Raw genomic sequence first — 72,089 nt, forward strand, 5'->3', positions numbered from 1 at the left:
TGGTCGAATTGAGATGGTATGTTAGTTGGCCGAAGTGAGAGTGTTTGTAATATAATGAGATGGTTGAGTGAATTTTTTTAAAATGATAGTTTGGCTGAGTGATAAGGTTATACGGTTGGTGAAAGTGATAGTAAGAGGAAAGATTTATAATGATGAGATAGTTATATGTAAAATGTTTGAAATAATAGTTCAATTAGGTAATAAGGGATATGTTAGTTGTGGTCGAAATTATGAGGTCTATAATATGATGATATGGTTATGTGTAAAATGCTCTAAATGATAAGTTCGGTTGGAAAACAATGGATTTGTTGGATAGTCAAAGTGAAAAGATGGTAAGAGGTCAGTAAGGAGAAAGTGCAATTTCATCTTGTTGAGGTCTTTTGACTCCCTCATAGCCATCGTTTTTATGTCCCATTCTCTAGGAAGAGCTCGCATGACTTTGATAATAACATCACGGTTGATATAGGTATTCGATGACAATACTGCTGAATCTTTCATCAAATTCAGTCATCGCCTCTCCATGACACATCTTTACGTTGTCAAAATTTTGTGTGGCAACCATCAGCTTGATTTCTTTTGTTTGTTTGTTGCCCTCACAGAGTTGGGTCAACTTCTCTCAAATTTCTTTGGCAGAAGAGCAGGCCTTGATCTTGCTGAATATATTATTGTCCAGCATCTTATAAAGAATGTCTTTGATCATATTGTCAAGGTTGTTCTTCCTCTTCTCTTCAATGGTCCACTCAGACTTTGGTTTCTCCTTCATCGCAGGAGTACCATCGGAGGTTGTGGTGGAGCTGGCCTTCATGATTTTCATTGGTCCATCGATGATGATATACTACATGTCATCATCTAGGGCGGCCAAATGCGCTTGCATTATTATCTTCCAGTTATCATAATTCTCATTCGTGAACATATGGATCTTACTTGGGAGAGACATGTTTTTGATATCTAATTGCTTGGGAATAAAAAACCTTGCTCTAATACCACTTGTTAGGATTTGTGTAAACTATAGAGAGGGAGTTCTGAATATAATTGGCAACTTAACACTTTAATATTCGATTTTAATCCTATTAGAGATTAAGAATTTGTTTATATTCTTCACAAAACTTTGCAAGCTCTTGAAGAAAATCAAGTGCAAAAATATTTGCTCGATTTGAAGCGACAGATAAATGATTGAACAATGCGAAAAGTAAATAACACGAAATTTTATGGATGTTCGGAGATAAAAGTCCTACGTCATCCATTCTTCTGTTTCTAAAAGGTTTTTCACTAGAAGGTTTTGATTTGTATAGACACTACACAAACCCAGTTAGACGCACATGACTTAACAAGTGTCTATTTCTAAACTTCGAGCTAACACTCTGTTGAACAGACAAACCCTGTTCAACTTACAATACTGAAATTTCACACAAAAAGAACAGTAGATGAATTACATAATATTCTTTGAGGGAGAGTAAACATAGTCCTTAGTAATTCTTAATTCGCAGTTCGTGAGTGAGACAGAGAGATTCGTCGTTGTCCTTGGATCACCTTTTATAATGAAGTGCACCAACGGTCGAATCTTCCTTTTAAATACGTGTCAGCTATCCGTTGGAAGTACTCCAGGAGTATAGGATCGTACATCAGAGTATATGTGTTTGATCGTGGCATGTCGGATTGTACTGTAGAATATTCAGAAGAACGTGGTGTATGGGATAGTACAAAACGTGGGCTGGTGGAATATTTGAATACATGGAAGACAAGAAGTTATAACGTGTTAAGCTATCTTGGAAGACGACTGATAATGAATACTGTTGATTGTCGAACTGATGAGCTGAGTAGATAATTAGATACTTCTTCAAACGACAACTGAAGCAAGACGTCTGCTAGCGCACTTCTTCAGACAACCCGTCTGATAAAGTTAGACGACACATGCTCGTGCACTTCTTCAGACAACCTGTCTGATGAAGTTCAACGACGTATGCTCACACACTTCTTTAGACAACCCGTCTAATGAAGTTAGACTACGTCTGCTCGTGCACTTTTTTAGACAACATGTCTAATGAAGTTAGACTTAGTCTGCTCACGCAATTCTTCAGACAACCTGTCTGATGAAGTTAGACTACGTCTACTCGCGCACTTCTTCAGACAACCCGTCTGATTAATTTAGATGACGTCTACTCTCGCACTTCATCAGAGAACCCGTCTTATAAAGTTAGACGACGTCTACTCGCGCACTTCTGTAGACAACTTGTCTGATGAAGTTAGATGATGTCTGCTCACACACTTCTTCAGACAACCCATCTGATAAAGTTAAACGACGTCTGTTTGCACACTTCTTCAGACAACTTGTCTGTAGAAGTTAGACTACGACTGGTCACGCACTTCTTCAGACAACCCGTCTGATGAAGCTAGACGACGTCTGCTCGCGCACTCCTTCAAACAACCCGTTTGTAGAAGTTAACCGACGTTTGCTCGCGTACTTCTTCAGAAAATCCGTTTGTAGAAGTTAGATGACGTCTACTTGCGCACTTCTTTAGACAACCCGTTTATAGAAGTTAGACGACGTCTACTCGCGCATGTCTTTAGACAACCCGTCTAATGAAGTTAGACTACGTCTACTCGCGCTTGCTTTAGACTATATCAGAAGATATACGTCTTTTGAGATGTACCTGCACAAAGACAATTTACGCAATATAGTTTTGTTCAGACCGAATCATTAAAACTATATCAACTATGTCGTATTGATTAAAACTTATACACTTAAGTTTATTAAAACATTTTTCCTTAATTAATTATTTTTCTTTAAATTAAATTTTCTTTTTCTTTATTTAATTTAATCTATCAATTGGGTATTTATTATAATTAATTTTAATATAAGTTGAGTGATTTATTTTGAAATGTTAATCATATCAATTATATATTCATAGATAAATTATAAAAATAACTTAACAATCTTAAGTGGTGTCGAAGGTGCAAGTTTGAATAATTATATAATTTTATATGAAAGAGATAAGTTCGACGGCTGAACAAATGATATGTTGGTTGGGTGAAAAATGCTCGAAATGATAGTTCGATTGGAGAATAATAAATATTTTGGTTGACCAAAATGAGAATGTGTGTAATATGATGAGATGGTTGAGAGAAAAATTCTAAAAATGATAGTTCGATTGGAGAACAAAGGATATATCCGTTTTTCGAATTAGAATGTTTGTTATGTAATGAGATGGTTGAGTGAAAAATGCTCGCAATGATAGTTCTATTGAGGAACAAGGGATATATCCGTTAGTCGAAATGAGAATATTTATAATATTATGAGATAGTTGAATGAAAAATGATAGTTTGGTTGGAGATCAAGAGATATATATGTTGGTCGAAATGAGAATATTCGTAAAATTATGAGATTGTTGAATTCAAAATGTATAAGATAATAGTTCAATTAGGTAATAAGTGATATGCTAGTTGTGGTCGAAATGATGAGGTCAGTAATATGATGAGATGGTTATATGAAAAATGCTTGAAATGATAGTTCGATTGAGAAAACAATGGATATGTTGATTGGTCAAAATGAAAAGGTGGTAAGAGGTCAGCAAGGAGAAAGAGGTCGGAAGTGTGGAGTCGCGAGATTAGTAATAAGAGGTTTATTAAGAATAAGATAATATGATTGTTCGGTTGCGAAAATGATATATGGTCAGTCAAAGTGATAATAAAAAGAAATGTTTCTAATATTGAGATGGTTGGATGCAAAAAGCTCGAAATAATAGTTCAATTGAAGTAAGGGATATATTATATACTTTCAAAAAAAAAAACATTAATATAATATGTTTTATATCAATTGATATACATGCAAATTGCTTAACTTTTAATACAAATCTACTCAAATTTAATTTAGGCAAACTATAAGCAAGGACTTTATTCCTTCTAGATTTTAAAATGATTTACAAACTAAATGGACACTAATTATATAAAATTATAATAATATATGAAATTATTTAATGTTATCTCACATGATTTAGAAAATTTATAATTATTTGTTTTCCTCAAAAATAAATAAATAATTGAATCTAATAAGATATGGTGAATCTAAAAAATAAATAAAAATTACATAATACAAATAATTTTCTTACACTAACACAAATGTAAATTATTTTTGTATTATAAAATAGATAAAATAAGACATATATATGAACATTTAATTAATTTTTGTTTTAAAAAAGTATATATATCATATTAATAAATATAATGTGAGAGTAGTTTCTATAAAAATATATATTAATAATTTTCTTTTATCTAGTAATTAATTATAATTAATTTCTTAAGAGATCAAAGTCACATTATCCCACTTAGAATGCATAAATTAAAGTGTAGATAACGAACGACACGATCGACACGAACGGCACAATTGAGACAAACGGAATGATTGGCACGATCAGCAATATATCAAGGTCGTGGTTCGCGATTCCTAGTCGCCTTGGGTCACTTTCAGTACGATCGGCACAATCGGCACGAACGAAACAAATGACACAAATGAAAAGCAATAAAAATAAGGAAGTCAAAGAACTTTTGATGGAAGGTTTAATGGAGGCAGCTGAAATTGAAATTGGTAGGATTTCTGAAGAAATTATCCAGGAAAAACAGGAATGCAACAAAGGTCAGGAACCAATTGCAAATAAAAATTCTGAAGAAAATGTAGCAACAAGATAGGGTAAAAAAGAAGGAATTTGGAAGGTTGGTTACAATAAAAGAACAAATCTCTTTGGACTTAAAAACCATATCACAAAGCTCCAGATGCACGCAAAGAAAGGGGAGATTGTGCTCAACAAAGAAAAATGCAGCAAACAACCGTCCAATTGAATGTACACTATCTTAAGGACTGTAATTTACTACAGAAGGAAGCGTATGAAAAGATAGTAAACTGGTTAGTTGAAACAATGAGGGAGCTAATGAAGTCCCCTAAATCAAAGACTTATACTATCAGGAGCAATTCTAGATAGAGAGTAAACGAGGTCTGGAAAAATAACACAAAAAAGAAAACAGAGGATCATGCTTATAAAAGAAAAAATCTACTTGAGCAATGTTAAAACAAAAGTGGAGGTACTCAATTTTTTTTTGAATTTAAATTGCCAACTGAAGTGGAGGGAAAATGTGTTAAATAATGGGAAAATATAGTGGTTGAAAACTACATAGGGATGAATAGAGTATCATTTTTAGTCACCAAGGAAGCCTTAATGAAACATTGGGAGCAGACATGACTAATTAAGATTTCTACAAATATACAAGATCTCTATTTTCTGCAGTTCAAGAAGTAATCAAACTTGAATGATATTCTGAAATATGGGTATACTTATATTGGATCAAATTGTATGAAGATGGAGAGATGGTCTGAAAAATTGAACCTTTTCTAGAGAAGCTTTAAGTCATTTTGCAAGTTTATTAAGAAAATCATTATATATGGACCCAATTACAGAAGGAGAACAACAACTTACCTTTGCTAGAATAAACATTGAAGTGCATCCTCGAAGTACGCTGCCAAAGAATATGACAGTAGTTGATAGGAAAGGAACATGACAGCATTGAAGTACTCTACAATCTTGGAAATCTCATATGAATGGAGGCCAGACAAATGTATTTTCTGTAATACTTTTCAACATGCTAGCACTAAATGTGAAAAAGCAGTTGAGAAAGAACATAAAATCTTTAAAGTCCAAGAAGAAGAAAAACAGAAAAATGAAACGGAAGAATCAAGAATCAAAGAGCATATTGGGGAAGTTAAAGAAAATCAACAAGGAAAAAAATACAGAGAAAGAAATCAAGGAAGAATCAGAGAAGAAAGAAAGTAATTATGTAGAGGAAGAAAGCAAGGTAGAATCAAATAATGAAGAAATCAATGAAACTGATGAAATAGAGGATACTAAAGAAGATAAACCTAAAGACAATGAAGATGAAGAGACATAAAATGAAATCAAAGATACAATAGAGAAGAAAAACACAGAGGAAACTAAGGTTGTTGATCCTTAAACACGTAAAACTGAAATTGAGAAAAGTAGTGACAAAAACTCTAAAATCTTAAAGAAGAATACATTTTATTATGTTAGTACGAGTTCATATAGAGGAAGATTAAACAATAAGAGCATACAAACATAATCATCAGCTTCAATTCAATCTCCCTTAATGAAGAACGCGAGAAGAATGGGACATGGAAGAAGGCAATATGGTCAAAAGACGGATATGGAGACAACATAGGTTGGGATAGCTAGATTGTAGTCTTTGTTTATTATAATATGTGTTTTGTAATGTGATTTGACTGCCACCATTCAGAAACTTTTGGGTATTTGTTTGTCATCTTATAATCAAAACTAGGGTTTGTCTAGTTTTGATTATTGACCCTTTCCACTTTTGAGTTTTCTAATAAAATGGTGTTAAACTGTTTTTCCAAAAATAAAATAAAGTTGAGATATAACTATATTATTATTATTTTATTAGTTAACAAATTTGTTCTCCTAAAAAAAATTACTTAATAGAATGATTGGACTATATAATATATATTACGTGTAATATTACTAAACTCAAATATTTTACAATATAATAAAAAATATTATTACTACTTGAGGGTTAAATTTATTTATTTTTTATTAAATAAGATTTGAACTTTAAGCTCTTTGTATTTTATTTTCAGTTTTATTTATTTTGTTATTTATGCATTCAATTTTTTTAAAAATAATTTTAATAAAATTTAAAAATAATAAAATAATAAAAATCATTAAAACGAAGATAATTTTTCTCTTAATTTTCATTGTGACTATAAATAATTTGTACGTCTTCTTTTTTAATTTTTTAAAAGGTTTCCGATTCTAAAACATTTTTACTTTGTCTTTAAGGGCGGTTTTTGTGATCCTAAATTGGTTGACCATATACCTTATATTCCTCTCGAATCTTGAGAAGTGGGATGATGAGCCGAAATTATAAGCTCGATCCGTACAATTTTAAGAATATGTTTTAGTCGATTACCTTGTTAAGTTACGTGAATTATCTTCCTCTTGAATCTTATAATACTTAACAAGAGATCGACTCTCTCAGAAATTGTCTCGTCTTAAATTGTGATGTGGAATAGAAGTAGAACTTAGCGATATATAGACATGAATTTGTCTCTTTTTAAGAATCACCACTTAGTTTGCTCTGAGAGAAACTAAGAAATATTTTTTTTAGAAATTCTTTTGGGCTCGATGCATAGTTACGTGTGGTAAAAGTCCTTTGGCGCTATGACCCACATGCCCGTCCAAATGGAGAGTCTATACTATGAAACAATTGACCTTTCGAAACGCGAAAAATTATTACACTTTTATTTTGATTCCAAACCTGAGTTATTCATCTAAGAATATAACCTACATTTAAAAACATTACGTTTATTTTGTTTCTATAGGATGTCTATGATGTTTTTATCTTTAGATTAGACTAACAATATAATTTACTTGACAAAGCATTAATAACGAGAAGGCTGAAAGGAAACACAAATTTAAACCTGTCCAAAATTAAATTTTTATTAATTTTTTTATAGAATAATTATATATATTATTCCATTTCATTTATATGTTTTAGATTTTATAAATTAATTAAGCATAGATAATGGCTGCTTATGAAATCGAAATGTCCAAATGTCCAAAATCAAACAAGCCTTAAACACCCTTTAAAGCTGGTTTTACATCTAAAGTGGTTTACATGACCATAAAATCATAATTGGTACATCGGCTAAGGAATATACATTAGATACAAAGGGTTGGGTGATTAAATCCCAATGAAGAACACATAATCACAACATCCAACAATGCCTAGAAATCAAGCTGAATTTCAAATTTTATCCAAATATTAAGCCTTAACATTAGAATTCGTTGAATTGATTATAAAGATTTCTAAAGCCACAAACGAACTTAATAATTGATTTAGAATATGTATGAGCAAGTTAGAAGGCCTAATTCGACCTATGGCCTAATCTAGAGCTTTGTCAGAGCAATGAAGAAGGTGACCAACATATTATCAATTCTCACAAACATGATTATAGTATAGTAATTCCTGCTCTAATCAACCTAAAATCATCATAGGAATCTATTAATGAGCTCAAATTGTACAAGAATAATTAGATAACTCTAGTCAACACTTAAGAAATAATTAACCATTTTCAAGAATTTGTATGCAGGTGCTCAAACTTCAACACAACGATGATTGTATTCTACAAAAGTTTTCCAAATCGATTATAAGATGATTCTAGATCATCTCTTTCAAGCTTACAATTGAAGGAGACAATTTGAAAATTTCAACCGAAGTTCAAATATAGGAAAATTTAGATTATGATGTTTCGTTAGTTTTGATATATTAGAAGAAATTACAAAGAAATGAGACAGTTATGAACTCAAGAACTTTAGAACGAAATTTAATCAAGTTCTCAACTAGCCTAGAAGCAACAAGAGTTGGATATCCCCAGCTTCCTTGAGAGGTCCTAGGTTGGAGCTCGTCAGACAACAAGTTTTACGTTAGGTTAAATGGTTAAGTGTGTTTACGAGCTATGTGTTTGATCCCATTTTGGCCAGAGTTTTTTTGGAAGGATAAGATGAAGAATTAGATAAAGAAGAAGAAGAATTAGAGGAAGAAAAATGTGAAGAATCAAGGTATGAAAGTAATAGAAAATTAGAATATGGAAGTGATAGAAAATCAGTGGAGGAAAGTGAAATGAGACTATGAAAGTAGAATGAAGCAACTTAGGCAAAGTTGAAGCCAATGAATGTGCATCTCACAAACAAACATCATCATATGCAATAGTTCAATCACCAATTGTAAAGCCTAAAGCCAAACAAGTGAGGATGTGACGTAGATATAATCACTGGAATTCGAGGAATACATATTAGGTTTTGAGGAATGCAAATTGGGATTCTAAATTAGAGTAAGAGTAGTTAAAGAGGAAGCTCATAACAAAATCAAAATTTTAAAACTGTAGGTCTTGTATGCTTTTTTTTGTTGTTTGTTACTGTAATCTTTATTTGTTTATTTGTTTACAATCAGATACTCGAGGGTCATTGTTTGTCATCCTTTGATCAAAGCTAGGGATTATCTGGCTTTGATTTTGACCCTCTCCCACTTTTGACCTTTTTAATGAAATAGCGCTAAGTTGTTTCTAAAAAAAAAATCTTTCTATGACCTTCTAGCAACTTCTTATCCCCCAATATCAAGCTTATAGAGCTCTGTTACGACTTGTTTCGTAAGGTGTGTTTTGGGTTCAAGAATCACGTTCTTGATCTATAAGACCGATGAAATTCTACAATCAAAGGGCAGCGGAAGGGTTTCGATAGACAATTTTGCGGGAAGAGATAGAAGAATCAAGGGTGCGAAGAGAATTACTGTTGGTCTATACCAAACAGTCCATAATAATAATAATAGACGAATAGGGGCGAAGTCATATCTTCATCATTCTATTCATGGGTCCTTGGGGAAGAAAGATCAGCCTTATATAGGTGATGTCTTGCCCCATAATATTCGGTTACAACAACTTTAAAAGAATAACAGAATTCAGTTTGTAAAATAGAAAAGAAAGCAAAACAAAATAATAATACAACAAAACAGAAATATGGCCCATGTGCACACTAAAACCGAGACCGGGTGCCGAGGAACGTTGCTGGAATTTATTTTAGGACCGAGGCCTTGATTTTAGACCCTAACATTATCTCCCCCTTCAAAATTCATCGCCCTCGACGAAATAAGACCATGGTCTGCCGAGTCTGCCGAACCTGTAATGCGCATGCTCAATATTTCAAAAATTTCGGTCGGACTTCAGCAAGTCCCGCAAGTGTCGGAGTCTAGGACCGCAATTCTTAGAAGCCTTCGGTCTTCCTGCTCCACGACCAGTCCTTCCTTCGGCCCAGCACGCCAAGTGCAGCAAAAGGGTCATCTTTCTTCCGGGCATACTCTAGAATGTCTTCAAATAACCAAGCCCAGTCTTTTATCCAGACCAGCAACACATGCACAACAACATAGCCATGTCTTCCGACTACCTTCCTGGCTGGTGTTCGGTTGTTGGGTTGTTGGGTTGCTGGGTTAGCCCTTTGATTATTTTTTGAAAATTTTCAGCAACGTCTTCAAAAACAAGTGAAACACTTTGGCATTCGTTCTTGCTGTTTATTTGTACCATGGCAGCAACATTGTGATTTTCCAAGGCCTTTTCTAGCTGGCTGCCTTGTATTATGTTGACCCGCGACCGAGGGGCACCTTGCTGGACCGAGAAAGTGTGCAAGATAATGACACGTTCGTCCCTTGTCTCAAGCACCAAAGGTGGGTCATAAAAATCTGATTCTTGGACAGGTTCTTGAACGAGTTCTTGAACTTATTGCTGATTAGTCGGGGCCATGAACAATCTGGATTTGCACCTATGATTGAGCTCCCATTTTGTGCTCGGCCAGACCGTGTTAACAATGCATGGTTTGGGCAGCAGCGGCGGTTTGACATTGTACAAGGGCCTGCGACCGAATTGCAGCAAGAGATCTTTCTTGAATTTATGCCACGTCAATGCTTCCATATGGTTGCGATTCTGCAAATATGATTCATGCCACGTTCTTGCCTCTTTTGAGAAGTGAGTGCGGACAATGTCCAGCTTTGTGGCATCATTCGTCTTCCTTTCCCTAAAAATTTGCTCGGCAAATAAGAGCCAGCCCTCCAAATCAGTCCCATCAAATTCAGGAATACTAACATTTGTGAGCCGGGTTGGAGGAAGGTAGCAAGAAATAACATTATAGGGTCGGGTGCCGGGATCTTGGCCATTATTAAACGCACCTTTTTCAATGGTTGTCAATCTTTTTCCAGCAGCATACCTTCTGTCCATATTTTGCTGAAAGGCATTGTGCAAGGCAGCTTGTTTGGTCATATTTTGTTGCAGGGCAGCATTCATGGAGGCATATTGATGGGTCAGCCCTTCGAGTAGGGTCTTAAGATCATCCATCTTTGCTGCTATCTGGTTTCTTTCATTTGAGAATCGTCTTTCTCTAATACCAAGAATGTTACGACTTGTTTCGTAAGGTGTGTTTTGGGTTCAAGAATCACGTTCTTGATCTATAAGACCGGTGAAATTCTACAATCAAAGGGCAGCGGAAGGGTTTCGATAGAGAATTTGGGGGGAAGAGATAGAAGAATCAAGGGTGCGAAGAGAATTACTGTTGGTCTATACCAAACAGTCCATAATAATAATAATAGACGAATAGGGGCGAAGTCATATCTTCATCATTCTATTCATGGGTCCTTGAGAAAGATCAGCCTTATATAGGTGATGTCTTGCCCCATAATATTCGGTTACAACAACTTTAAAAGAATAACAGAATTCAGTTTGTAAAATAGAAAAGAAAGCAAAACAAAATAATAATACAACAAAACAGAAATATGGCCCATGTGCACACTAAAACCGAGACCGGGTGCCGAGGAACGTTGCTGGAATTTATTCTAGGACCGAGGCCTTGATCTTAGACCCTAACAAGCTCCTATACAATTTGAGGATTTTTACGACGACCTACCACTCAAGTTTCTCTAACTTTCTCTCTAGCTGTCTTCTCTCTTCAACTTCTTGTTCTAAATGACCTAGGTTAACTATTTATATAAATCATAGTCTCTAATTTGATCTAACGGTCAAAATATTTAATCTAGATCTTTATTCTTTATTCAATAATCTTAATACTATACGTCGATAAATTAAGATAAATTTTAGTTACTTACTTGAATTTTAAATGATGAACGGTTCATTAAGTCGTTCTACGTTGTTTTCGGTTCTTCTCTTTATCTTGAATCTCTTAGTTCTGGATCTGGACTTGGATCGAAATATCTAATGTGGGTAGGGTTTAAGTCTTCCAACTCTCTATCGATAACACTTCAGTGTTCTTAAGAGTGAACAAGCCTCTACCCTTAGTGTAATGAGAGTAACATAATAAGTAAGCTATCTATATGAGTTTAGGATCTATCATCCATAATATACTTATCTATTATTCAACCCATCAAGGAAATAGTTAATGGTATTTCTACTTCTTCACAAATTTGTCCCCATTTTTATTATGCACCCAAATATTGTAATTAATTCCAAGAATCTTCCACTTGGGTCATATATATATATATATATATCCTTCAAATGTATATTATAACCTTATGAACTAAAAATATTGTTATAATTTCCAAATACATCTATATCAATCTCGTTTATCAATTATATCAATATATGAATAAAACGATTTTACATTAATTTGTAGTTAAACCCTCAATAGTCACACGTGCCAATACAAACAAATGACATAGATCAAATATGGGTGTGTAGTGTAGATTAACATGAAGTGTGATCTTTAACATTTTTAATACCAATTGATACTCATTTATTCCTTATAGAGATCAATCTGAAAATCCTTATAATCTTGATTTCTTTATAATCAAATCTTGATTTTTGTTCCCCGGTATGATAATCTCTCATAATATTTTTCTCATGCAGAGCCTTTTAAAAGGCTACGGGAATAAGAAAATATCCCCGAGAGTGGCTTTCAAAATAGATATCAAGAAAGCTTTCGACTTTGTTAGATGGGAAGTCATTCGAGACTTTCTGGTTGTATCTTCTTTTCCTATGATTTTTATTGATTGGATTATGCAGTGCGTTTCATCATCCTACTTTGTTGTTAGTGTTAATGGAGTCCACGGAGGCTATTTCAAGGGTGAAAACGGGGTAAGACAAAGGGACCCCCTCTCTTCTTACCTTTTCGTAGCTATCATGGCGATCTTTGAGAGCATCTTCGCGATGTTCCGAAAGAATCGTCCATACATCTTTCACCCATTCTATGAGGTAGAGGAGGTAACCCATTTATGCTTTGCTGACGATTTGTTCATTCTAGCACACGCAGAAATTGATTTCATTGAAACTATTAGGGTTGCACTAACGTTCTTTTCTGAGGTTACAAGTTTAACTATTAACGAAAGAAAAAGTGTGGCATTTTATGGAGGCGTAAATGACAAAACGAAACAGGACATCTTCAACATCATGGGCATCAAGGAAGGAAGTTTTCCCGTAAGGTACTTAGGAATTTCGTTAACCGCGAAGCAGATTAAGATCTCACACTGCAAGCCGCTGATTAAAAAGGTAAAAAACACGATATCTAGCTGGGCAGCGAAAAAACTTTCATTTGCAGGGAGGATCGAACTTATCAAAACAGTGGTCATGGGCATAGTTGGCTACTGGGTGCAGCAAATGGTCATTCTGAAGAAGGTAATGAAGGAGCTCGATACACTGATGAGGAACTTTATCTGGGGCAGTAGCGGAAGAGGAGGAAAAAAGTCAAATGGAAGGCCTCTACAAACCGAAGGACGAGGGAGGCATCGGCTTGAAGAACTGTATCGAGTGGAACAAGGCTCTCACCTTCAAGTATCTGTGGGCTTTAGAGCACAATCAGGAGTCACTATGGATCAAATGGGTGCATACGAGGTTTATGAAATACGAAACCAGCATCTGGACCTGCAAAATTCATGAAGGTATGAGCTGGTCTCTAAAAAGATTCTTAAACTAAGAAGCGATATTGCAGATCTTTATGACATCCGGCTAGGGGACAGGAAATGCACTCTATTCTGGCACGACCCTTGGTTCGAAAACCAGCCTATCATCCACAAGGAGGAGTTTCAAAATACCCGCATCAAAAGGGACTGCACAGAAGCAAAAATCAAAGACATTAAAGACAAAAATTGGGACTCACTCCTGAGAAGAAATCCACAAGGACAGAGGATACTTGATGATATAAGTAATATACAACTACACGACAGACCAGATATTCATGAATGGAAAGCTGAGAACAATGGGAAACTGGTATTGAAGAAAATATTGGAGGTAACTCAGGAAAAAGCACAGAAAGTAGAATGGGCTCCTCTTGTATGGTCAACGAAGATTATCCCTAGAAACCAGTTCATCTTATGGCTCGCCTTCTAGGAAAGACTCAACACTCGTGATCGTATCAGTAAGTATATGAGCATCCCGGACACGAACTGTCTTCTATGTAGAGAAAATGAAGAAACCATAGATCACCTATTCGGGAGTTTCTGTATTACTTCAGAGCTTTGGGATAGATTTTATAAAAGTCTGAAGATGATTAGTTTCCCGAGCGAATAGAATGAAATCAAAGATGCAGCACTACTCAAAGCCAAGGGAAATAGATTTGCAACAAGCGTGTTCAAGTGCAGCTTTAAAGCAGTGGTGTATAACATTTGGCAACGTGGACAAGAATGATATTGACAGAACCCGCAGGAGCATTGAAAAGTTATGGAATGATATTGTATCGGATTGCAGCGCCCTCGCAGGAACGTGGACAAGAATTCCAAGCACGGAGCAGAACTGGAATATCTGTAGGAACTGGAATTTACCGTTTTTTAAACTCACTAGAATTGAATGCATTATTAGATAATTCATTTACGTTGTTAGCTTTTTAGGTTTTACTTAGAATGTTACGACTTCAAAATCATTCTAGGCCTGTCTAGAATGATCTCTTAAACTCGTGGTTTTTTTCCCATTTTTTGGAATTTTTAATAAAATGACTCTAAGTCGTTTTTCCCAAAAAAAAATCTTGATTATTTATAAACAAAATCTTTAATGTGCATATAAATTCTAAATTATATCTATACAAGGATCAGAATACAAACTCTCACTAAAACTGTATATCATTTAAATATACAATATTCATATGAACCATATGTTCATGAAAGACTTCATATAACAAATATTTAGAGAACGAAACCGTAATTTAGAGTTTGTCCAAACAAGCTCAATAGATAAATAAACAATCTGAAATCTTTAGTTGTCAAATAGTTTGGCTTAGTTAGACACATATTACTCTTAAAGTAAAAGACTATAAATTATTGTCACGTAATATTTATAGTGGTCTTTCTATATGATTCATAATATGCAACCCCATGACAAAATTTTGAAGTAATATTCTTTAATTGAATGCCACAAAACACCTAATAAATTATACCATCATGTTAAAATAATTAGTGTGTCTTCTTAATACTCTTACAAAATTATTTTTTTCAACTAGAAATTAAACTAAAATTATGTGACACAAATTTCTGACTATTTCAGTATCAAAAAAATTCGAATCAAAATACCAAATGATTTATATCCGATTCAATTTCACTATATGAGTATGTAATATTTTGTTCTTCAAATTTTACATTGCTTGTTTGGTTTCTTTCTACCAATTAGGATCTTTTAAGTAGTTTTTCCAACATCATAAATATACTTAATTTCTTGATGCATAGTATCTTGAGCATACATTAGACTATTGTTTAATAAGTGTTTTATATTTATTTATTTTTAAGGTTAATTTTGAAGTACTTACTAGAATAAATTTGACTCTATAGATATTTTAGAATATCCAACAATTAAGATCTGTCAATTATTTAGTCCAGTTTACTTTCCTTTGAACGTATAAGGCATGACTTTAACTAGACAACCCTAAAAAAATTTACTAGTTGTCTTAATTGAAACTTTAACCCATATATAAGTTGTAGTTTTTAATTATTCTCTCCAAATAAATTCATTATATGGAGATATGTCATAAATGTTTGTTTTTAAATAAAGAGTATCTAAAGTAGTTCCTTATTTCTTCATCTTTAATGTGAATTTTAATTGCCCACAATGATGTTTCTTTCACCATCAATTGACTTTTAACAACTAACTCAACTTTCAAATAAAGAGTATCTAAGATATTTATTTATTTCTTAATCTTTAATTTGAATTGTCAATGTCCACGACGATATTTTTTTCACCATCAATTGAATTTTGACAACTAACTCAACTTTTAAACAAAGAGTATCTAAAATATTTCCTCATCTTTAATTTGAATTGGCAATGTCCACACCAATGTTTCGTTCATCATCAATTGACTTTTGACAACTAACTCAATCGTACATCGACACACTTAGTTTAGATAATAACACTAAAGTTTACCATCAAACGCATCTAAGTATCGAAGTTAAATTAATCTTAGAACAAACAATACTCAAATATGTATTCTCTTATGCACCACTTTCTTTAGTGATTTTCTTTCAGGTGCAACATCTGTAATTTCTACAACTTCGTTAATTTATAATCTTTTAGGGTATGATTGGATGAGTGGAATTAGAATTTGTAATTGGCATTGAAATTCTAATTCCAATTTCATTAGAATTGACAATGAATTACAATTCAATTCCTATGTTTTTTCGTAGAATTTTAATTAAATCTAAATTCCTATGTTTGAAAAATAAAATTAATTTTAATATATATTATCTATTTTATTAAAATATTGGTTGGACACAACCAATTAGGATAATAGAGTGTCAATAATGTTTTTCTAAGTTTCAATTTTCATTGAAAAATATCGGTTTAACATGTTAATTTCATAGATTAAAAAATAATATCGGTTAGACATTTTAGCTTCCTAAATTCAAAAATAAATATCGGTTCAACATGTTAATTTCATAAATTAAATATATATATATATATAATTCAAAATGTTAACTTACTAGATTAAAAAAAGGCACTGGTTCAATATTTTAACATCCTAAATTCAAAAACATATAACGATTGAAAACTTTAATCTTGTTTTAAATGATAAAATAATTATTTATTTATTTTGAAAAAACATTAAAAAAAATGGAATTACAATTCCGAGATAAAAATAGTACAATTGAGAACTATATATAAATTACAATAGATTCATCTCCACTAGAATTCTAATTTAAATTCTTAATATTAAAGGGTCTTAAGAATTGGAATTGAATCCCCCAACTCCAATTTCAATTCTAATACCAATTTCAGGGTTACCAAACACACCCTAAAGTATTTGCTAAGTGATCACTATTTATGTTATTGTTTTGTTTTAATCTTTTATTTTCTTACACACAATATGATGTGATTTCATATAGAGACTAAATTTCCATTTACACAACTGTAATTCACATCAAATTAACTTGAATGTGGATAAGAAAATTCAAATTAAATACATGAGAATATATTAATGTAATTCTAACTTTAATGCATTTAATTTCGAAACAAAATAAAACATATATTATGGTTATTTTTTATGTTATCTTTATTCTAATAATATCCTCAACAATTTTAGATATAGTAAAAGAAACAAATTTTGGATATGTCTTACAATTTTATCAATATAAAATGAAGTTAAGATGTTGACAAAGAAATTGTAAAAGAAGAAAAAAAGGAAAGTCCAAGTTCCTTTCTTCTTTGCCCAATCTTTTAACTTCTCTTCTCCCGACAATTTGATTTGTTATATCTGATGAATGAAGACCCAAAGAATGGATCTCCCCATTTTCTCTACCAAATCCCTACATTCAAAATTGGAAATGATCCGAGCAACCAAGTGAGGACAAAAAAGAAGGAAAAGACGAGGAAATTAGAATCTTAATTTCACCATTTATATAGTTTCAAGCATTTTGGGATTTCTGAACATTGGGGAGATAGTGAATTAAAAGTTTAAAGTTGGTTTAGGAATTCTGTAAACGGATCATTAGTAGTTGTTTAGGCTTTTGGTGAGCCTAAATTCTCTTTGTATAACTCTAATTTTGAAATGAACAATGATATATGTTGGTTGGCCGAAATGAGAAGGTGTGCAATATGATGATATGGTTCGGTGCAAAATGTTTGAAATAATAGTTTGGTTGGTTGACCAAAGTATGGAGTAACGATATTAGTAATGAGAGGTCGACTGAGAATAAGAGATAATATGATTATTCGGTTGATGAACAACTAACAAGTATAATGGTTTTTCGAATTGAGATGCTATGTTAGTTGGACGAAGTGAGCGTATTTGTAATATGATGAGATGGTTGAGTGTAAAATTTTGAAATGATAGTTTGGTTGAGGAATAAAGTTATATGGTTGGTCAAAGTGATAGTAAGAGGAAATAATTATAATGATAAGATGGTTTGATGCAAAATGTTTGAAATAATAGTTCAATTAAATAATAAAAGATATGTTAGTTGTGGTCGAAATGACGAGGCATGTAATATGATGATATGGTTATGTGTAAAATGCTCGAAATGATATGTTCGGTTGAGAAAAAATTGATTTGTTGGTTAGTCAAAGTAAAAAAGTGGTAAGAGGTCAGTAAGGAGAAAGAGGTTGAAGTGTGAAGTTGTGAGATTAGTAATAAGATGTTGATTGAGAATAAGATAATATAATTTTGTTAGGATGGGGAACAAAGGTATATTGGTTGGTCGAAATGAGACGCTATGTTAGTTGGCCAAAGTGAGAAGGTTTGTGATATGATAAGATGGTTGAGTGCAAAATGTTTGAAACGAGGGTTTAGTTAAGGAATAAGGTTATGTAGTTGATCAAAGTGATAGTACGAGAAAATGTTTGTAATGATGAGATGGTTGGATGCAAATTATTCGAAATAATAGTTCAATTGAAGAATAAGGGATATGTTAGTTGTGGCCAAAATAAGGAGGTCTATAATATGATGAGATGATTAGGTGTAAAATGTTCGAAATGATATTTCTGTTGAGAAGACAATGGATATATTTGTTAGTCAAGTAAAAATATGGTAACAAGTGTTGGGAATAAAACGGAATAATCACCACACTTGTGATAATAAACTATTCCCCACTTGATTGGATCTTTAGGAGCGAGAAACAACAAACATAAAAAAGAAATATAAATGAAACAAGAACACCAACAATTTAACGTGGAAAAGCTCCTCAAATTAATGAGTAAAACCACATGACTTTTGTTCAAAAGAAGCTTCACTATAATCAAATGTTAAATACAAAACAAATGAAGATAAGAGCTAAATAAAGAAGAGATCTCACTATCTTTCTAAAAGTGTATGCTAGATGACTTTAAGATATGTTTTGACAAGTCACTTCCTCCACCTTTTATAGCAGAACGAGGACAGCTCAAGAATCTTTTTCCAATAAGACAATCCTGCCCTTATTTAATATAAAAGGACTCTTGAGCTTTTAGACTTCTGAGCTTCTGGGTTTCTGAACTTCTGGGCTTCTAGCTTTTTGACTTCTTAAACGGACTGGTTTTTTTAATTCATAGTTGGGAGCCCAGTCAAATAACCCAACAACAAGTCGGTAAAGAGAAAAATTGTTGGGTGAATAAAGATTGTTTGTTGGTTGAAGTGTGTTTAGTAATGAGAAGTCAATTGATAATAAGAGATGATATTATTGTTCGGTTGGGAACAATGATATATTGGTTGGTCTAAGTGAGATAGTATGTTGCTTGACCAAAAAAGTGAGATGGTCTATAATATGATAAGATGATTGAGTGCAAAATGCTCGAAATGATAGTTCGATTCGGTAGAATGAATATGATTTGAGATTGTATGAGGAAATGTGTGTAATATGATGATATGGTTGGGTGCAAAATGTTTAAAATAATAATTCGATTGTTGAAAATAAGGATATGTTAGTTTACCGCAATTAAAAGATTCTAAAATACGAATGAGATGGATGTTGTTGTCTCTATACAATATTGTCCGGCCAATGAGATTTATTGGTTGACGAAAGTGAGAAGTCACCTAATTAATAATTTAGATTCCCGATTAGAATAAGAGATTATATTAATTAAATATGTGAATGAGATTATTAGTTGATCAAGTGAGAATATATGAATACTAGAAGTGATATCTCCATTAGTAAGTACTTGAAGTGATATTTTGTAATAGTTAACCGTGCAATTAGTTCTAACTAAAACTCTAGAAGTTGAAAGTAGTTATAGGGTCATAATTATTTGGGTAGTGTTAATTTTATAAATTTATATATATTATTAATTTGAAGGTCTTTTATATATATATATATAATTATAATTTGAATTTATCAATTTTAAGTGGTCAAATCGTTAACATTTCAAATTCCGGATAAGGGTTGAGTTCCATTTTGTGCGAATTTAGAGTGTATAATATAAAGAATAAAATGATGGTGATATATATGAGTGAGAAATTAAAGGAATGATAGTTATAATAATAAATTCTTAAAAAATAAGATAAGATGAAATATGTGAATTTGAATTAGAAGAATAGAGTGATTATGGTTTGAATATCGTTAAAATTTGAATCAGATTATAGTGAATCAGATTATAGTGAGTGAGAAGGATGGGGTATTGAGGATAATTTATTTTAATATAAGTTAGAGTGATTTATTTTTAAATGTTAATCATATAAATTATATATTAATCAAACATCAAATTATAAAAATAAATTAATAATCTTACGTGGCGTCAAATTTGAATGATATGTTGGTTAAAAAAAAGGATGACTCCAAACTTCTATAAAAGAGATCCGACTTAGATAAAAAAAATGGGAGACCACTTGAGCCTTGAGCGAGAAAATGAGACAAATCTTTATCTTAATTTATTGCGAGTGTTTTCAAATGACCCTCAAAATAAGAGATCATCTCAAAACTAACCCTCCTAAAATGTATTTGCAAATATAATTTTTTTTTATAAATTCTGATCATTTTACCCTTATTAATTTTTTTTTAATTTTTTTCTCTTTTCCTCTCATTTTCTCTCTTATTTTTTCTCTTTTCATCCGGCAACAAAAGACGCCTCCCCCACTCCCCAAGCAACGCCGGAGGACGACAACGAGACCCACCTGCAACACCTGCAACACCGGAGGACGAAAACAGGTTCCCCGACTCCAGCAGCATCGTCGGACCATAGACGCATGCAACTGTAGAACCGACCAGCATCATTGCCATCAAAATGAATGGGTATGTTATTATTTTTCATTCCCATCTAGCTGAAAACACAATAGCTGAAATAAAATATGAAATATGTTTGGTATGTTTGTAATACTGTGTGATTCGCACCATGAAAATTTGCGTTTTACAACCCACGCTCCACTTTGCGTCCCACCACGCAATTTGCGTTGCGTCCCACGCAACACGCAACACGATAATATTGTTTTGTTGATGTAGCTTCAGAAATCTTAGTTTCTTGATGTGAAACATTTGATATCACTGTGTATAGTTGATTTAGCCCCAATCTAAATCTAACATTATTCCCTAATTCAATGTAATTTGTATTGATAGTTATATTGAACGGTTGCTGGACCGGTGTTCTAGAAGAGGACAAAAGAACAGTTATTACTGAACTTCAATATGTTGTAACTGAAAGTCGTGTTGCCCAACTGGCTTTTGGGGCAATGGGTGAGTGATTTGTATGATTAGAATGCAAATCCTCTTTGCGTCACTAATCAACTTAAATCTCATGCAGGCTTTCCAGTACTTATTATTGACATATTCTTACTTAATCAGTGTCCCTGAGACCTGAGTGAGCAGTAGAATTCACACTAGACACATGACGATTAAAAAAAATTATTGTTTGGAACACATTTTGAGGGTCCTTTATTACTGATTAACAAACTTTGGCATTTAGTTATTACTTTTGTAAGTGTAAGTTAACGCTGTTACTTCATTCTAACTAATGTTACAAACTGTATCATTTTCTCTTTTCTTCTACCAATTATATTATTAATTAGTAGCATGGTGTTTTATTTCATTCATATTCTGGAATTGATATTGTTGACACATATTATTGACTTTTATATGTATAGCAACAAATAAGAATACATTAATAAGATAAAACTGTCACTTACTTTGGTAGAAAAATAACTCAAATATATTAGAAAAGTATTGAAGATTGTTTAAGTAGTCGTCGTGCTACAGTGGTCTCGTGGTCCGGCTATGCTGCTGGAGTCGGGGCTCGCGGGGGAAGCATCCTCCTGCGTTGCTTGGCGATCGCCGGTAAGTCAGGGCTCGCGGGGAAGCGTCCTCCGACGTTTCTTGGCGATCGCGGGGGAAGCGTCGCGGGCAAATACATTTTAGGAGGATTATTTTTTAGATGATCCCTCCTATGAAGATCATTTTATCAAATTCCCCGTTTTCTCTTAGGGTTATCATTTAGTTCTAGGAAATGTTCTAAAGATTCTGAATTCCGTTAAAAGCCTATTGTAAGTTGGTTTCATTATGTAATTAAATAGGATTTGCTTGAATCGTTTGTGTCCATCTTTGATTTATGCTTGAGTCTTTGAAAACTGCAACCTGTTATTTTTTATTTTGAATTAAAATATTAGCGGTCTGAAAGTCCTTTTTTTCTTTAGAATTAGAGTCTTAAACCCTATTTTGGATGATCAATTTTATCCTCATATTGTAAGTAAATCATAATTATTATTTTTTTCAAATACTTAAATAAGCAAGATTGAGCCAAACCTCCATTGACAAAAATAAACAATTAAATATAAACTTTAAAATTGATCTATATTTTATTTTATTTTATTAAATAGAGTATACATGACTCACTTTAATAGTTTGTAAATTAATGTTTGCAATAGAATAGTAACAAAGAACAATATTCATATATTTATGAATTAATCTAATCTCATTGAAGTAATACTTCTCTTGACATACGGGTACCTTGTGTCCATCTTTCTAGCATCTTCAATGCCGCTTTCGGTTGATCCATAGAAACCATATGCCCCGAGTCATGAACCTGATCGATCACACAAATTATTCAAACATTAATTAAACACATATATATATATATATATACTTTGATTTCTTGCCTTAAGGAATGTCAGATGTCTATATTCTTTAAGTTCTCCCTTCACAGCACCATCGACTTCATATGAAACTGAGAAAGTATTATTGAATTGTCTCTGACCCGGCCAATTCATCGTAGTAACCCACCTATAGATTCCTAAAATAGTTTTGTTGCAAGTTAATAATTAGTTGTTCTAATAAGAAAGAAAGAAAAAAAGTTTTGATAATTAATTACCTAGCCAATTCATGATGAGATCTCGATCTCCTGCATATATCAAAACCTTAATTCCATCTTCAAGGAGTGTAGGAATTTCCATTGCATGATTCCTCATATGATCATTAATCATCGCATCAAAAACAATATCGCTCAAGGATACAAACCGAATATTGCCAACTCCAAGGGACATTTTAACCGATGCCTTATTTAACATTTTTTCCATATACGAGAAATCATAACACATTTCACCCACACGTTCCTTCCGAGTGTCGTAATACTATAAGCACCATCGATATCGTTACACTCACAACAAAAATAAATAAAATGTAACATTCATTCCTTACATTTCTATTATAACCATAATATCCCAATAAACGTTTGAATATGGCAGTACAAGAAAAATATGCATCCCTACAACTGATTCCTCCTCCTCCTATCCTTGCATCTAAATTTTATTTTTAAAACATGATCATGAAAATTGAGACAATATATATATAAATATATTGTAAAAAAGAGAAAGATTACTGCATCTAGCTGCGTCTTCCTCGCATTTTGGTATCAATTTGGCGACACTTCTAACTCCAATTTCTGTGATCAGTCCATTATTTGAAGCATAATCTATTAATGACTTGTATTGAATAGCAGGGTGTGTCAATCCATTTCCAATAGCAATACCCTGTTGTATAAATAAATTGTTAACAAAAAGATTGATGAATGAACTGAAATTAATCAATCAATTAATTAATAAATATTACCTGAAGGTTAATGTGAGCTCCATCTCCGTTATTGTTTCCATTGCGAATCCGAGAGGCTTAGGCAGGGATATAGTGGCCGGCATATGATTGTCCTGTTATGTAGAGGTCGTTCCTCAAATATTGAGGATGTTCATTGAAAAATACCTTACATATATGATAATAACAATAATATAGATTAGTTTATTTGATTGTTTGTTTAATTAGAAGTTACTCAAGAAATTAGACCTGCAAGAAGTCATATAAGTCATTGCTAACACACTCTTGATCGGTACAAATATCAGACTCATTTGAACTATAGCTGAAACCGGTGCCTATGGGCTGGTCGATATAGATTATGTTCGACACCCGGTCCCAACCAAAGTCATTCCAGTAAAGAGTTTGGTTCATAATCTTGTAAGGACCGTTTTCATAAAACAGACCAATTGAACTGCTGGTTCTAGGTCCTCCATTCAACCATATCACAACTGGGTCATTCCTCATACCCCTTCTCGACTCAAAGAAGTAGTAAAACATCCTGAATCACCAAATCCAAATAAGGGTAAATGCATGATTGAATACATTACAAATATATATATATATATATTAATTAAGTAAAACTGGAACAACCCCCAAAAAATAGGGTCATTCAAAATATATCAATCCTGATCTTAGTGCTTTTTATTATGTGAGATTGTTTGATTAGAGAGATTGATTGATATTTGGACTTTAAATTTTTTAATTATTTTATCTAAAATATAACTATTATTTTATTTATATAATTATTTTTTTCTATTAAAATAAAAAAATATACATTTCATTTAATTATTTAAAATTCATTTTTATTCAAGATAGATAAAATAATTAAGGGTTCCTTGATCTTTAATCAACCAAAAAAAATGTTTTTTTTTTCAAAATTATAATTCAAAACTTTGTTTTTTTGAAAAAATTATAAGAAAATCCAAAAAAATATATCAGACTAGATTATTTCGATTCTAATAATTATTTTTTAGGGTTGGTTTGATAGGGTTATTTGTATATTTTTATAAATTTTTGAGTATTATTTATCTTTCAAGTTTGTTTACTTACTAATAATATTTGTTGGTGACAATATTTGTAGATCATATCTAATCCTTCCTTTTACCTACATGTTATTTTTTTTCTTTCATTTTTTCCCAGTCAATCCAAAATGTTTTCTTCATTTTATCGTATCCATCCTAATTTTTGAATCAGTCCTTAATCAAAGTAATTCTGGTGGGAATTCAACCCATGATCTTTTAGTCTCTTATATTGACTCTTAAATTACATTATAAAATGTTCAGTTAATGTTGCATTTTAGAAAAGACAAGTACCTTGCATCACGCGAGTGAGGAAGTCGATAATAGCCTGCGTAATGACCCAAATTTTGAATCGATGTCCCTGGATCACCAAGGGCTTGGAGGTGGAATTGATTTTCGACCAATGATGATGACACTACATCGGGTAATCGATGGGAAGAAGGGTCACCAGAGTTGACGGTAGAACTAGGAAACAAGTTTAAACTCTTGATAATCCTCTCCACTTCCGTAATAGTCGAATTAACCTTTGATGTTCGCAGGGAGGACGGTGATGAAAGAATTGGACATGAGAATAAAAATACAGGAAAAAGAATTAGACAAGAGAGCCCTCTTTGTGCCATATAGATTTACATGTAATATTGTTTTGTTGGACTGGAATTTATAAGAAGATTTGCATGTGTACAGTGTGATAGAGATAATAAAATACCAATGTTTTTTTTTCATATACCTCAATTCATTGTTTATTTATAATATGTTTTATGCTCAAATTCTTTTTATTTGATTTTATTTTGGAATTAGTTCTATATTCAAGAACTTAAGAATTTATTTATCTTGGTTTTTTATTATTGTGATATTTTAATTATAATTGTTTATACATATTATAAAGATATAGATAGAGTAGTGAAAATAATTTAAAACAAGAATTTATAAAAAAAAATCAAATTATTTTCTAGGCTCCTCTGGGCAACTAATGCTGTTTTATCGGTTAATTTAATTAGCTATATTTCAACACTCATTGTTTAGGAACTCAAATAAGTTCGTTCTTGTTGTGACCTCATTAAATTGTATTATTGTTGAATCATTTCTATTAGAAATTTTAATTTTGTTAATTATTATTATATTTTAATATTTATAACATATTGATTTTGTAGTTTTATTTTCTATTATTTACTAATTAATTTTTTTTATAAGTAACTCTAATTGATTTAATAAGAAATAAGTTTTTTAAAACATATTAATTTAAATAAAATATACTTTTAGGTTGTAATCTCAATTTTATATACTTTCACCCAAAACATTAATATAATCCATTTCATTGAGCAGATTGCTTAACTTTCAATACAAATATACTCAAATTTAATTTAGGCAAACAATAAGCAATATGCAGTTTATTCTTTCTGGATTTTAAAATAATTTACAAAATAAATAGACACGATTAATTATATATATAAAAATAATAGGATATGAAAATATTTATTGTTATCTCACATGATTTAGAAAATTTATAAATTCTTTGTTTTTCTCAAAATTAAATAAATAATTAAATCTAATTAGATATTGTGAATCTAAAAAAAAAAAAATACATAATAAAAATAATTTTTTTATACTAACACAATAATATGTAAATTATTTTTGTATTATAAAATAGATAAAATAAGAACAAAATATATATGAAAATTTAATTATTTTTTGTTAATAAAAAAGTATATATATCGTATAAATAAATATAATGTAAGTGGTTTTTATAAAAATATATATTAATAAATATTATTAATAATTTATTTTATCAAGTAATTAATTATATTTAATTTATTAAAAAATCAAAGTCACATGACTCACATCATTCAATGATTGAAATATATAATATATATTATGGTTAATATTAAAAAACTCAAATATTTTACAATATAATAAAAAACTATTACTGGGTTAAATTTATATATTTTTTATTAAATAAGATTGGAACTTTAAGCTATCTTTGTATTTTATTTATAATTTTATTTATTTTTGTTATTTATGCATTTAAAATATCTTGAACAATTTTAATAAAATTCAAAATAATAAAATAATACTTTTAACCAAGATAATTTTTTTTCTCTGTGACCATAAACAATTTGTAGGTCTTCTTTTTCAACTTATTTAAAAAGTTTGCGATCTTAAAACATTTTTACCCTGTCTTTAAGGATGGTATATACGATCCGAAATTGGTCTGCCCTATACACTTTTTAGAAAATGTTTAGTCGATTACATTGTTAAGTTATGGGGCTTATCTTTCTCTTGAATCTCGTAAAATTAAACTAGATCGACTCTCTAAAGAATCATCTCGTCTTAAATTGAGATGAGAAAGATAGACATGATTTTGGCTCATTTTAAAAGTCGCAACTTAGTTTGCTCCGAGAGAAATAAGAAATAATTTTTTAAAAATTCTTTTGGGCTCAACACTTAGTTAAAGGACCTTTGTCCCTATGACCCACATGCCCTTCCAAATGGAGAGTCTATACTACAAAACATTTGACAGTGAAATTTATTACACTTTTATTTTGCTTCCAAACCTGAGTTATTCATCTAAGAATATAGCCTAAATCTAAAAAGACTACGCTTATTTTATTCCTTTAAGATGTCTATGGTGTTTTTAGCTTTAGACAAGACTAACATTATAATTATGACAGACCCAAGATTCGGTAGTGGGGTGGGCTTAAAAAAATTATGGTGGGCTAAAATATAAAACGAGATTTTTTTTGATAAAACAGGTAAATAAAGGTGAGTTTTACCATTTTTTAATAATTAAATAAACAAAATAGTAAATTCTATTGAATTTTTATAAAAGAAAATAGGGATTAATGTCACATTTTCACCGTAAATTTTTTTTCTTAGGGGTGGACTTCAGCCCACCCGAGCCCCTACATAGATCCGACCCTGAATATAATGTACTTGACAAAACATTAATAACGAGAGGGCTTAAAGGAAGCACAAATGTGAACATGTCCGAAATTGAATTTTTATTAATTTTTTATTAGAATAATTATATTATGTCATTCAATTATTTTTTAGATTTTATAAATTATTTATGCATAAATAATGGCTAATGAAATCGAAATGGCCAAAGGTCTAAAATCAAACCAACCTCAAAATACTATTTAGAGATGTTTTTACCTCTAAAGTTGGCTTAGATAACATAAAGTCATAATTGGTAAGGCATATACATGAGATAGAAAGGGATGGTGATCAAATCCCATTCAAGAACATAATCACAACATCCAACAATGGCTAGGAATCAAGCTGGAGTTTCAAATTTTATCCAAATATTCTGCCTAACATTAGATTGGATTGATTATAAAGATTTCTAATGCCACAAACGGAACTCAGTAATTGATTTAGAAATTGCATGAGTAAGTTAGAAGGCCAAATTTGTCCTATGGCCTAAGCAAGAGCTTCACCGGAGCAATAAAGAAGGTGACCAGCATATTATCAATTCTCACAAACATGAATTCCTACTCTAATCAACCTAGAATCATCCTAAGAAGATAACAACGATCTCAGATTATCACAAGAATTGTTAGATAACTCTAGCTAACACTTAAGAAATAATTAACCATTTTTTCAAGAATTTTGTACATGTGCTCAAACTTCAACACAACAGTGATTTTCTTCCACAAAAGGTTTCCAAATCGATTATAAATGATTCTAAATCATCTATTTCAAACTTATGCTTGAAGGAGAGAATTTAAATTTTTCAACGGAAATTCAAATTTGATTGTGATGATTCGTTATAGTTCTGATATATTATATAGTTCCTAAATCATTCCTAGATCATCTTAGAGCAAACAGATTGAAGAACTGCGAAGAAATGAGACAGTTATGAACTCAAGAACTTCAGAACCAAATTCAATCAAGTTCTCGATTATAGGTAAAATTGATCCTTACAAGTAATGTAGAAAACTTTCTAAGACCTTCTAGCATATTCTTATTCCAAAATCTCAATCTTTGAGAGCTCCTATACAATTTGAGGATTTTTACGACGACCTACAACTCAAATTTCACTAACTTCCTCTCTAACTCCCTTCTAATTAACCTAGGATAACTATTTATATAAATCATAACCTCTAATATAATGCTTAGAATTTTTAATCTAGATCTTTCCAAAATCTTAATAATCTAAAAGCCAAAAACTTTTCTTCACGGCCCTAGCTTATCGAGCCTCTGTGACTAATTTAGTTTTATTTGAGTTGTCTATAAATAGGGTCCTTCTATCGCGTTTATATTTGTTGGTAAAAAAATGGGACAACAGATTAAGCATGTAGCCTACATACACACTTAACCATTTAAAAATAAATAAATGGGGATTATATTTTTTGGACTCAAACTCAGAATTTGCCATCTAACGGACTCAAACTCAGAATCTTAGGGTGAGAATATTCACCTCTTGTTGCCGCTAGACTAAAAGTGGGGATTATATTTTTTGGTCATAATTCACTTTAATTGAGTTTATAAAAAAAAAAAAGTAAGAATCCATAATGTCTGTTTTCCTTATTTATCTTATGTTTAATGCAAACTTTGAACTTTGCATAAATAGATTATTTTAAAATATTCAATCAAATTTATAAGCATGAAAATTTAATATACCCCAATTTATAATTTTAAAATAATATTTTGAATTTGAAAAATTCAAAATAATCCAAATGGGAGATCAAAGTTAAATTAGGATTTATTATTATGATAATTAAATCTTTATTAGAAAAATTAATCAAAAATCAAAAATAATTTGGGATTAAAATATTTTATTCATTTTACCCAAAATAAACCCAAATAGGGGTTTAAATGATTTAATTATAATTTTAGACATAAATTATGTGTAATTTATAGCCTAAAATAATTAAATAAATATCCCAAAATACCTAAAAATAAAATAAAATGAACATAATTTTTATTATGTTTTCAAAAATATTTTGTGTATAAATTTGGTGAAGAAAAATGAAAGAAGGGATGATACTTTAATATTATTATGGGCAAATTACCTAGGTAGCCCTCAAATTACTTCCATCGCTTACGTTTAGCACTCAAATTATTTTTTAAAATAAATTACCCCTTAAACTCTTTGAAATGTCACCAATGACCCTCAAACTATCAAAAAGGGTCACTAAAGGCCCTTCTATCAATTTTTCCGTTACAATATAACATCCCGAATTAAAACCCTCATTTTTAATTATCATAATGACTCTTCATTTTCAACCATCATTCTTAACTTTATATCTTCTCTACGATAACCTACTTACATAATACCGTCTTTCTTTTTTCCATAGATTTGTAGAGAGAAGAGTCTTCTAGAGAAGTATAGAAGTCCTAAGTTGTGATCGGTGCGAGAGAATGGTCTACTAGAGGGATAAAGAGAGACAGAAGATAAAGTTCATAGTATCAGAGCAATGGCTTGGATGATTAGACCTAGAAATTGTAATTTTAGTTCCAATTGAGTATACGGTAAGTATTTGTTGTTGTATACCTAGTTCTTAGTTTTCTTCCTTAAGATATATTATTTTTAAATATAGTGTTCCATGTATTAGTTATAGTTATCTCATTTGTACCTAATTATAAATCATTTTTCAATCAATCATTTATCAACCATCACATCACTAATTTCATATACTAAAATACCCTATATTTTAAATTATTATTTTTATTTTATTTATATATTAATACTTTTTAAGTATTTTTATCAAAAATAATCATCTCCTCAAAATCATCACCAATTATTATTTTTTTCTCCCTCTAAGTTTTTTCAAAACCCCAATCCGAACTAGGCCTATTATATATATATTATGTAACTTAAATACAAGATATCTAGATATCTAACTATTATTTAATTGTCTTTTACCTTACCAATTCATCTCAGTAATCCACTTATAGATTCCTTGAATAGTTTTATTATGAGTTAATAATTATTTAATATAATAAGAAAGAAATAACAAAAGTTTTGATAATTCATTAATAAACCAATTCATGAAGAGAATATATACATTCTTCATTAAAACCTTAATTCCATCTTCTTCAAGAAGGGAGGAATTTTCACTGCACGATTCATCATCCAATCATTAATCATCGTATCATAAACAATATTACTCAAGGATACAAACTGAATATTCCCAACTCTAAGGGAATTTCCAACCGTGGCCTTATTTAACATTTTTTCCATATACAAGAAATCATAACACATTTCACCCACACGTTCCTTCCCAGTGTCGACATTCATTCATTCCTTACATTTCTATTAGAACCATAATGTTCCAATAAAAGATTGAATATGGCAGTACAAGAAGAAAATGCTTCCATACAGCTCCATCCTTCTTCTCCTATCCTTCATCTACATTTTATTTTTAAAACATGATCATGAAAATTGAAACAATATATATATATATATATATATATATTGCAAAAAAAGAGAAGATTACTACATCTAGCTATGTCTTGCTCGCATTTTGGTATTAATTTGGCGACATATCTGACTTCAGTTTCCATTGTGAATTCGAGAAAACAGTCCTTACAAGATAATCAACAAATCTCTCATCTGAAGCATAATCTGTAAATGACTTGTATTGAATTGCAGGGTGTATAGATGAAACCGGTGCCTGTGGGCTGGTCAATATAGATTATGTTCGTCACCCGGTCCCAACCAAAGTCATTCCAGATAAGAGATCTGTTGATAATCTTATAAGGACCGTTTTCATAAAACAGACCAATTGAACTGCTGGCTCCAGGTCCTCGATTCAACCACATCACAACGATTGAGTTATGGAGCATACACTTATAATAAACTCTACATTGTTAATTAGAGTTTATTGGGTTTGTATTTGGTTTTGAGCTTGAGCCTGACCAAGAGTTATTTAGGTTTATTACCTGAATGTTTACCCTATAAATATGTGATTATTAAGATTTTACATGGTTAAGACATAATTCTAGAGAGATAAAGTGTGAAACAAAAACTCTGTATTCATTCTTCTTCTTCATATGAAATCTGATGGTGGCTAAAGTGGATGTAGCTCAATTTGAGTGAACCACTATAAATCTGTGTCTTCTTGTGTTCTTCTTTCTTGTATTTTTACAGATTGTTTCAAGCTGGTCGGATTTGGGAGATACAAATCCTAACAACAAATGGGTCATTCAATCTACCCCTTCTCGACTCTAAGAAGAAGTAAAACATCATGAATCGCCCAATCCAAACACGAGTAAATGATTAAACTATATTGTAAATGTTAGAAATTAAAGTAATAATAATAATAATTAAGGAATCTTTTTGTTATTCAAAAGTCTCTTAGAATGTCTAAGCCTCTTGGTCTTATCTCTAGTAATGAGACTCTTCATTTCTCTTAGTTAATATCTTAGTTATGCTTTACTTTATTTAAGGTTTGTAATCGTGTTTTTATTCTAATAAATTCAATAGACAGAATCTCATTCTAGTTTGTTTTTCATTCTCTAATTTTTCTATTCATTTTCTAATATATTTCTTCACGGTTCGATCATCGAAGTCCTGATTGTGACTTCATTACATGGTCTCAAGTCTATTTATAAAGAAGAGTCAAGGACAGATGGTGGTGGTGCTTCTTTATGTGGATGATATAATTTTGACAGGCAGTAACTATGATGAGCAGCCTATTGATCAAATTCATTGTAGAAAAATCGATGAGGATAAATTAGTCCTAACTAATTCCATGTAAGAAGAGCAAACAGTTGTCCCAGGTTTTTAAATTTTCTTAGGCTGTGTTCTACTCGGGAGTGTGATACTTTTGTAACCTCTACGCATTGAGGATCTACTTTTACAACCGGAAGTGGTGGTGTTTCAACTTAAACCGCTGGCCGATTTTTAATCACTAACTTCCTCTTCCTCTTACATTGTGTTCTAAGTGGGAGTGGGCTTCTTTTGTAACCTTTGTGGGTTGAGGTTCTTTTGCCCAGATTTTCTTAATCGATTACTCTATTCTCTGTGAGGAATCTTCGGGTGATGATGATTCAAGTATAAGTTTCCTCTTAAACTTCACCACTTCGGATTGATGATCTATGGCAATAACCGCAGCCTCCACCATTTTGGGTGGTGTTTCAACTCGAACTTTATCAGGTTGATTATCTATGGCAATAATCGCATCCTCCACGACCACTTCGGGCGTTGTTTCAACTCGAACATCTACAGGTTGATGATCTATGGCAACATTCGCATCCTCCACCACCACTTGGGGTGGTGTTTCAACTCGAACCTCTACGGGTTGAGGTTCTTCTACAGGGGGTGCCTATAGCCTCATATAAGACATGGATGGAGGAATCAAATAGGATAGATGAGTTGAACTTCTGTTGTTGTGATGATGTTGTTATATCTTCCAACACTTGTGTTTCTTTTGCTATATTTTGTGCAGATCTAGTCATGTTCTGTGTAGATATATAAATATTGTCTAATGTATTTTTAATGATGGAGGAGGTTGATACATGAGGCTCATCCTCTCCAATCTGAGTGCCTTCCACATTATCTGTCACATGATCTGTCACTTGATCTATTAGATGATCTGTAACACGATCTTCGAAATAATCTGCAAAATGATCTTCTAGATAATCTTCCACCTCATCTACCACAATCTTAGACTCATTCTGGTAGGTGATTGGAAGTGGAAGGTGTCCAACATCACTTCCATGTCTGAATCCTCCTCGTTTAATTTTTATTTGAATCATATTTCTCAGATTATTGTCATTCTAATATGACAATATCAGAAATTGTTGTTCGTAAGGAAGTTGGAGTTTAGGGACCGTAATCCTATCTATATAGAACAACTGAAATAATAAACAATATGTTAGAACATTTACATTGATATTTGAATAAACCACTGAATTAAAGTACTCACAAAAATTATTACAATGAGAAATGTATGTGATCCAAAGAAATGACGAGTTGCATTCTTCTTCCACTACTGGCATGCTTCAACTAAGTCTTTCATTGTGAATTGACATCAATTCAAGTTTAAGATATTATTGACATTAAATATAGATTTTAAGAATTTTAAACCAGCATGCACAAAAATTGGATAATAGAAGTGTACATAATTTACTGATGCTTTCGAATGTAAGTGTATACATGCACTTTTGATTCTGTGAGGTAAAGAGAAAGTTGCTAACAACATAGACTACAACATCTATCTTAAAATTATTGTCAGATTCTCTGTTGTTTAGAATCATCTTTGGAATTACAATTGTTTTAGGACCGAAACTATTTTGTTTCATTCCCCATCGTCTCCTCCAAGTCCTCAACCGTTCATCATATTCAACGAACTCTATAGCGTTTCCAATAGAGTCAATAATTTCAGTTTCTCCTCGGGATGGCCAGTACGCACTGAACATCATCTTCCTCAATTTTTACTTTCTTGTCATTCCGTAGGTTGATCATAATTACTACTATCGTTGTTGAATTCGAATGACCTAACGAGGTGTCGAGAGAGTTCGTCCAAACATTTTGAAAGTCCAAGTGTAAGAAGCCATCCGAAGCTTATGGCCTTCACGACCTCTTTTTGTTCTTTTTTCATTTGTTTTATTAGATTGAAAAAACCTTTTGACGAGGTCCTACTCAAAAAAATGTTGTGCTCGGATTTTTTTAGAGAGGGAGGAGGTGAGGGATCTGAAGAAGATGGAACATAGGGTGAGGTGGGAGCTGGAGATGAGGGTGCGGTGGGAGCTAGAGGTGAGGGAGAAGAGGGTGTAGTAGGAGATGGAGATGAGTGAGTTTTAGCATTAATGGCCATCAATGACAAATCTGTCGTCGATGGTCGACAACGGTTCATTTTATATACTCTACCAAAAATAAACACGATATTGCGAATAAAGCCAAAGAAGAAAAATGATATTAGTAATGAAAACTAACATAAAATTTCAAATAAATGGTTCTAAACATGGTCTTGTTCAACACTAATTTTTTCGAACATCGGGACCACTTATTCCTTAATATGGTAATATTCTGGACAAAATGGTCATAATAATGGCCAAAATCTAACATTTCTGAAAATGTCTAGAACATATATAAATGATTCAATGTTGTTTTTATTTCTAGACTTATATAAATGAAAATTTTTAAAACTGCAAATTCAATTGATGTCCTTTCTAGACCTATATAATTGAAAATGTCTAGAACTACGAATTGAATGCTGGTGCTATTATAGTCCTATATAACTGGAAATCCTATAGAACTGAAAATGTAACTTTGGTTAGATTTACAAATTTATATAATTATAACTAAAAATCCTATATAAGTATCATTAACATGTAATTACACACTATAATCTGGTTTACTATGACACCTTGCTAGGTGTCCTTACAATTTCATGTCATCAAATCTCCTAACCCAGATATAGAAACCGGAAATAGAAACCAAAAATATAAATAAAAACAGTTTCAAAATATTCAATCTAGTTCTTGAACATGGACATATTTAGGATAATCGTAACTACATGATGATCATGTTCAGGAACTTACATTCCCTTAGTGTTGGACTTGGATGTAGTTAAAGGAAGCTGATTTTCTTAAAAAGTAAAATGATTTTAAAGTTTTAGTTGTTCGGTAACATTGTTGTTTGCCATTGAATTGAAGGTTTACCATTTTCAAACTTGTTAAAGAAGATAATTGGAAGAAAGAAGAAATCACCGAAGTCTGAAGTTGCGGAAGAAGGAAGAAGAAAGCCGTAAGAAATCGCTGCAATCGCCCCAGAAGAAGGAAGAAGCGAAAACTCATAAATAAAAAATGAGGAAGAGAGGGAACTAAGATGGATTTTTTTTAGCCCACCGTGGCATTTTTATCCACTCTAACTGTCAGCTGGGGCTTCGTTGGGGGGAGTGGTGCACCAATATTGTTCTCCCTATCACTTTTCATATATATATATATATATATATATATATATATATATATATATATATATATATATATATATATATATATATATATATAATCAAATAAAATTAATTTCTTTCTTTTGTTCCTCGGCTAGTTTAAAATTTTAATAATTTTTTTTTATAAATTTCAATAAATAATCAAATAAATTTTTAAATTTTTTATTTTTAACAACTCAATTAAAACCATTTATGTTTAGAATAAAATGAACTTATTTAGGCCTTGTTCGGATTGAGGTTATTGTAATAACCTAGAGGGGGAAAATAAATAATGATTGGTGGTGATTTTGAGGTAGTGAGAATATTTTTGGTAAAATTACTTAAAGGGTATTAAAAATAATAAATAGTAATTTAAAATAATAGGTATTTTAGTATTTGGAGTAATGAATTGAATGATGTGATTGATGAGATTGACTGAAAAGAAGATTTAATGAGTTGAGTCAATTATTTTAGTCAATTATTTTTATGAAATTAGATGCTCTGTGCCAAGAGCAGAGTCGACACTGTATATGATCTAAACTCTTCTATTTGAAGATAACATGTATAAATAATGGAAATAATTAGTATATATATAATTAATGTTTAAAAAATTGAGTAATACTAGATATCTTCTCAATTAAATTAATATATTTCAAATATATATTATTTTTTTCAAATAAATTAATAGATAATAAGTAATGTTTCCTTCAGTTTTATTATAATTCTCCATTTTATTTTCTTCAATATTATAGTATAATTTTATTAATCTAATATAAATATAATTTGAAAATATTATAGAATAGATTTAATATCCTATCTTGTAATAATTTTAATTTTAGTTTCAAACCATTGATTTTTTTTTCTAAATTATAAGTTAAAAAATATAAATTTTTCATTTTTTTAAAAGCTAATTTTATTTGCATTAAATGTTTTTCCTGATTTTTATACACACTTGAATATGAGTACATATAAATACATTAAAATGACAACCGTGAAAATAATTATAGAAATATATAAACATCAAAATAATAATAATAAAACGTAATAATAATTATATATAAATATAAACACTCATTTTCGATCCCGAATTTATATTTTTGGTGGCTTGGATAGCCGCTACAAGGATGCAACAACTTATCCGATTTTTTCGTGGGAGCGTGTGGTCGCCGTGAAAATTGGATCTCTAACTCCACCGAGATAGTGAAAAATGACAATTCCAAACTTCTAAAAGAGAGATCCGACATGGATACAGAAAGGGGAGATCATTGAGAGAGAATGAGACAGATCATTATGAGTTTTATGTTAAAAGTTTTTATCTTCTTTGTTCCGAGCATTTTCTAAGCCAATTTGAAATTATGCTTTGTTATCCTCATATTGTACAAGTAAATCATAATATTTTATTTTTGTCAAATACTTAAACAAACAAATTAGATTAAGCCAAACCTCCATAGACAAAGATAAACAATTAAATATAAACTTTAATCAAACATTTATTTTATTTTATTAAATTGAGAACATTGTAAGAATTTGATACACCCAAAAAATTAAGATTCAAACTTATTATTATGCTTTAAGACTTAATTAAGAGATTCAATATTCATAATTGGACTGGAAGAATTAAGTAATATTTTGCCCGCCTTATTCTCATGATATAAGGGTACCACCTTGTGTCCATCTTTCCAGCATCTTTAATGCCGCTTTCGGTTGATCCATAGGAACCATATGTCCCGAGTCATGAACCTGATTAATCACACAAATTATTCAAATATGTAATTAAATATATATATATATATTTGATTTCTTGCCTTAAGGAATGTCAGAAGTCCATGTTCTTTAAGTTCTCCTTTCGTTGCATGATCGACTACATATGAAACAAAGTTTTTATTATTGAATCTTCTTTGACCGGACCAATTCATCTCAGTAACCCACCTATAGATTCCTGGAATAGTTTTATTGTGAGTTAATAATTAGTTGGTCTAACAAGAAATAAAGAAGAAAAGTTTTGATAATTCATTACCAAGCCAATTCAGCATTAGATCAAATTCTCCGGCATATATCAATACCTTAATTCCATCTTCAAGAAGCGGAGGAATTTGCACTGCATAATTTCTCATCCAATCATTCTTTAATGCATTAAAAATAGTTACGCTCAGGGATACAAACCGAATATTGCCAACTCCAAGGGATCTTCTAACCGTTGCATTATTTAACATATTTTCCATATACGAGAAATCATAACACATTTCACCCACACGTTCCTTCCGAATGTCGTAATACTGTAAGCACCACCCATATTGTTACACTTACAACAAGAATAAATAAAATGTAACATTCATTCATTCCTTACATTTCTATTATAACCATAATATCCCAATAAACCTTTGAGTATGGCATTACAAGAAAAAAATGCTTCCATACAGCTGATTCCTTCTCCTCCTATCCTTGCATCTAAATTTTATTTTTAAAACATGATCATGAAAATTGAAACAATATATATTTATGTATAAATATATTGTAAAAAAGATAAATATTACTGCATCTAGCTATGTGTTGCTCGCATTCTGGTACCATTTTGGCGACATGTCTGACTTCAGTTTCTGTGACCAGTCTCATATTTGAAGCATAATCTATTAATGACTTGTATTGAATTGCAGGATGTGTCAATCCATTTCCAATAGCAATACCCTGTATAAATAAATTATTAACAAAAAGATGAATGAATTAATTAATAAATATTACCTTAAGGTTAATGTGATCTCCATCTCCGTTATTGTTTCCATTGCGAATCCGAGTGGCTAAGGCAGGGATATAGTGTCCGGCATATGATTCTCCTGTTATGTAGAGATCGTTCCTCAAATATTGAGGATGTTGATGGAAAAATACCTTACATATATGATAATAATAATAAGATTAGTTTGTTTGATTGATTGTTTAGAAGTTAGATAAGAAATTAGACCTGCAAGAAGTCATATAAGTCATTGCTAACACACTCTTGATTGGTACAAATATCAGAGTGATCTGAACTATAGCTGAAACCGGTGCCTATGGGCTGGTCGATATAGATTATGTTCGACACCTGGTCCCATCCAAAGTCATTCCAGAAAAGAGTTTGGTTCATAATCTTGTAAGGACCGCTTTCATAAAACAGACCAATTGAACTGCTGGCTCCAGGTCCTCCATTCAACCATATCACAACTGGGTCATTTCTCATACCCCTTCTCGACTCAAAGAAGTAGTAAAACATCCTGAATCACCCAATCCAAACAAGGGTAAATGCATGATTGAATACATTACAAATATTATAAAACTGGATTTCTACCAATTTGGAGTTCAATTAATGTTGCATTTAAAAAAAAACTCATGTACCTTGCATCTATCGAGTGAGGAAGTCGATAATAGCCAGCGTAATGACCCACATTCAGAATCGAAGTCCCTGGATTACCAAGGGCTGCGAGGAGGAATCGTTCTTCGACCAACGATGATGACACTGCATCGGGTAACAAGTTTAAACTCTTAATAAGCATCTCCACTTCTGTACTCGTCGAATTAGCCTTTGATGTCCGCAGAGAAGATTGCGATGAAAGAATTGGACATGAGAAGAAAAGTAGAGGAAAAAGAATTAGACAAGAGAGCCTTCTTTGTGTCATATTGATTTGCATGTAATATTGGTTTGGTTGGACTGGAATTTATAGGAAGATTTGCATGTGTACAGTGTGATAATAAGATACAATGTTTTTTTTCATATAACTCAATTGAATGTTTATTGTAATATTTTTTATGTTCAAATTATTTTTATTTGATTTTATTTTGGAGTTAATTATTTTTATCCTGGTTTTGGTTTTTTATTATTGTGATATTTTAATTATAACTGCATATACACATTTTAAAGATATAAATAGAGTAGTGAAATAATTTAAAACAAGAATTTATAAAAAAATAAAATCGAATTATCTTCTTCTCTTTTTTCGGGTATGGCTTTTCTGGGAAAATAAGGACACATTCAATCAAACAATCGGTAAAACGAGTCTATGAAAAATTTCTAAAGAAGTTGAAAAACATTTTTTCTTGGCCCTTCCGATGATTTTTCTAACATTAGAGGGTGTCCTATTTTTTTCTTTTACCACTTAGATTTGAGTTAGTATTGTATTTTATTCGATTCAACATCTATTTAGTCGAATTGAATTTTTTTTCACGGATTTTTTAAATCCGAATAGTTCTTCCAATCTTTGGTGGGTCGTTTGTTGTTCATATCATCCAATTGTGTTGATGATGTTTTTCTCGAGTTCGTTTCTGTCCAACTTTTAACAGCAAAAGAGACGAAGTTATCAGATTTGGAGTAATTTTTCATGCTTTGAATAACGAGTTATTTGATTTGATCTTCAATAGGCCTCTTATATGTATCCTCCCATGATTTGTACGAGTTTTTACTATTTCGGTCATAAATGTATATGGTCAATTATCATTTGGCAAGACAATTTTTGTTGTCGCTTATCAACCCTCGGCAAAAGATAATTTCAATTGTCGCTCAAAATATTTGATAGAGATTTTTCGATGTCGTTTCATTGGTTAATTCGACTAGCTCTATTTCAACACACGTCGTTTAGGAACTCAAATGAGTTTGTTCTTGGAGTGACCTCGATAAATTGCATTATTGTTTAATCATTTCTATTAGAAATTTTAATTTTGTAAATTGTTATTATATTTTAATATCTATATTATCAATTATTTGTATTGATTTTGTAGTCATAAATTCTATTATTTATTAATTAATTTTTTATACGTAACTCTAGATCTAATTGATTTAATGATAAATAAATTTTATAAAAAAATATTAATTTAAATAAAATGTCATACTTTTAGGTTGTAATCTCAAATATAATATACTTTCACCAAAAACTTGAATGTAATCTCTTTCATTGATATATTTCATTGATATACACGCAGATTTCTTAACTTTTAATACAAATTTACTCAAATTTAATGTAGGCAAACAATACGCAATATGTACTTTATTCTTTCTAGATTTTAAAATAATTTACTAAATAAATAATTAATTATGTATAAAAATATTTATTTTTATTTCACATGATTTAGAAAATTTGTAAATAAAAATAAACAAATAATTGAATCTATTAAGATTATGTCTTGGATAGGGTTTAAAATTGAGTCGTGCAATTTTTCAAAGCGATTTCATTTCTCTCTCAAATAGGTGATCTTTTTGCTCACAAAGAATCATTAAAAGTGATATGTTTATCCTCGTCAATATATATATTTTTTCATTATATGATTAATCTTCAATAATAAATTTCCAAGTCAATCAATTAGGCTGTCCCATTGAACCTAGTTCTTCGAACATCTAGTCTGCATAGGTTGAATTTTCCTTCATATTAACTAATAGTAGACTAATGTCTTAAAAAGAGTTCAAATTAACTCTCTATTCAATAATTTGATTAGTGGATCCACAATGTTATCTTTGACTTACATAGACAAATTTGATAACTTCATTAGAGTGTATATAGTTTAATGACATTTTTTATAAGACGTGTATGTCTAGACTTGTCATTGACTCTAACTTTTTCAAATTTCAAATTACTATCACAATAATTAAAAAAAATTGTTGGTACATTCTTAGATAATCTTTGAACATCTTCTAATAAAAAGCATAGTCATTTGTAAATGATTAAACATTTTTTTATGAAAATATTGTTTACTTGACTAACTAGTAGACAAAATATATTTGAACTATTACGCGTTCGTGTAAACAACTACATATTTTCATAGAAATTTTTATTTTTCGACATAGGTCAAAATTATAAATTATAACGTTTAATATATGAATCATAATTTTCTTAGAAGATTTTCATACATTGATTGCACTTTAAGCGTAAACAATTCACTTATAAACGTAAAGTCTTTTATTTAATAATATAAATATATGATTTGATGACAACATGATATTTCATAAATTACAATTCACATTCTTAATGGATTTAATCTTTTTCATCGTAATTTTCAACGATAAAAATATCGTACAAAAGACACGTAATGAAATAATTTTCATTATCTTCATGATATATATAATTATCACATTCACTTTAATCAAAGTATGATAAAATTTTCATATATATCATTATTATAAAATATTTTATAAGTCATACAAAGATTTTATAAACATTCTTTTTCGTCTATTTCATAAAATTATTTTGAAGTCATTGGTTCTTCAAATTTTTATGAAAGTAATGTCAAAGAAATGATACGTTTCTTGATATCAAAATTCACAAATTTTAAATATCGATGTCAGAACCAACTCAACAAATATAAACAATACATTTTCTTGTTATTTTATTTCTTTTTGTAAAATTGCGCAACTTTATCTTTTGTAGAGAACATATTTTTATTATAATAAATTATCTTTTTTTATTTATCATAATATACACAATAATTTTTGTGTTATTATGAATAAAAATATTTACCCCACATTCGTGTTGGTACCTTTTTTAAATCACACATATTTTAATGATTTAAATTATACAAAAGGTCACATGTTCGATTTATATGAAAACACTTTGAGTTTAAGCGGGGCATGAATGTGAGTGTCATGCTTGTTCTCTTTTAATTCCAAAAAAATACAATTTAAATCAATCATTTTCTAATAAAGAATTTGTCACACAATCTCTTACAAATTTCTTTTGTTATGCTTATCATATAATGAATAAGATAACTATATTACAAATATTTAATTGAATAAAAAATAATTTCTATACAAAAGATTATAATGTTTATTCATATATAAATCATTTTTCACATAATTTCTACATAAGAAATTATAATATTTAATCAATTAAAATATTTATTTATCACAATAATTTTATAAAAAAATTAGAATATTTAATCAAATAAATATTAACCATGTCACATTAATATTTCTACAAAAGAAATTAAAATGTTTCAAACTTTTTTGACTGAAGCCAATTAAATATTTATATTAGTGGCACATTTGCATCCCATAATATTATCACATTTTCCACATTATTCTTAAATTAAATAAAATTTTTTTTAATAATTATTTAATTTCAAAAATATATATCCAGTCGGTCTTTATAATGGAATTGAACCATGTATATAAATATATTTTATTAAACCAAAATTAATATATATATTTATATATATTGCTTCTTTAATTTTAGTCACAAACACAATTAACTATCAACTTAACTTAATGATTTATTCGTTCATAAGAGATAGGACTAATTTGAAATTTTTTATACTACTCATTCTTTATCTTAATTACCTTAAAAAATTACCTCAAATATATCAAATATATGCACGATAAAAACAAATATATATATATATATATAATAACTTAAAAACATAACCAAATAAATAATATGTCATATATTCAAATATATATATATATATATATATATTTATATATATATAATTTCATATATCAATAAATATCTTTATAAAATACAAAATAATTAATTAGAATATTGACCATTAATCTTTTCTCAAATATAAATAATTATTTATGTCATCTATTATTTGTTTCTTAATTAATTAGATGATCTTTAGCTTTCTATAAAAAAAAAAAAAAATCTTTGTCAATCAAAAGACACATAATTTTGTAACAAATTTCTTATCTTTTAAAACAAAATAGATATACAATAGATCTTTATTCATATGTATACAAAATGCTAGATAATCATACTTTTTATTAATGAACATGAATCATCATATTAATAGCGGATATATATTAATAATCCCTTAGAAATATAATCAAATAAAATATAACTACATATAAATATTTCATGTCTTAATTGAATCACTTACATTTCCATGTTTGAACAATAATCGACGTAAAGCGACTATGCATGCTCAAAACAAATCTAGATTGATTGTTCTCACCGAGACAATTCTTGCCAAGACAATTTCAACTAATAGTGTCTTTTTAAATGCATGATTAGAATAAGTTCTAACACAAACACTTTTTTAATCTCTTTATACAAATGACCTTCATACTCTATCATGATTAATCACATAATTTCTATAGAATAATTTAAAATGCTTCAAAATATTATTGAGACAAATTAAAATTCTACATAAGAAATCGTTAAGACCCCAATATATTTCATAATTTATACATAAGAAATTATAATGATTTCAACATTCATGATTAATTTCATTTTGAAAAATCAGATTTCTTATAAGAAATCGTTATCAACCTCATGTTTTACAAGAAATTAGAATGATTTTCACATCAATGACTAAAGTCATTTTAAGGAGTCTGATTTCTATATAGAAATTATTGACTACCATATTCATCTCCAACATAAATGACTAGAGTCATTTAAAAGAGTTTGATTTCTACAAGAAATCATTGACCATCTTATTCATCTCATAATTTTTACCCAAGAAATTAGAATGGTTCCAATATGAATGACTAATGTTATTTTATCACGTCACATTTCTACAAAGAAGCCATTGGCTAGATTCAAACAGGGATCTGCCTTCTGCCACGCACCAATACATCCGAACTTTGAAACACTGCGCCGTTTCATTAGTCTATCGTTGTTTATGACCTTCTGTCTTCTTTTAAAAAAACATTTTCTTCATATTTCATTTTCCAACTCAACTCTTTTTCCTGAAACATGAAAGACAAAAATTTCGACGAAACAATCTACTAAATAACTTAGCACACGAAACTGTTTGAAGATTGTTAGATATTCTTGTCTTTAAATAAATAAAAAATATATAATAGAATGATGTTATAAATAAATAAAATAAAATAAAATATACAAAGAATGAAATCATCGATTTAGAGGTTGATTTGAGGCATGTGTTAGACACATTTTCCTTATAACAGTTTCATTGTCTCCTGTTTGTGCTAGAGTTTATCCAGATGACTGTCTTCCAAGGTACAAGGAATCTAATATTGATTCTTCATTGGAATCACTACGCATCAAACTTTATCAACGAACCTAAACTATCACCGGGTTTCAATGGAAAATATATATTGAGCGAAAACTCGAAGAACACTCACAAAATAAAAATATATGTTTTGAAATTTTAGAGTGAGAAATGACAAGAGGATGTAGTGATATTTGATGTGTTGTGGAAATTATAAAGAATAGATATTTATATTGTTGAAATAATAAATTGTCATAAAAATAAAATCAATCATTAATATTTGATTCAACAACTGACATTGATTGTCTCTTCATTGCCTTTTGTATTTCCTTTTCATAAAAAAAACACGTTACATGACTTTTTCTAATTGCTAATAAATTGTTAATAATAATCTCACGAAGGTTACAATGATAATTAACAACATTGAATTAATTTAATTCATTAAATGTTAATTAAACAATTTTTTTTAAAAATTATAATAATTTAATTATTTGGATCAAATTTCACTTTAATTCACGTATGAATTTCATGTTAATTTCGTTTTAATTTTAATTTTTCTTAGTTTGTCGGATGGATCGAAAATTGTGGTTAATTTTAATATATATGTGAGAGTAAATGAATAGTTGAGTTAGGTTCTGAGTTGACCTACTCATAAACTTGAAACGATAAAATAAAAAAAAATAAAAATGTTATATATAAGTGTTGAACTTGTAATCTAACCATGTAAGTACTTGTTTATTAAAATGATTAAATATATATAATGGTAAACACTCCTTTTCGATCTCCAATTTATATTTTGCAAGGATGGCAACATCTCGTCCGATTTCATCGCGTAGTCACCGTGAAGATTGGACCATTTAAGTTTACAGTAGGATTTGAGATTACTCTATGAATGATTTTTAAATTTCATTGTTTGTAATTGAACATTTAAGTTTTCATTTAAATGTATTCTATGTTATTACTTCATCTGGAACGAAGAAAGGAGAACTGTTCTTAGCTGATGTGTATACTCAGTTGAAGAACAAGAATGTTACTACAGATATCGAAGTAGACACAAGCTCCAACATGAGCTTTTACCTCTTTCGTTTCATTTCTTATATCGATGCTTAACCTGTACTTTCTACATTGTTCCAGCTTTTCACAACCTTCACAGTTGATGAATATATTCCTAAGTTGAAGACAATCATTAGTTTCAGAGTACCTGATTAGAGATCTAGAAAGGTAAAGAACATCTTATTATGTTCATATTTGATTTAGGGATGGGTAAGGGTTCTAGTTACTTACACGAATGAATTGAATCCATTTGACAGTTGGAAGTTCAATATCTACATGACTACAGATGCTCGAAGTCATCAAGAGAATGTCCAGCAGATTAGATTTCTAACAACGATGATATTGTCCAGAGCTTACAAATCTACGTAGGCGGTGGGTCTCTCTAGTTGTCGTTCTCATTAATTGTGTGATCTCTAACATTGCTCCCATAGCTGATGCTAGCAGGTAAAATGAATCCTATTGTTTTTCAAAGAACACTTGGTTTTCCAACTTAGATCTTGAAGATAGGGATCTGAGAATGGTGTGCATATAACTACTTAATTACTACTACATATATAGTAGTTTACCCATTTTTATGGAGGTCACTGAAATGGTTGGGGGCACAATATACTAGAGAAGATACCTTGATCATTTGATTCCTTCATGTTGTCTCGATGACAACACATTCAGAAGCATGGAACCTTTTCTGTTACAGGTAAAATATCGCATTTAAAATAATTTTATGTAATCTTTATAAATGTTTGTCTTCTTCTAGTATAGATTATGAGGATTGATTTCTACGAGATTGTCTTATTAGATATGTCTGCCTATATTGTTATAGATGAGGTAAATTTTCTAATGTTTCCTTCATTATGAACCTTAAATTGTATTAACACTCACTGTCTCTAAACATAATATAAGACTTACCAAGGTTGTTCTTAGAATTGGTGTTGGTAACATGGTGAATGTTATTCTACAAAAATTAGTTTCACTTATGGTACTTTTTTAAGAAGAATAAAATTGTTTTATTCATTTCCATGGAATTGAATGATCAATATAACTTAGTATAGTAAGCAATTCTGCAGGAAAGTAACTTACTTTCATTACCAAATATAGAAGTCAATAAGGACGTGTTTTTGCAATAATTTATTCATATCAAGGTGTATGCTCACAGCAACTACTACACTCATTTATAATATTATTCTTTGAAAAGATATTTTCCTCTTGTTGTTTATATTTGTGGTTTTGGTAGTGGATGGTTAGGCGATGGATAAAATATCTTGGACGCGATGAAACAGTTAAGTTGATGGTGTTGAGCAATAGTAACCCCAACTTCATGTTGAGGTTCATACGCTAACAATTATTATTTTATTACGAAAATGAATTTATTTCTTATTTTTCTGAAATCTCTATCTTAGAGCAAACATCAGAAATCTCTATTCTTTCATGGAAGATAAAATGAACTTGCAAATGGAGAGCAGTTAACTTTGGAATTGCATTCGTTCGTAGGTTTAATTCTGAATTCGCCTTTCATGGTTTGAACTATATGAGAAATGAGTCTAAACGCCAAGTTATTTCAGAATCCAAACATCATCCTTGCATAGGCTTAATTCTTACTTTGTCTAATCTGAACTGTATAAGAAATAATTTGTATGGATTTAAGTTATGTCTACTGATAGTAAGGAACTATTTTTTTATGGCTGAAAATGTAAAGTGAACTTGCAAGTGGAGAGCAGTTAACTTTGGAATTGCAATTGTTCATAGGCTTAATTTTGAATTTCATCGTTCGGGTCTGAACTATGAGAAATTATTTGTAAACTGCAAGTTATTTCAAAATCTAATCATCATAGATTGAGGATAAAATCCCTTTTAATTTTTTGATTTTCCCTCTATATGAGAATAGATTCTATGGGATAGACATAATGTTTTAATGTTTACATTTCAGCTGATAATCATTTTAAGGACAGTGTTCAACAGCTTTCAAAACCTCTAAATTTTCTTTCTTTTGATAGCAATTGAATCATTGCCTGGACCCTCAATCTCCTCAGTTGTACATGCAATCTCGTACCTCCAGTTCATCAAGCTTCACATAAGGTATAACTAATTTAGCATGTTTTAAAAAAAAAATTCGCAACCCACCATCTCCCTCTCACGTGTCCAGTACTTATTACCCTCCATTGATAAGCACACTTACTTATCACTGATAAGTCAATATAACATGGAAAGTAAGACCCACTGCAAAACGCATCAAAGATAATGAGACCGATGCATCCTCTCTCATATTTCCATTTCTGCAATCTTTCTCCAGAAACCCTAGACCTCACCGGAATTCTCCTTCGATTCTGAGCTTGATTCACCGATCTGCTAGGTTTTACGTTGTTAGATTTTAGTTCAGATCAGACTTTTCTTACGTGATATGACCTCGCTCAGTAGAGAATTGCCAGTTTCTGGAGGAGGAGAAATTTAAGGGAGCTGTTCACAAGTAAGTTTTTATCATGTTTATCTTTTACTGTTTTGTTCATATATGAGTGACTCTTCTTGTTCTTGTTTTTTTTTTATATCAATGATGGAGGTTAAGATGTTAAAGACCTCTTTATCTTGTAGTAGGGGAGGAGATGATTATTACATTTGAGTGCTTCTAGGTTTTATTTCCCTAAATCGATATTTTCAGTTTAATTAATGATTGCAATGAAGTTTTGCTTGCTTAGTCAGCAAATAATTGCTAACATAAGTTTAATCAATCCATTTGAAAGTATCATTTCTGCTTCTGCTGCTTTGAGTTTTAATTTATATACAAACCAGCATTTTACATTATCAAAACTCGAAACAGAAGCAACCACTTATTTCCTTTCTTAGCCTCTCTCACAGATAGAGGATAACCCGAATGTTTTTCATATGAATTTGATTTTGGTGATCAGGGTTGAGCAAGAATTGGGATTTTTCTTCCACATGAAATATTTTGAGGAGAAAGTACAAGCTGGGGAATGGGATGAAGTTGAAAACTACCTCTCTGGATTTACGAAAGTTGATGACAATCGATACTCCATGAAGATATTTTTCGAAATTAGGAAGCAAAAGTACCTCAAAGAACTAGACAAGTACGTGTTTAATTTAAACATTTTTTCCTAGTTGAATCGGTTTGACATTGTTAAAAAAAACTTAGTTTTTCTTACCTATTTAACTGAACTGAACATGCAAGATAGAGCAAATGCTGTTGAGATACTAGTGGGTGATTTAAAAGTGTTTTCAACATTTAATGAAGAATTATACAAAGAAATTATGCAGTTCTTAACGCTTATCATCTTCAGGTACACAATAGTTTAACACCAACTTTTGGATTATGAGAAGTAAAGTTTTATTCTGTCCTAAATGCAATGGAGCATCAGTAAGTTTGTGTTCCTAATATAGACCTTATACCCTATTTTATTACAATAACTATGATAACCATGCTATCACTGTCCGTCCACAGTTTAATGTTTGGTAGTTTCAAATGGGAACATTTTGAAATATCTCAATCAGTTTTTTTTAGTGGCTTGCGACATTTTCCTATGGAGATCCTTCTAGCCTTCATTAGTGCTTCAAGTGAGATTACTTACTTCTCTTAGAAGTTGTTTTTAGTGATTCAACTAAGAATTCTTGAAAGATTTTTTTATTGATTGTAGGGATGGGTAGTCCACGTCAGTGTCATAGCACAAGTAATGAAATCTCAAAACTTGATATAAATATATTAATTCATTGAATTAGGTTAGTTTTCTAATAGGTTCTTCATATGTTGGTTGGTTACCAAGTCAAAAACTTGCATCAAGTGGTTCTCTACCAAAACCCAAACATGATGACATTTACACAGATAATTCTCAATCTTATCAATCTTTCATAAAACAAAAAATATTTCCAAAACTATATTTGTATGATGTTAAAAAATACAGGAAATGAGCGGAAAATTGTGGTATTCCTGGTATTGGAGCCAGTATTATTGATCCTTTTGATAATTGGTGTTAAATTCTGTTGTATACTCTAGAAAAAGAAGAAGATTAAAGGTCAAGATCTTATGAAGTTTTTGGAAAAAATGGTAAATCAAACTCCTAGAAGATTATGTGTGTGATATTATTATAGTAGAGATTGTCAAGTGTGTGCGTGTGTGCTCAAGTGTAAAGATTGTCCAAGCTGATTTGCTATATAAATAGCTTTATTTAAATCGTCAAAGGATCTATATTATTTTAATCGTCAAAGAATTGTGTTGCTAAAAGGTAGTAAGTTTAATTACTTAATTTAATGCATTTTATTTAATAAAAATAGTTCATTGCATTTTATTTAATAAAATAGTTCATTAGTGGCAAAATCATCCTAGTTCTGTCTAGAATGATCTCTTAAACTCGTGGTTTTTTCCTGTTTTGGGGAATTTTTAATGAAATAACACTAAGTCGTTCCCCCCCCCCCAAAAAAACAATACGAAGATGTGATCTTGTTTCTTCTCCTGTAAATGAGTCCATTTTCCACATGCAATAAATTCCTTAATCTAATTTATTTATCAATATCTTTCCAAGGAAATTTTATAATATTAAATGTGAAGTCAGTAATTGAAGTTGCGATTCCCGAGTCAACAATCTTCATGAATTCAAAAAATGTATTTTTCTGTTTTACCAAGACAAAAAAATATAAACATAAATGTGAAATATAAACACTTTTAGATAAATAAATTCAGCTCATTACCAAGGCCTTAGATGCATTATATTTTTCCTCAATTGTAAATCTTCGGGCAACGGCAAGTTGTCAAGTAATTGGATTTCTTTTTTTATTGTTGATGTAGTACACATAATAATGAGCATGTTCTAATATAGGGAACAAAAGCTGCAAAATAGGACCATTTTATTTAAGATATCATATAGTTAACTAGTCCAAAAATTAGAATGTTCTAAAATATTGGAGAGGTTACTTACAAGGTTATCCTTCTTTAAGTCTTCAAATGATAAATGAAATAATTTCATTTCTTCTTTTTTTTGGAAAAAACGACTTAACGTTATTTTATTAAAAATTCCCAAAACAGAAAAAAAAAACAAATGAGTTACTGTATTTTCCTAGACAAACTTAGGAAAATTAAGGTCGTTACGGTCTAAAACAAATGAATTACAAACAATCATCAGAATAACAAACAAATTTAAATTACGTTTATCTCGCTAAAAAAGCAGCATCTTTGGTAACTTCCTGATATGATACCTTCTCATTCCTACAGATGTTCCAATTCTATTTGTTTTTCGGGGCTCTTCTTCACGTCTAGATTTTCGCAATACAGTCAGCTACAATATCATCTTAGGTCTTCTCCAGACTTCTTTGATTCCTCGAGAATGCTCTCGCGTTCTCCCTCCAGATGTTGTAAACTGTTGAGTCGAATCTATATTTGAAAATCTTTGACTTAAACTTGTGCCCTTCTCTTTCTTCACAACCACTTCCTTAATTTCTTTTCAATATTTTGGGAATCTGGTCATCTCCATATTTTTTGAAAATTTATTCCAAAATTTCGAGGTAAATGAATAGTTCCTGAAGAGATGATCAGTTGTTACTTAATTCCCTTCACATAGCACACAGCTTGAATCCAGAATTTCCATGTACTTCCTAGCGTGATCTCTCGAGTTTAGTCTTTCCCGAAATGCAAGTCATAGGATGAATTGGTGTCTTGTGATAACCTTTAACGACCAGACTAGATTAGCCCAATTTACTATTTGTTCATTGTCTCAGACACTTTGCTTGAAATCATCTTCCCATTTCCTCGCTTTCCATCAGTGTACGTATGTTCTTTCGTTGAATTAGATGTTACTGATATGTTCAAGAATGCGCCTCCCCACTGGTATTCGTCTAAGAAACGAATTACATAGCCCGTCTTTAATGTCTCTGACCTTGGTAGCTAGGCAGTCCCGTCTGATCCTCACGTTTCTGAATTCCTCTTTATTGATTAATGGTTGGTCCTCATACCAGGGATCATGCCAAAACATTGTGTTTATGCCGTCTCCCCAGCTAATATCAAAAAGTCCTGTGATATTGTTTCTTAGCTTAAGAATTTTCTTTAATTTCATTTCTTCTTTAACTATATTGTTAAAACATTCAACACCACAAGGATGTGTACTCTGCAAATGAACATCATATTAAAAAATATATACATAATATTTATATAAAAAAAAGCTTACATATGTAAAATAAGAGAAGCAATTTTTCCGAATATTGTTGGGAGTTTTCTTCTTTGTGTGGTGATTGATCAATTGTCTCCAGACATCTATTATTATAGAGTCCAAATAGGTTTCACTTTTCAATGAAAGAATATGTCATATATTCAGCGTGACTCAATTACTTTGGAATAAAACTTCACTACAAAGACAAATGAAGAAAACACATCATAATAAGACTTTCAGAAAACATTATAGAGACTATGAAGAGTTATAAAGATATTACCTTAAGTCAGAATCTACCAAAATGAAGTCAACTCTATCTTGATTTCTGTCTAACAAAATTCTCTTCAAGCTGATTGAGCTTCCTGAAGTTTTCAAGCGTGTCCCTTTCTGTTTCATTGGGTTGTTCATCACTATCATCCCTTAATAACATTTTCTGAACTTCTTCCAGTTCTTCTCTAGCAGTCAAAACTCTATTGGATATATTGTTGAATTTTTTCTTGTTAGAGCTTTGAAGATGATTCTTCAGGAGCTTAAGCTTCTCAGAAACCCTATACATGTTGGATCCCTTGACATCTGTAGACCATACGCTTTCGAGAATACCCTTGAATTTGTCGTTTTTCATCAAGAAATTGAAATTTTTAAAAGGACTTTTTAACCTTTCTTCCTTTTCCCAGAACAATTTAATCGGACGGTGATCAAATATACCCGGATTTAGAACGTGAAGTTGACTTCTCGGAAATTGGTTAATCCTGTTCTCATTACCAGACATCTGTCAATTCTACTTCTTCTAATTTGTTCATTCTCTCTCGTAGAAGACCAAGTGAAGAAATTTCCAGAATTTGTAGGCTCGATACAACTCAAATATCTGATGCAGTCATTAAAGTCAATCATATTTCGAGTTATTTCAAATTCTGGGCTACGATCATATTCCCAGAATTTGCTCATGAACTTACCTTCTCTTAGTGTTGGACTTGGATGTAGTTGAATGAAAATGATTTTCCTAAAAAGTAAAAGTAAAATGATTTTAAAGTTTTTGTTGTTTGGTAACATTGTTGTTTGCAATTGAATTGAAGATTTACCATTTTCGAACTTATTGAAGAAGATAATCGGAAGAAAAAATAAATCGCCAAAGTTCAAAGTCACAAAAAAGAAAGAAGAAAGCCGGAAAAAATCTCCGCAATAGAAGGAAGAAGCGAAAACTAGGGTTGTAAACGAATCGAAGCGAAGCGAATATTACTGTATTCGATTCGTATTCGTGAAACTATTCGAATATTCGTATTCGTATTCGATTTGAAATTGATATTCGTATTATTCGATCCGATTCGAGTATTCGATTCAATTTTTTTTAATGTGGGTTTCAAGTTTTCAACCGAAGAAATGTATGTATGTACTATGGTTTTAGAATAAATAATATTTATAAAATTAAAATTAATAAAACGGTATATATATATATATAATTGAATATTAGCGAATACCGAATCGAATATCTTGATTTTGTATTCGTAATCGTTTATTAGTCGAATCGAATCGAATATTTTTATTCGAATTCGAATCACAAAATTACAAATATGAATATCAAAATTCGAATACGAATACCGAATAAAATCAAAAGTATTTGATTCATTTACAACCCTAACGAAAACCCAGAAATCGAAAATGAGAGAGAGAGGGAGCTAAGAGAAATTAAAAAAATATATTAAAAACAAATTATTTTTAATTTTCTTTTGTCGACTGTCACATTTTTATCAACCTTAACTGCCATGTGGGACGTCGCTGGGGACTCGGTGCGCCCAACGTCACTCTCCCTCTATCACTTTTAAATTTATGAAATTGCTCATAGGTGGCACTGTATATGATCTAAACTCTTCTATTAATTTGAAGATAACATGTATAAATAATGGAAATAATTCATATATATATATATATATATATATATATATATATATATATATATGTATGTATGTCTAATTAATGTTTAAAAAGTTGAGTATTACTATTTCTTCATTCGTAATTAAATAAATATATTTCAAATATATATTATTTTTTTCAAATAAATCAAAGAGATAATATGTAATGTTTCCTTGAATTTTATTTTAATTCTTCATTTTATTTTCTTCAAAATTATAGTATAATTTTATTAATCTAATAACAAAATAATTTAAAAAATATTTCAGAATAGATTTAATATCCTATCTTGTAATAATTTTTAATTTTAGTTTCAAACCATTATTTTTTCTAAATTTTAAGATAAAAAATATAAAAAAATTTCAATTCTTTTTTAAAACTAATTTTATTTGCATTAAATGTTTTGCCTGATTTTTATAGACACTTAAAAAGATATAAAAATATTAAAATGACAACCTTGAAAATAATTATATAAATATATAAACATCAAAATCATAATTAAAAAAACGTAATAATAATTACATATAATAAAGACTATTTTTCGATCTCCAATTTATATTTGGTGCCTCGGATAGCCGCTGTAAATATGCAACAACTTATCCGATTTGATCCTGGGAGTCGTGAAAATTGTATCAGCGACTCCACCGAGATAGTGAAAAACGACGATTTCAAACTTCTAAAAGAGAGATCACACATTTATTCTTACCGATTGTGAGTTTTATATTAGAAATTTTTATCTTCTATGTTCCGAGAGTTTTCTAAACCAATTTGAAATTATTGTTTGTTCTACTGTTATCCTTGTATTATATAAGTAAATCATAATATTTTATTTTTTGTCAAATATTTAAATAAACAAATTAGATTAAGTCAAACCTCCATAGACAAAAATAAACTATTAAATATAAACTTTAAAATTGATCTATAAACATTAATCAAACATTTATTTTATTTTATTACATTGAGAACATTGTAGGACTCCTTTGATACACCCTCAAAAATAAAGATTCAAACTTATTATTATGTTTTAAGACTTAACTAAGAGATTCAATATTCATAATTGGACTTGAAGAATTAAGTAATATTTTGTCCGCCTTATTCTCTTGACATAAGGGTACCATCTTGTGTCCATCTTTCCAGCATCTTTAATGCCGCTTTCGGTTGATCCATAGGAACCATATGCCCCGAGTCATGAACCTGATCGATCACACAAATTATTTAAATATGTAATTAAACATATATATATATGATTTCTTGCCTTAAGGAATGCCAGAGGTCCGTATTCTTTAAGTTCTCCTTTCATAGCATGATCGACTACATATGAAACTAAGTCTTTGTCATTGAATGTTCTTTGACCCGACCAATTCATCTCAGTAACCCACTTATAGATTCCTAGAATAGTTTGATTGTGAGTTAATAATTAGTTGGTCTAATAAGAAAGAAGAAAATTTTTGATAATTCATTACCAATCCAATTCACGATGAGATCATATTATCCTGCATATAACAAGACCTGAATTCCATCTTCAAGAAGAGAAGGAATTTCCACTGCATGATTCCTCATCCAATTATTAATCATTGCATTAAAAATAGTTACGCTCAGGGATACAAACCGAATATTTCCAACTCCAATGGATGTTCTAATCGTTGCATTATTTAACATATTTTCCATATACGAGAAATCATAACACATTCCACCCACACGTTCCTTCCGAATGTCGTAATACTGTAAGCACCACCCATATTGTTACACTTATATAACAAAAATAAATAAATTGTAACATTCATTCATTCCTTACATTTCTATTAGAACCATAATATTCTAATAAACGATTGAATACGGCAGTACAAGAAGAATATGCTTCCATACAGCTCCCTCCTACTCCTCCTATCCTTGCATCTAAATTTTATTTTTAAAACATGATCATGAAAATTGAAACAACATATATATATATAAATATATTGTAAAAAAGAGAAAGATTACTGCATCTAGCTGCGTCTTCCTCGCATTTTGGTAACAATCTGGCGACACGTCTGACTTCAGTTTCTGTGACCAGTCTCATATTTGAAGCATAATCTATTAATGACTTGTATTGAATAGCAGGGTGTGTCAGTCCATTTCCAATAGCAATACCCTGTTGTATAAATAAATTATTAACAAAAAGATGGATGAATGAATGAATTAATAAATATTACCTTAAGGTTAATGTGATCTCCATCTCCGTTATTGTTTCCATTGCGAATCTGAGTGGCTAAGGCAGGGATATAGTGGCCGGCATATGATTCTCCTGTTATGTAGAGATCGTTCCTCAAATATTGAGGATGTTGATGGAAAAATACCTTACATATATGATAATAATAATAATAAGATTAGTTTGCTTGCTTGATTGTTTGTTTAGAAGTTAGCTTAGAAACTAGACCTGCAAGAAATCATATAAATCATTGCTAACACTCTCTTGATCGGTACGAGTATCAGAGTTATCTGAACTATAGCTGAAACCGGTGCCTGTGGGTTGGTCAATATAAATTATGTTAGACACCCGGTCCCAACCAAAGTCATTCCAGATAAGAGAATGGTTGATTATCTGGTAAGGCCCGTTTTCATAAAACAGACCAATTGGACCAATTGAACTGCTGGCTCCAGGTCCTCCATTCAGCCATATCACAACTGGGTCATTCCTCACACCCCTTCTCGACTCAAAGTTCTCGACTCAAAGAAGTAGTAAAACATCCTGAATCACCAAATCCAAACAAGGGTAAATGCATGATTGAATACATTACAAATATATATTTTTTTTTAATTAAGTAAAACTGGCATTACAACCCAAAAAAAAAATTGGGTCGTTCAAAACCTAGCTGATCTTAGTATTTTTTATTATGTGAGATTGTTTGATTAGAGAGATTGATTGATATTTGGACTTTAATTTTTTTAATTATTTTATCTAAAATATAACTATCATTTTATTTATATAAATTATTTTTTTCTATTAAAATAAAAAAATACATTTCATTTAATTATTTAAAATTCATTTTTATTCAAGATAGAAAAAATAATTCAAGGGGACCTTGATCTTTAATCAACCAAAAAAAATGTTTTTAATTTTAATTAAAAAGTTTTTATTTTGAAAAAATTATAAGAAAATCCAAATAATAAATATCAAACTAGATTATTTCGATTCTAGTTATTTTTGTTAGGTTGGTTTGATAGGGTTATTTGCATATTTTTATAAAACTTTTGAGTATTTTTTTATCTCTTAAATTTGTTTAATTAATAATAATATTTCTTTGTGAATATTTGTAGACTAATGATTCCTTTTACTTGCATGTTATTTTTTTTTTCTTTTCATTTATTTTTCACACAATCCAAAATGTTTTCTTCATTTTTATCAAACTCGTCCTAATTTTTCAATCCGTCCTTAATCAAAAATAATTCGAATGGAAATCGAACCCGTGATCTTTTGGTCTCTTACTTCGACCCTTAAATTACATTATAAATATTTTAAAACTGAATCTCTACTCATTCAGAGTTCAGTTCAGGTTGCATTTTAGAAAAGACGAGTACCTTGCATCACACGAGTGAGGAAGTCGATCATAGCCGGCGTAATGACCCAAATTCCGAATCGAAGTCCCTGGATCACCAAGGGCTGGGAGGCGGAATTGTTGTTCGACCAATGATGATGACATTGCATCGGGTAATCGACGGGAAGAAGGGTCACCAGAGTTGACGGCAAAACTGGGAAACAAGTTTAAACTCTTGATAATCCTCTCCACTTTCGTAATAGTCGAATTAACCTTTGATGTTCGCAGGGGGGAAGACGGTGATGAAAGAATTGGACATGAGAAGAAAAGTAGAGGAAAAAGAATTAGACAAGAGAGCCTTCTTTGTGTCATATTGATTTGCATGTAAGATTGGTTTGACTGGACTGGAATTTATAAGATTTGCATGTGTGCAGTGTGATAGAGATAATAAAATACCAATGCTTATTTTCATATACCTTAATTCATTGTTTATTTGTAATATTTTTAATGCCCAATTCTTTTTATTCAATTTTATTTTGGAATTAGTTATAATTTCAAGAACATAAGAATTTATTTATCTTGGTTTTTTTTATTTTGATATATTAATTATAATTTTTTATACACATTATAAAGATATGGATAAAGTAGTGAAAATAATTTAAAAGAAGATCGAATTTATATAAAAAAAAATTAATCAGATTATCTTCTTCTCTCGGGTAAGGCTTCTCTGGGCAAAATGTGTTTTGATGAAAAATTTCTAGAAAAGTTGAAAAAACATTATTGTTTTGGCCTTTTCGATGATTTTTTTAGCATCGGAGAGTGCTATATTTTTTTCCACCACTTAAATTTGAGTTAGTGTTGTATTTTATTCGATGCGACATCCTATTTAGTTGAATTGAATTTTTTATCTCGAATTTTTGAGATTCGAACAATTTTCTCAATCTTTAGTGGGTTGTTTGCTGCTTATATCTTCTGATTGTGTTGATGATGATTTTTTGATTCCATGTCCGTCCCATATTTAGCAACAAATGAGATGATGAAATTATCGAATTTATAGTTATTTTTAATGTTTTCAATAATGAGTCATTTGATTTGATATTCAATATGGAGAGTTTCCTACATATATTCTCTCATGATTTGTACGAGATTCTTACTATTTAGGTGATATATGTTTATGGTAAATTATCATTTGGCAAGATTTTTTTCGGCATCGCTTACCAACTATCGACTAAACATAATTTCAACTATAGCTCATAATATTTGATAAAGATTCTTCCGATTTCGTTTTATCGGTTACTTCAATTAGCTCTATTTCAACCCTCATTGTTTAAGAATTTAAATGAGTTTGTTCTTGGAGGGACCTCAATAAATTGTATTATTGTTAATTATTTCTATTAGAAATTTTAATTTTGTTAATTATTATATATTAATATTTATATCATCAAATATTTGTATTGATTTTGTAGTTTTATTTTCTATTAATTACTAATTATTATTTTTTTAACCTAAGTCTAATTGATTTAATGAGAAATAATTTTTTTTAAATATATTAATTTAAATAAAATATACTTTTAAGTTGCAATCTCAATTTTATATACTTTCACCCAAAACTTTAATATAATCCATTTTATCGATATATACGCAGATTGCTTAACTTTCAATACAAATCTACTCAAATTTAATTTAGGTAAACAATAAGCAATATGTACTTTATTCTTTCTAGATTTTAAAATAATATACAAAATAAATGGACACAATTAACTATATATATATATATATATATATATATATATATAAAGAATAGGATATGAACATATTTATTGTTATTTCACATTATTTAGAAAATTTGTAAATTCTTTGTTTTTCTCAAAAGTAAATAAATAATTGAATTTAATAAGATATTGTGAATCTAGAAAAAAAAAGTACATAATAAAAATAAATGTTTTATACTAACATAATAATATGTAAATTGTTTTTGTATTATAAAATAGATAAAATAAGAACAAAATATATATGAAAAATTAATTATTTTTTATTTTATAAAAAAAGTATATATATATATATATATATATTAATAAATATAACGTAAGAGTGGTTTCTATAAAAAAAATATATTAATAATTTATTTTATCAAGTGATTAATTATATTTAATTTATTAAAAGATCAAAATCACATCATTCCACTTAAAATACTTAAATTAAAGTGGAGATATAATTATATTTTTTTTATTCATTAATAAATTTATTCTACTAAAAATTACTTAACAGAATGATTGAAATATATAATATATATTATGGGTAATATTAATAAACTCAAATATTTTACAATATAATAAAAAAAACTATTACTATTCGTGGGTTAAATTTATTTATTTTTTATTAAATAAAATTTGAACTTTAGTCAATTATTTTAGTCAATTATTTTTATGAAATTAGATGCTCTGTGCCAGGAGCTAGAGTCGACACTGTATATGATCTAAACTCTTCTATTTGAAGATAACATGTATAAATAATGGAAATAATTAGTATATATATAATTAATGTTTAAAAAATTGAGTAATACTAGCTATCTTCTCAATTAAATTAATATATTTCAAATATATATTATTTTTTTCAAATAAATTAATAGATAATAAGTAATGTTTCCTTCAATTTTATTATAATTCTCCATTTTATTTTCTTCAATATTATAGTATAATTTTATTAATCTAATATAAATATAATTTGAAAATATTTTAGAATAGATTTAATATCCTATCTTGTAATAATTTTAATTTTAGTTTCAAACCATTGATTTTTTTTTTTCTAAATTATAAGTTAAAAAATATAAAGTTTTTTCATTTTTTTAAAAGCTAATTTTATTTGCATTAAATGTTTTTCCTGATTTTTATACACACTTGAATATGAGTACATATAAATACATTAAAATGACAACCGTGAAAATAATTATAGAAATATATAAACATCAAAATAATAATAATAAAACGTAATAATAATTATATATAAATATAAACACTCATTTTCGATCCCGAATTTATATTTTTGGTGGCTTGAATAGCCGCTACAAGGATGCAACAACTTATCCGATTTTATCGTGGGAGCGTGTGGTCGCCGTGAAAATTAGATCTCTAACTCCACCGAGATAGTGAAAAATGACAATTCCAAACTTCTAAAAGAGAGATCCGACATGGATACATAAAGGAGAGATCATTGAGAGAGAAGGAGACAGATCATTGTGAGTTTTATGACATGGATACATAAAGGGGAGATCATTGTGAGTTTTATGTTAAAAGTTTTTATCTTCTTTGTTCCGAGCATTTTCTAAGCCAATTTGAAATTATGCTTTGTTATCCTCATATTGTACAAGTAAATCTAATATTTTATTTTTGTCAAATACTTAAACAAACAAATTAGATTAAGCCAAACCTCCATAGACAAAGATAAACAATTAAATATAAACTTTAATCAAACATTTATTTTATTTTATTAAATTGAGAACATTGTAGGAATTTGATACACCCAAAAAATTAAGATTCAAACTTATTATTATGTTTTAAGACTTAATTAAGAGATTCAATATTCATAATTGGACTTGAAGAATTAAGTAATATTTTGCCCGCCTTATTCTCATGACATAAGGGTACCACCTTGTGTCCATCTTTTCAACATCTTTAATGCCGCTTTCGGTTGATCCATAGGAACCATATGCCCCGAGTTATAAACCTGATTGATCACACAAATTATTCAAATATGTAATTAAATATATATCTATATATATTTGATTTCTTGCCTTAAGGAATGTCAGAAGTCCATATTCTTTAAGTTCTCCTTTCTTTGTAAGCTCGACTACATATGATTCAAAGTTTTTATTATTGAATTTTGTTTGACCGGACCAATTCATCTCAGTAACCCACCTATAGATTCCTGGAATAGTTTTATTGTGAGTTAATAATTAGTTGGTCTAACAAGAAATAAAGAAGAAAAGTTTTGATAATTCATTACCAAGCCAATTCACCATTAGATCAAATTCTCCTGCATATATCAATACCTTAATTCCATCTTCAAGAAGCGGAGGAATTTCCACTGCATAATTTCTCATCCAATCATTCTTGAATGCATTAAAAATAGTTACGCTCAGGGATACAAACCGAATATTGCCAACTCCAAGGGATCTTCTAACCGTTGCATTATTTAACATATTTTCCATATACGAGAAATCATAACACATTTCACCCACACGTTCCTTCCGAATGTCGTAATACTGTAAGCACCACCCATATTGTTACACTTACAACAAGAATAAATAAAATGTAACATTTATTCATTCCTTACATTTCTATTAGAACCAGAGTATTTCACTATAAGATTGAACATGGTAGTACAAGAAGAATATGCTTCCCTACAGCTGATTCCTTCTCCTCCTATCCTTGCATCTAAATTTTATTTTTAAAACATGATCATGAAAATTGAAACAATATATATTTATGTATAAATATATTGTAAGAAAGATAAATATTACTGCATCTAGCTATGAGTTGCTCGCATTCTGGTACCATTTTGGCGACATGTCTGAGTTCAGTTTCTGTGATCAGTCTCATATTTGAAGCATAATCTATTAATGACTTGTATTGAATTGCAGGATGTGTCAATCCATTTCCAATAGCAATACCCTGTATAAATAAATTATTAACAAAAAGATGAATGAAATAATTAATAAATATTACCTTAAGGTTAATGTGATCTCCATCTCCGTTATTGTTTCCATTGCGAATCCGAGTGGCTAAGGCAGGGATATAGTGTCCGGCATATGATTTTCCTGTTATGTAGAGATCGTTCCTCAAATATTGAGGATGTTGATGGAAAAATACCTTACATATATGATAATAATAATAAGATTAGTTTGTTTGATTGATTGTTTAGAAGTTAGATAAGAAATTAGACCTGCAAGAAGTCATATAAGTCATTGCTAACACACTCTTGATTGGTACAAATATCAGAGTGATCTGAACTATAGCTGAAACCGGTGCCTATGGGCTGGTCGATATAGATTATGTTCGACACCTGGTCCCATCCAAAGTCATTCCAGAAAAGAGTTTGGTTCATAATCTTGTAAGGACCGTTTTCATAAAACAGACCAATTGAACTGCTGGCTCCAGGTCCTCCATTCAACCATATCACAACTGGGTCATTTCTCATACCCCTTCTCGACTCAAAGAAGTAGTAAAACATCCTGAATCACCCAATCCAAACAAGGGTAAATGCATGATTGAATACATTACAAATATTATAAAACTGGATTTCTACCAATTTGGAGTTCAATTAATGTTGCATTTAAAAAAACTCATGTACCATGCATCTATCGAGTGAGGAAGTCGATAATAGCCAGCGTAATGACCCAAATTCCGAATCGAAGTCCCTGGATCACCAAGGGCTGGGAGGCGGAATTGTTGTTCGACCAATGATGATGACACTGCATCGGGTAATATGCGGGAAGATGGGTCACCGGAGTTGACGAGAGAATTGGGAAACAAGTTTAAACTCTTAATAAGCATCTCCACTTCTGTACTCGTCGAATTAACCTTTGATGTCCGCAGAGAAGATTGTGATGAAAGAATTGAACATGAGAAGAAAAACAGAGGAAAAAGAATTAGACAAGAGAGCCCTCTTTGCGTCATATTGATTTGCATGTAATATTGGTTTGGTTGGACTGGAATTTATAGGAAGATTTGCATGTGTGCAGTGTGATAATAAGATACAATGTTTTTTTTTTCATATAACTCAATTGAATGTTTATTGTAATATTTTTTATGTTCAAATTATTTTTATTTGATTTTATTTTGGAGTTAATTATTTTTATCCTGGTTTTTTATTATTGTGATATTTTAATTATAACTGCATATACACATTTTAAAGATATAAATAGAGTAGTGAAATAATTTAAAACAAGAATTTATAAAAAATAAAATTGAATTATCTTCTTCTCTTTTTTCGGGTATGGCTTTTCTGGGAAAATAAGGACACACTCAATCAAACAATCGGTAAAACGAGTCTATGAAAAATTTCTAAAGAAGTTGAAAAACATTTTTTCTTGGCCTTTCCGATGATTTTTCTAACATTAGAGGGTGTCCTATTTTTTTCTTTTACCACTTAGATTTGAGTTAGTATTGTATTTTATTCGATGCAACATCTATTTAGTCGAATTGAATTTTTTTTCACGGATTTTTTAAATCCGAATAGTTCTTCCAATCTTTGGTGGGTCGTTTGTTGTTCATATCATCCAATTGTGTTGATGATGTTTTTCTCGAGTTCGTTTCTGTCCAACTTTTAACAGCAAAAGAGACGAAGTTATCAGATTTGGAGTAATTTTTCATGCTTTGAATAACGAGTTATTTGATTTGATCTTCAATAGGCCTCTTATATGTATCCTCCCATGATTTGTACGAGTTTTTACTATTTCGGTCATAAATGTATATGGTCAATTATCATTTGGCAAGACAATTTTTGTTGTCGCTTATCAACCCTCGGCAAAAGATAATTTCAATTGTCGCTCAAAATATTTGATAGAGATTTTTCGATGTCGTTTCATTGGTTAATTCGACTAGCTCTATTTCAACCCACGTCGTTTAGGAACTCAAATGAGTTTGTTCTTGGAGTGACCTCGATAAATTGTATTATTGTTTAATCATTTCTATTAGAAATTTTAATTTTGTAAATTGTTATTATATTTTAATATCTATTTTATCAATTATTTGTATTGATTTTGTAGTCATATATTCTATTATTTATTAATTAATTTTCTATACGTAACTCTAGATCTAATTGATTTAATGATAAATAAATTTTATAAAAAAATATTAATTTAAATAAAATGTCATACTTTTAGGTTGTAATCTCAATATAATATACTTTCACCAAAAACTTGAATGTAATCTCTTTCATTGATATACGCAATATGTACTTTATTCTTTCTAGATTTTAAAATAATTTACTAAATAAATAATTAATTATGTATAAAAATATAATAAGATATAAAAATATTTATTTTTATTTCACATGATTTAGAAAATTTGTAAATAAAAATAAACAAATAATTGAATCTATTAAGATTATGTCTTGGATAGGGTTTAAAATTGAGCCGTGCAATTTTTCAAAGCGATTTCATTTCTCTCTCAAATAGGTGATCTTTTTGCTCACAAAGAATCATTAAAAGTGATATGCTTATCCTCGTCAATATATATATTTTTTCATTATAGGATTAATCTTCAATAATAAATTTCTAAGTCAATCAATTAGGCTGTCCCATTGAACCTAGTTCTTGGAACATCTAGTCTGCATAGGTTGGATTTTCCTTCATATTAACTTATAGTAGGCTAATGTCTTAAAAAGAGTTCAAATTAACTCTCTATTCAATAATTTGATTAGTGGATCCACAATGTTATCTTTGACTTACATAGACAAATTTGATAACTTCATTAGAGTGTATATAGTTTAATGACATTTTTTATAAGACGTGTATGTCTAGACTTGTCATTGACTCTAAATTTGTCCAATTTCAAATTACTATCACAATAATTAAAAAAATTTGTTGGTACATTCTTAGATAATCTTTGAACATCTTCTAATAATAATAAAAAGCATAGTCATTTGTAAATGATTAAACATTTTTTTATGAAAATATTGTTTACTTGGCTAACTAGTAGACAAAATATATTTGAACTATTACGTGTTCGTGTAAACAACTACATATTTTCATAGAAATTTTTATTTTTCGACATAGGTCAAAATTATAAATTATAACGTTTAATATATGAATCATAATTTTCTTAGAAGATTTTCATACATTGATTGCTCTTTAAGCATAAACAATTCACTTATAAACGTAAAGTCTTTTATTTAATAATATAAATATATGATTTGATGACAACATGATATTTCATAAATTACAATTCACATTCTTAATGGATTTAATCTTTTTCATCGTAATTTTCAACGATAAAAATATCGTACAAAAGACACGTAATGAAATAATTTTCATTATCTTCATGATATATATAATTATCACATTCACTTTAATCAAAGTATGATAAAATTTTCATATATATCATTATTATAAAATATTTTATAAGTCATACAAAGATTTTATAAACATTCTTTTTCGTCTATTTCATAAAATTATTTTGAAGTCATTGGTTCTTCAAATTTTTATGAAAGTAATGTCAAAGAAATGATACGTTTCTTGATATCAAAATTCACAAATTTTAAATATCGATGTCAGCACCAACTCAGCAAATATAAACAATACATTTTCTTGTTATTTTATTTCTTTTTATAAAATTGCGCAACTTTATCTTTTGTAGAGAACATATTTTTATTATAATAAATTATCTTTTTTTATTTATCATAATATACACAATAATTTTTGTGTTATTATGAATAAAAATATTTACCCCACATTCGTGTTGGTACCTTTTTTAAATCACACATATTTTAATGATTTAAATTATACAAAAGGTCACATGTTCGATTTATCTGAAAACACTTTGAGTTTAAGCGGGGCATGAATGTGAGTGTCATGCTTGTTCTCTTTTAATTCCAAAAAAATACAATTTAAATCGATCATTTTCTAATAAAGAATTTGTCACACAATCTCTTACAAATTTCTTTTGTTATGCTTATCATATAATGAATAAGATAACTATATTACAAATATTTAATTGAATAAAAAATAATTTCTATACAAAAGATTATAATGTTTATTCATATATAAATCATTTTTCACATAATTTTTACATAAGAAATTATAATATTTAATCAATTAAAATATTTATTTATTACAATAATTTTATAAAAAAATTAGAATATTTAATATTAACCATGTCACATTAATATTTCTACAAAAGAAATTAAAATGTTTTAAAATGTTTCAAACTTTTTTGACTGAAGCCACTTAAATATTTATATTGGTTGCACATTTGCATCCTATAATATTATCACATTTTCCATATTATTCTTAAATCAAATAAAAAAATTTCTAATAATTATTTAATTTCAAAAATATATATCCAGTCGGTCTTTATAATGGAATTGAACCATGTATATAAATATATTTTATTAAACCAAAATTAATATATATATTTATATATATTGCTTCTTTAATTTTAGTCACAAACACAATTAACTATCAACTTAATGATTTATTCGTTCATAAGAGATAGGACTAATTTGAAATTTTTTATACTACTCATTCTTTATCTTAATTACCTTAAAAAAAATTACCTCAAATATATCAAATATATGCACGATAAAAACAAATATATATATATATATATATAATAACTTAAAAACATAACCAAATAAATAAATAATATGTCATATATTCAAATATATATATATATATTTATATATATATATAATTTCATATATCAACAAATATCTTTATAAAATACAAAATAATTAATCAGAATATTGACCATTAATCTTTTATCAAATAAAAATAATTATTCATGTCATCTATTATTTGTTTCTTAATTAATTAGATAATCTTTAGCTTTCTATAAAAAAAAAAAAATCTTTGTCAATCAAAAGACACATAATTTTGTAACAAATTTCTTATCTTTTAAAACAAAACTAGATATACAATAGATCTTTATTCATATGTATACAAAATGCTAGATAATCATACTTTTTATTAATGAACATGAATCAACATATTAATAGCTGATATATATTAATAATCCCTTAGAAATATAATCAAATAAAATATAACTACATATAAATATTTCATGTCTTAATCGAATCACTTACATTTCCATGTTTGAACAATAATCGACGTAAAGCGACTATGCATGCTCAAAACAAATCTAGATTGATTGTTCTCACCGAGACAATTCTTGCCAAGACAATTTCGACTAATAGTGTCTTTTTAAATGCATGATTAGAACAAGTTCTAACACAAACACTTTTTTAATCTCTTTATACAAATGACCTTCATACTCTATCATGATTAATTACATAATTTCTATAGAATAATTTAAAATGCTTCAAAATATTATTGACAACATCATTTTGACAAATTAAAATTCTACATAAGAAATCGTTAAGACCCCAATATATTTCATAATTTATACATAAGAAATTATAATGATTTCAACATTCATGATTAATGTCATTTTGAAAAATCAGATTTCTTATAAGAAATCGTTATCAACCTCATGTTTTACAAGAAATTAGAATGATTTTCACATCAATGACTAAAGTCATTTTAAGGAGTCTGATTTCTATATAGAAATTATTACCATATTCATCTCCAACATCAATGACTAGAGTCATTTAAAAGAGTTTGATTTCTACAAGAAATCATTGACCATCTTATTCATCTCATAATTTTTACCCAAGAAATTAGAATGGTTCCAATATGAATGACTAATGTTATTTTATCACGTCACATTTCTACAAAGAAGCCATTGGCTAGATTCAAACAGGGATCTGCCTTCTGCCACGCACCAATACATCTGAACTTTGAAACACTGCGCCGTTTCATTAGTCTATCGTTGTTTATGACCTTTTGTCTTCTTTTAAAAAAACATTTTCTTCATATTTCATTTTCCAACTCAACTCTTTTTCCTGAAACATGAAAGACAAAAATTTCGAGGAAACAATCTACTAAATAACTTAGCACACACGAAACTGTTTGAAGATTGTTAGATATTCTTGTCTTTAAATAAAAAAAAATATATAATAGAATGATGTTATAAATAAATAAAATAAAATAAAATATACAAAGAATGAAATCATCGATTTAGAGGTTGATTTGAGGCATGTGTTAGACACATTTTCCTTATAACAGTTTCATTGTCTCCTGTTTGTGCTAGAGTTTATCCAGATGACTGTCTTCCAAGGTACAAGGAATCTAATATTGATTCTTCATTTGAATCACTACGCATCAAACTTTATCAACGAACTTAAACTATCACCGGGTTTCAATGGAAAATATATATTGAGTGAAAACTCTAAGAACACTCACAAAATAAAAATATATGTTTTGAAATTCTAGAGTGAGAAATGACAAGAGGATGTAGTGATATTTGATGTGTTGTGAAATTATAAAGAAGGGATATTTATATTGTTGAAATAATAAATTGTCATAAAAATAAAACACATTGATTGTCTCTTCATTGCCCTTTGTATTTCCTTTTCATTAGAAAAAACACGTTACATGACTTTTTCTAATTGCTAATAAATTGTTAATAATAATCTCACGAAGGTTACAATGATAATTAACAACATTGAATTAATTTAATTCATTAAATGTTAATTAAACAATTTTTAAAAAAAATTATAATAATTTAATTATTTGGATCAAATTTCACTTTAATTCACGTATGAATTTCATGTTAATTTTGTTTTAATTTTAATTTTACTTGATTTGTCGGATGGATCGAAAATTGTGGTTAATGTGAATATATATGTGAGAGTAATGGATAGTTGAGTTAAGTTCTGAGTTGACCTACTCATAAACTTGAAACGATAAAATAAAAAAAATAAAAATATTATATATAAGTGTGAACTTGTAATCTAACCATGTAAGTACTTGTTAATTAACCATGATTAAATATATATAGAGGTAAGAACTCCTTTTCGATCTCCAATTTATATTTTGCAAGGATGGCAACATCTCGTCCGATTTCATCGCGTGGTGACCGTGAAGATTGGACCACCGAGCTAGTGAAGAAAGATGATTTCGAACTTCTATAAAAGAGATCCGTCATGGATAAAGAAAGGGGAGACCGGTCAATCAATTAACAGACTATCAACAAACTTTCACCGATTGTGAGTATTAGGTTAGAAATCTTTATCTTCTTTCTTCATAAACAGTGAACCCAATTTGAAATTATTATTTCTACTGTTATCCTCATATTATACAAGTAAATCATAATTTTGTTTTTGTCAAATACTTAAATAAACAAATTAGATTTAGCCAAACCTCAATAGAAAAAAAAAATTAAATATAAACTTTAAAGTTGGTCTATACTTTATTTTATTTTATTAAATTGAGAACTCAGAACTCAGTTGATATACCCTCAAAAATAAAGATAGATGCAAACTTATTATGGTGTTTTAAGACTTAATGTAGAGTTTAACTTTCATGATTGGACATGGAGAATTATTCAGCTATTAATAGTTTGCAAATTAATATTTGCAATAGAATAGTAACAAAGAACAATATTCATATAATTATGAATTAATCTAATATCGCTCAAGTAATACTAGGCTCGCCTTATTCTCTTGACATAGGGGTACCTTGTGTCCATCTTTCCAACATCTTCAATGCCACTTTCGGTTGATCCATAGGAACCATATGTCCCGCGTCATGAACCTGATCGATCACACAAATTATCAAAACATGTAATCAATATATATATATATATATTTTGATTTCTTAATGTCAGAGGTCCATATTCTTTAAGATCTCCTTTCATAGCGTGATCATGTCTTTATTATTGAATTGTCTTTTACCCGACCAATTCATCTCAGTAACCCACCTATAGATTCCTGAAATAGTTTTATTTTGAGTTAATAATTAGTTGGTCTAATAAGAAAGAAGAAAAGTTTTGATAAATCATTACCAAGCCAATTCACGATAAGATCACGTTCTCCCGCATATATCAAAACCTTAATTCCATTTTCAAGAATGGAGGAATTTCCACTGCACGATTCCTCATCCAATCATTAATCATCGCTTCATAAAAAATACGGTTGACGGATACAAACTGAATATTGCCAACTCCAAGGGACATTTTAACCGATGACTTATTTAACATTTTTTCCATATACGAGAAATCATAACACGTTTCACCCACACGTTCCTTCCGAGTGTCGTAATACTGTAAGCACCACACATATTGTTACACTTGCAACAAAAATAAATAAAATGTAACATTAATTCATTCCTTACATTTCTATTATAACCATAATATCCCAATAAACGTTTGAATATGGCAGTACAAGAAAAATATGCATCCGTACAGCTGATTCCTCCTCCTCCTATCCTTGCATCTAAATTTTATTTTTAAAACATGAATACGAAAATTGAAACAACATATATATATATATATAAATATATTGTAAAAAAGAGAAAGATTACTGCATCTAGCTGCGTCTTCCTCGCATTCTGGTACCAATTTGGCGACATCTCTGAGTTCAGTTTCTGTGATCAGTCTCATATTTGAAGCATAATCTATTAATGACTTGTATTGAATAGCAGGGTGTGTCAATCCATTTCCAATAGCAATACCCTGTTGTATAAATAAATTATTATCACAGAGATGAATGAACTGATATTAATTAATCAATTAATTAATAAATAGTACCTTAAGGTTAATGTGAGCTCCATCTCCGTTATTGTTTCCATTGCGAATCCGAGAGGCTAAGGCAGGGATATAGTGGCCGGCATATGATTCTCCTGTTATGTAGAGACCGTTCCTCAAATATTGAGGATGTTCATTGAAAAATACCTTACATATATGATAATAAAAAGATCAGTATTCATTGATTGTTTTTGTAGAAGTTAGCTAAGAAATTAGACCTGCAAGAAGTCATATAAGTCATTGCTAACACACTCTTGATCGGTACAAAAATCAGACTCATCTGAACTATAGCTGAAACCGGTGCCTATGGGCTGGTCGATATAGATTATGTTCGACACCTGGTCCCAACCAAAGTCATTCCAGATAAGGGATTGGTCGATTATCTTGTAAGGACCGTTTTCATAAAACAGACCAAGTGAACTGCTGGCTCCAGGTCCTCCATTCAACCATATCACAATTGGGTCATTTCTCATACCCCTTCTCGACTCAAAGAAGAAATAAAACATCATGAATCACCCAATCCAAACAAGAGTAAATGCATGATTGAATACATTACAAATATATATTTTTTTTTAATTAAGTAAAATTGGCATAACATCCCCACAAAAAAACTGGGTCACTCAAAACATGAGTAGGATGAGGGCACCTAGCTGATCTTATTGTTTTTTATTATGTGAGAATGTTTGATTAGAGAGATGATTGATATTTGGATTTGAATTTGAATTTTTTTTTATCTAAAATATAACTATCATTTTTTTTTAAATTTTTTTTTCTATTAAAATAAAAAAAAATACATTTCATTTAATTATTTAAAATTCATTTTTATTCAAAATAGATAAAATAATTCAAGGGTACCTTGATCTTTAGTCAACCAAAAAAATGTTTTTGTTCAAAATTTTAGTTAAAAAGTTTTTCTTTTGAAAACATTATAAAAAATTCCAAAAAATAAATAACAGACTAGATTATTTCGATTCTAGTTATTTTTTTAGGTTGGTTTGATAGGGTTATTTGCGTATTTTTATAAATTTTTGAGTATTTTTTATCTCTCAAGTTTTTTATTTACTAATTATAATTTTTGGTGACAACATTTGTAGATCATATCTAATTTATTCCTTTTACCTACATGTTATTTTTTTTCTTTCATATTTTCCCAGTCAATCCAAAATGTTATCTTTTTTTATCAAACCCATCCTAATTTTTGAACCAGTCCTTAATTATGGTCGAAATCAAATTCTTGATATTTAGTCTCTTATTTCAACTCTTAAATTACATTATAAATATTTTAAAACTGAATTTTTACTCATTTAGATTTAAGTTAATATTGCATTTTAGAAAAGACAAGTACCTTGCATCACGTGAGTGAGGAAGTCGATAATAGCCGGCGTAATGACCCAAATTCTGAATCGAAGTCCCTGGATCACCAAGGGCTGGGAGGCGGAATTGTTGTTCGACCAATGATGATGACACTGCATCGGGTAATATACGGGAAGATGGGTCACCGGAGTTGACGCCTGAATTGGGAAACAAGTTTAAACTCTTGATAATTCTCTCCACTTCTGTACTCGTCGAATTAACCTTTGATGTCCGCAGAGAAGATGGTGATGAAAGAATTGGACATGGGAAGAAAAACAGAGGAAAAAGAATTAGACAAGAGGAGAGCTTTCTTTGTGTCATATTGATTTGCATGTAATATTGGTTTGGTTGGACTGGAATTTATAAGAAGATTTGCATGTGTGCA

General features: G+C 29.8%; 2 protein-coding genes and 3 pseudogenes across 2 annotated transcripts; all 5 read right to left on the reverse strand.

The window, feature by feature from the left end:
* Positions 1-22,411: 22,411 nt before the first annotated feature.
* Positions 22,412-25,198, reverse strand: LOC124943823 (annotated as a pseudogene).
* An 11,907-nt stretch (positions 25,199-37,105) lies between these two features.
* Positions 37,106-39,108, reverse strand: LOC124943824 (serine carboxypeptidase-like). Its single transcript, XM_047484293.1, has 8 exons — positions 38,828-39,108; positions 38,418-38,706; positions 38,201-38,344; positions 37,996-38,146; positions 37,809-37,897; positions 37,479-37,737; positions 37,267-37,400; positions 37,106-37,201 (listed from the first exon to the last, which is right to left on the reverse strand). The coding sequence occupies exons 1-8, from the start codon at positions 39,106-39,108 to the stop codon at positions 37,106-37,108; spliced, it is 1,443 nt and encodes a 480-aa protein (XP_047340249.1).
* Positions 39,109-54,561: 15,453 nt separating this feature from the next.
* On the reverse strand, positions 54,562-57,356 carry LOC124943825 (annotated as a pseudogene).
* Positions 57,357-60,611: 3,255 nt separating this feature from the next.
* On the reverse strand, positions 60,612-62,659 carry LOC124943826 (serine carboxypeptidase-like). The gene is made up of 8 exons (XM_047484294.1): positions 62,334-62,659; positions 61,926-62,214; positions 61,709-61,852; positions 61,504-61,654; positions 61,317-61,405; positions 60,987-61,245; positions 60,775-60,908; positions 60,612-60,707 (listed from the first exon to the last, which is right to left on the reverse strand). The coding sequence occupies exons 1-8, from the start codon at positions 62,657-62,659 to the stop codon at positions 60,612-60,614; spliced, it is 1,488 nt and encodes a 495-aa protein (XP_047340250.1).
* A 6,602-nt stretch (positions 62,660-69,261) lies between these two features.
* Positions 69,262-72,025, reverse strand: LOC124943827 (annotated as a pseudogene).
* Positions 72,026-72,089: the final 64 nt, after the last annotated feature.

The sequence above is a fragment of the Impatiens glandulifera genome, chromosome 6 (genome assembly GCF_907164915.1).
Source record: "Impatiens glandulifera chromosome 6, dImpGla2.1, whole genome shotgun sequence".
Taxonomy (NCBI): Eukaryota; Viridiplantae; Streptophyta; class Magnoliopsida; order Ericales; family Balsaminaceae; genus Impatiens; species Impatiens glandulifera.

What these genes read in the sequence shown, in the direction of transcription:
- LOC124943826 (XM_047484294.1), bottom strand. Translation starts at nt 62,659, where the DNA reads ATGACGCAAAGAGGGCTCTCTTGTCTAATTCTTTTTCCTCTGTTTTTC. An exon ending in GAGATCACATTAACCTTAAG is followed by an intron (nt 61,655 to 61,708) that starts GTAATATTTATT and finishes TTATTTATACAG; the next exon opens with GGTATTGCTATTGGAAATGG. An exon ending in TCTAATGGTGAATTGGCTTG is followed by an intron (nt 60,909 to 60,986) that starts GTAATGAATTAT and finishes AAACTATTCCAG; the next exon opens with GAATCTATAGGTGGGTTACT.
- LOC124943824 (XM_047484293.1), bottom strand. Translation starts at nt 39,108, where the DNA reads ATGACACAAAGAAGGCTCTCTTGTCTAATTCTTTTTCCTCTACTTTTC. An exon ending in CCTCACTCGATAGATGCAAG is followed by an intron (nt 38,707 to 38,827) that starts GTACATGAGTTT and finishes TGGGTGATTCAG; the next exon opens with GATGTTTTACTACTTCTTTG. An exon ending in TCTAATGCTGAATTGGCTTG is followed by an intron (nt 37,401 to 37,478) that starts GTAATGAATTAT and finishes AAACTATTCCAG; the next exon opens with GAATCTATAGGTGGGTTACT.